This window comes from Onychomys torridus, chromosome 2 (genome assembly GCF_903995425.1).
Source record: "Onychomys torridus chromosome 2, mOncTor1.1, whole genome shotgun sequence".
Lineage (NCBI taxonomy): Eukaryota > Metazoa > Chordata > Mammalia > Rodentia > Cricetidae > Onychomys > Onychomys torridus.
Window position 1 is genome coordinate 51063887 of NC_050444.1, and position 72089 is coordinate 51135975.

A 72089-nucleotide genomic window follows, 5' to 3' on the forward strand; every position below is an offset into this window, starting at 1 on the left:
GTTATGATATGGGAGATTTGTTTAGTGAGGGTTCAAACATAATTCCTCATTTCAAATGTGAATTAGTAGATGAATTCATCATAATTTAAAAGATTCCGGAGTCATAGTGTACAGATTAGTCTAAACTTAGGTATTACATGTTTGGTTCACTTCTTTTGCATTCTGTCATAAGATTCTCTGTCATTTTTATTTATACTTTATTTAATTTTTGTCACTGGTTTTAAACAGGTAAAATAACATTTTTTATTGCTAGGGCTACATTAATGAAGTGCCATAAACTCAAAAACTTACAAATAGAAACTGATATTTTCACACTTCTGGAGATGAGAAATACAAATTCAATGCCTCAGCTAGCTGTCATTCTTCTGAGACTTTGAATTGTCTCTTCCTGACTTCTCTTGTCTGTGCTGTCTACATCCTGTTATTCTACCTTTCAGTAAGAACAGTCCCATTAGGTTTTTGTGATGGCTATTTTCGGTTGTAAATTTGATGCTATATGGAATGTACTACAATCCAGAAATGGAGGGCATTTGTGTGATCTGGATGTTGAGGCTGGAAGACATAGACTTTAGATCTGGATCTTGCAGCAGGAAGACACACCTTTAATGTGGGCCACACCTTCTGCTAGAAGCATCTATGAGGACAATGTAAGAAAGGAGGATTTGTTCTTCTCCTGCTTGCTGTCACCTTGTTGGCACATCCATTCCTTCACTGTCATTGAAGCTTACTTCAGGATTCCCACATTTACAGAAGACCAGGTGGGACTCCCAGTCTTGTGGGACTGAGCAGCTACTATATCCTTGGACTTCCTATCCACAGCTAGCCATTGTGAGAGATTCATTTTATAAGTTCTGAGAGTCTAGAGAACCCTGACTAACACAGTTTAGCTCATTCACATGAACTTCTTTTATTTCACCCCTTTAAAAAGCTGTATCTTCAAAATATAATCACATTCGAAGGTATTGGAAGTCAGGACTTAACCATTTGGATTTGGGACACAATTCAGCTCATACATTGGCATTTACCCAAACTGAGAACTTCAAGTCACTGTATAAATCTCCAATTACTCCATAAACTTATAGACCCTCTGGAAGAAACCCAGGAGAATCAAACAACCCCTTTGAATATTTAGGGATATTTAAGGTTGAGTTTGGAAATCTGTTTATGTATCTGTTTAACAGTGATATTGAGAGGTCACTCAAAGTAGGCTCATCTCCTTGCTTCCCCTATATTTATTTATTCAGTAAGTACCCTTCTTTCTCTATTCAGGTATCACTGAAGTACTTTCATTGGTACTGTCCTCTTGGGTGAGTAGGCAGAACTTAAAAAATATAAATCACTGAATTCCTTAATGGATTTTTCTAAAATGTTTTGCTAAGTATAGCACAGGCACATAAAAGGGTTTTCCTCCCAATGTATGACAAAATCATAGAGCCAACAGGAATATTTTTGCTCATGCTTTTTCTAACAATCAGGTTGCTAAAGTAAAGGTTTGTTTTCCTTTCTTGCTTGTTTTTTTCTCTAAAGCTTGGGTATAGTATATAAAACTTTAGATTGTGGAAGACTGAGATTATGATGCTTAAACCACAAACCATACAACAGTGAAAATATATATGTAATGGTGATAGTTATCAAGCATTGGGATAATGAGACATGGCATAGAGAGCATGAACCCTGGTAGTTGCCTGGGGAAGATTATCTGCACTGCCCCTCCCTTAGAGTTGGGGTTCCATTGATGATCACTGAAGTTTCCTATAAACTCCAGGGAACCATGGCTAGCTACACATTATGGTGACTGAGTTACAGAGAAAGATAACCTGAAAGAAGAGTTCTGTGGGATGTTCTGTATGTCAAATGTGTTGCTCTGATTGGGTAAAATAAAGTGCTGATTGGCCACTAGCCAGGCAGGAAGGATAGGGTAGGTGGGACAAGGAGGAGGAGAATTATGGGAAGTAGAAGGCTGGGGGAAAGACTACCAGCCACCATGATAAGAAAGAGATAAGGTAATGGTAAACTAGGAGCCACGTGGCAAAATATAGATTAATAGAAATGGGCTAAATATAAGAGTAAGAGCTAGACAATGGTAGGCCTGAGCTAATGGCCAAGCCGTTTAAATAATATGAATGTCTGTGTGTTTATTTTATAAGTGGGTTGTTGGACTAACATGGCTTGGTGGCACTTGGAGAGAAGGTCTCCAACTACAAATGGCTCCCAACATGTTGTCAAGATTTCCCACATAAAGCCTGAAAAAAAAAAAAAAAAGATTCTAAAACGTAGCTAAAAACAGCTTCGTATTTGTCTCTCTCAAGTTAGTGGCAGCCTGCTGGTTTGAGCTACTATGGCGGGTTCCTGGCGTGTACGTCTGACCTGCAGTGTGGCGGGAATGAGGAGTCTACAAGCGGCACTTTACTCTACTGCATGGTAGATTTAGCCTTTGCTAGTTAAAAAAAAAAAAAGTTTTTGGGCTATGCACTGCTTTGATAGAACTACTTCTGATAGTTGATGGTACTTATGCCTCCAGACCCAGAGCTGGCGGTAAATTGTACCACTGCCATGTTGGGAAGCTGAGGTGGGTGGAGCCAGCAGCCACAGAGGCATTTCAATCTTACAAAGATGGATATTACAGAGAATCTGGTTTGTGCTGTCTTTGGGATTTTTAACTACAGAAAAAGATTTGATCATAAAAGCTGTTGAGTTAAAAAAATATGTAAATTTTAAAGGTAACTTGACTTCAAAATTTGGATATAAGGATATGTTGCTTTGGAAAAGAGTCTCTGCTTTTATTTCCACAGAAAGCCAGAGGCTATATGGATTTGTTCCAGATTAAGATACATCAGGGTTAATCAGCCAAGACCACATGAAAGGTCTCTAATGACACCATGGCCCAGATGATCCAACATCCAAAATGGTTTCAAGGCAACTGGCTCAGAGGTTCACCCTAATGGACTACTCCATAATCCTAAAATTTTCTTTGTGTCCCTATAAGATGCAGCACCCCCTTCCAGCAGGGAGTAGTAAGAGAAACTATGCCCAATTTCCCAAAATTATCAAGCTGGCTTTGGAGATGGAATTGGCTCACTCCTCTAAACCCAGACATATTGATGAAAGAAAAGGTTAAGAGATTTTTATGTCCCAAATCAGAAGAGCTCTCTGGTGTGGGGCAGAAAAAAACAAACAAACAAAAAACCAAACAAACAGTATTTGTATTTAAAAGAGGTTGGTTATAAATGCAAACTCTTTCTAAAGAACAAAAGGGGATATGATATAGATATAATAGGAAGAAAGGGCAGATTAAGGAACTTACTTCTAAAGAGCAACAACTTGTTTAAAATGTTTTACATTGGTATAGATTTTAGTCTATTGATACAAACTTAAAGTTAATTTTATTATACTGTGTATATATTTCTACTCCTGTGTAAAGTATTTTGTTTGTATAGCTCATTTAAAATTGTAATGGATAATTAAAAATAGATTAATAATCATCTATGATAATCATACTCATAGCCATGTTAGTTAAGTCTTCTAGGTATACATAGAGATATTTCAAATAGATAGGTAATCTTCAAATACTTCAAAGACCTTCAGAATATGGCATTTAAAATATTTTTAAAATTTAGAATTTCTGGACAGTGAGACATGTCTGCTCCTGGCAACACTGATTTACTTCAGGGAGGAGGATGGGCATTGAAGACACTTCATATCTTATCTTCACCTTAGCAAAAATAGCCATTTGGGGAAGAAACTGTTATTGCCTGGACTGCTTGATCAACTGGACATGCAGGACCCATAGAAAGGTGACCACTAAACTTTGCTTGACAAAATGGTCCTTCAGGTTCCTGCTTTGCAGAGGAAACTGCCAGACATTCTACAGGACACTGAGAGAAGTGACCAAGAGACTCTAGCCCTGTGGGCTGAAGACAAATGCCCCAACTTTACTAAGGAACATTAGGTGACTGTCCAGGCTGCCAGCTGTCTCTGTCTACCCTACAAGACTCCTGAAAGTTGCTTGCATCCTTCTCCTGGTTCTCAGGTAATATTATATCCTTCTGAGGTCTTTGATGTGGTTGAAGACTAGATAGTTATAATTCCCTCAGTTATGATTAAAGATAAGTTAGATATAGAACTTTAGACTCACAAATATAAGATAGATAGGATATCTTCCTTAATATTGTAACTGTAATTCTTGCTTGATAATTATTTTGTTATCTGAAATTTTACTATATAAAAGTTAAAACCTTGCTTTTTGAAAAAAAGAAAAGGAGAAGTGCTGTGGGATGTTCTGTATGTCAAATGTGTTGTTCTGATTGGTTAAAATAAAGTGCTGATTGTCCAGTAGCAAGGCAGGAAGGATAGGGTAGGCGGGACAAGGAGGAGGAGAATTACAGGAAGTAGAATGCTAGGGGAGAGACTGCCAGCTGCTGCCATGATAAGAAATAGGTAAAGTAATGGTAAACCATGAGCCACGTGGCAAAATATAGATTAATAGAAATGGGCTAAATATAAGAGTAAGAGCTATACAACGTTAGGCCTGAGCTAATGGCCAAGCAGTTTAAATAATATGAATGTCTGTGTGTTTATTTTACAAGTGGGTTGTTGGACTAACAGGGCTTGGTGGGGCTAGAGAGAAGCTCTCCAGCTACAGAAGTGTCTCAGAAAATAGACAGTGGAACAACAGCAGAGAGTCCTCAAGAAGGCTGTGTGAAAGATGTTGTGGTGTGCTGGACCAGTTCATTCTTCAATAAAGGCTGTGACAGGGACACAAGTGACTCCCCAAAGGCAGCAGGCCTTTTGCTTATTGACACTTGTTTCTCTGGCCTATGAGACATTCATAAAGATTGCAGTTTCTTGCAGGAATAGTGAATATTTGAGCTTTTAACCACACTCCTGCTGTTCACCTTAACCAAATAAGGATCAGTAAGTCCATTATTGTATAATGATGGCCTTACTATAAATGTATCTATTGTGATTAGAAAGTTCAATCACAAAGTCAGTGTGCTCGTCTCACTGAACACTCAGTCACAGGCCATCGTTTTGCCATTGTTATTTGGTTTTTGTTTGTGTGTTTATTTTTTGTTGTCTGTAGCTCTGACTGTTTTGGGACTCTCTGGGTAGGACTGGCTGATGGGGAATTCACAGAGAACTGCCTGCCTCTGCCTCTTAAGTGCTAGGATTAAATGTGTCCTTAACCAGACCATTTTAAGTTGTATTTAGCTTCAGTGGTGGTTGGTTGTCGCTTTAACTGCTAATGTACATGGGCCCAAGACAGACTGGAGCAGAATAAAATAAAAAATAAGTCTTTATGATAAATAATTTGAGCATTGTTCAGAGTCTGTATTACTAAACATATACAATAATCTTACTTTCAGATCACTTTTAAAAATTTTATAATTAACATTTTTCCTGACTATTGATGATTATTAACCGGAGGAAGTGGCCATATGAAATGATGGTTATTTTATTTGTAAATTTTTTATGTATACTTAAATGGGCTACTTATTTTGGATGGTTTCCTGAGTGTGTATCTGTATGTAACTTTATGTGGATGTGAAAGGTCAACTGTCAACTTTAGGTGATGTTCTTCAGGAGTCAGACTTTTTTTTTTTTTCATGCAAAACACACAGGGGTTTATTGATAATAAGCAAGACCAAGCTTGGTCAATGTCAAACACTCCTGACACAGCGGGTAGAGCCGTACAGCTCTGAGCTCTCAGGGTGAATGGTTTTTAATGGGAAAAAACAGCAAGCAGGGTGGTACAAGCCTCTGCATCACATGATTTGTTACTTCCTACTGTACAGAAAAGATGATGTGGAAGGACCAAGCAGATGCCATAACAACCCGCTCAGTCTTCTCTCAGAGATCAAGCCTCAATTTCAGTGTCCTGAGACTTGAGCAAGCAGTTTCTGGGAGGGCCGTGAACAACAGACTTTTTTTCTTTTTAGATAAGGTCTCTCACTAGCCTGGGACTTGCCTATTAGACTAGGCTCATGGCACATGAGCTTGCCTATTTCTGCTTAACCAACACTGGAATTTTAAGTGCTTACCAAGATGCCTGTAATTTTCACATGGATTCTGGGGATCAAACTCAGGTCATAATTCTTGTATCTCAGATACTTCATCAACTGATTCATCTCCCCAGCCCTATAAATAATCAATGGTTATCAATGTAATAGATATAATTAACACTGATATATCACTTACCAGTGCCAGGCTCAATACTTCAAAAGCCCATGCTATTTAATCTTCACAAAATCTGTAGACTGGAAGTACTACGTCATTCCCCACATCAGACCGGAACTGCATCAGACTGGAAGTGGAAGGAGAGCAGTAAGGGCAACACCCAAGTGGAGTGTAACTGGTGGCAACGCAAGGGTTCGAATTGCACCAGGTATTACACAATGCTGAACATGCTATCTATCGTGGTTCTCTAATGTTAGCATGCTTGGATACTGTACACAGAACTGGATACCAGGGCTTCTAATCCAATACTTCTGGGATTGGCTCAAGAATTTACATGTTCACCAGTTTTGCAAAATGGACTTAAGGTGGTGGATTCCATCATTTAGTAGAATTCCATTACAGGATCTGTAGTGGGAAGGTACTGAGCAGAATGGTGCATTTCTAGTTTTTCCAAGATGCTATCTAGAGGAAATGCATGCTTGGACCACCAAGCAACACCTGAAATAAAAGCATGAAGCTTAACTCATTGTGAGATAGGGTGCCAAATCCCGGATGAAGAATGAACAGATTTCATATGGGACTTGGAGGAAGCATGGAGTTCTAGGGTTGGTAAATACTCTGAAGTACAAGCCACTGATCTGATTTGAAGAACAGTAATGTCTAGCTGCTAGTATGGCTAGAGAAAATAGTCTGGCTTATCCTGAGTTTATAAAATGTAAAAATTCTCTTCTCCAAACATGACATATATTTGTACTCCTACCCAATTCAACCATGCTCTTTATGTCATTGCTCCAGTGGTCTGCCAGTTACTTGAAATCTGACACTAGGAGAATTCTTAACAAACTAGGGTTATCTATTTTAAGTCTTTTTGTTGTTGTTGTTGTGTGTTCCTATAGCTTATAGACATTTAATACATCCTTGTTCAATTAAAAAGTTGGAAGCTTCTGAAACAAAGTACAATTCCCTGAGGATCCAAAGTTCTAGACTATCCCAGCAGATCTGAGGAAATAAAAGGCTAAATTAGAAAGTATTCAAAATGTGTAGATCAGTGGTTCATAATTAATGGACAGCTAATTCTTCCCTAGACAACTATTAAAATAGTCACCAGTATACTTAATGTCAAGCATTTTGTGTTTTTATGTGTGTGCAGAAATGACTTCTTTTTATTTTCTAATGGGTGTATAACTTCAGAAGTCAGGCACTGAGACTTAATAATGAATAAGCCTGTTACTTAATACTTATACAATAATTGAAATCATAATATCATTTACATTCTGTGTACAGGTATCCAACATCATGTTCTTTTCTTCTAGTTCATCTTATAGTTTGCACATAAACCTCCTACCTCATATATATAATTTTATAGATGCAAGGCCAATATAAAGTGATGAGTTAGTTCTCAAATTATACAAGTACATGTTTTTGGCCTACAGCTAATAATGCTTACCAGAAGGTGTAATTTTTCAATTAATTTCTTATTTTCTATGTTGCTAATTAAATGTCTTAATGCTTCTTCCCCAGGGATTGATCTGGAAACGGATATGCAGAGAAAATGATGACTATACAGTCCTTATAGATTCACACTATATATGAACAGCAGCATCTACCCATGTGAGCAGGTGAAGAGCTCAGGCAGATTGTGATGTGCCAAACATCTATAAGTAATCATGGGGATCCAGGCTCCCGAAGTGTTTAAATTGTACAGAGCAACCAAAGATTTAACGAGACTAAGACATTGACAATTTCTGTAGAAAGCATGCATATCATTTGCTTAAGGCTATCAGGATTTAAATGCTGTGGGTCTCTTAAAGCAAAAATTGTGCATGTTCCGAGCAGTCTGGCAGAGTATCCAGCATATGGGAACTGCTCATGTTTTGATTGTATTAATTAATGCACTTAGGAGCCGTCTTCTCTAAGAATCTGAGTCATTGATCCAATGAACACACAAGCCCGTCAGCTGTGGAGGAGTCAGCATGAAGTTGTTTAGTCTAGTGCTTCTCAAATTTTAATGTGATTTACAAATCACTTGATTTTGTTACATCGCAGATTCTGATTGAGTAAGCGTGTGATGAAGGCCTGAGATTCTGCATTCCTAAGCAGCTCTCAGGTGACCCAATGTTGCTGAGTCTGAGCCGTAACTTGAATAGTAATGACTGAAGGACTTCTGAGTGAAACCGACCCACACTTCTTCCTTACGGTGACATGTAAATTGCCTGAAGTATGTTAAAAATGACAGTTTCTATTTGGGGGGTATTACAGGAAGCAACATTCAGCGCAATGTGATGGTTCATAGCTTTCTTTGTAAACCCGACTGGATAGAACTTTTACTGTTGCAGTGTTTGCAGAGGGATGAGAGGAAAGCTGTTTTGCTCCTAACAAAGAGGCCTTAGTCTTGATTAGGAAGCAAACTGAAATGCTGCAGGTCCTCTCCATTGACATTGCTGCTGGAACGGATGCATTTCCTCAGGTGAGCTCTTTAGAGGATCACTGTTTTGAATAAACACTTCAGGTCTGTCCTGGCTTCCTTCCCACAGACGGAAAGTGTTGTTTTTGAGTGTCCTTTCTTCTTTATGGCATTGAATAAGACTTTTCTATTCAGGAACTTTTCAGGGAACAGAATGTTGGCAAATCTGGCCATAATTTCTTTTGTGTGAGTATAGAGAAAGTAAAATGTTTCGTGTTGGCAGAATCGTAGCACGTTCCAAACTTACTGAACAGACAAGTTATAAAATACACTTGTCTAAATAAACAGTCATTTTGGGGATATAATACAGCCAAGAAAGGGACACCTCTGAAATGGCACTGAGAAATGTTTGATCATCCTGAAAACAGGATGTGAAAACAGTATGATGACAACCTGCTTCTTTTGCTGTCTGGGTGGTTGATGATACAGTACTGAACAACACACAAGGTAATCCTCAAGGGCTTTGCTTCTCAAGGTCAAGTTCATACTGGCAATTACAATGATGTTTGTTGAAGTCACTTGAATGGCAGTATAAATGCTGCCATTTAACCAAACTGGTTGATCGGGTGACTTTATGAATTGTGTTCCTTACTTTTCTTTGAAAGAATCACTTGTGTGGAAAGACAAAGGAGTTATTGGCCTAGACCAATTAGCCGTAAAGCTAACAGTCACTGGGAGATGAACCTGAAAGCATTCCCACAGAGCTGAGTGAAGTCCATTCACACTCAGTTGAACAGTCTTCAGCTTCTTGCAGCCCAGCTTTAGGAACACACGTTGCCAAGGGTATTTTTCCTGTGCTCATATCATCCAAAGGACCAGCCAGTGAGAATGCAATCTTGACAATCACTAGGCTTTTAAACATTTTATTTTACTTCATTCTATCTTACTTTATGGAATGAGTTCTTATTATACAGCACAAATCAGCTGTCAACTCATGATCCCACTGCCTTACCCTAATGTAGGAAGGGATGGCTGGTATGGGCTGGGCCTCTGTACTTAACTTGACTTTTAAATGGTAGATCTTTGTGGATAACTCTCTGTTGCTTAGTGAATTCTCACTTTACCTCTGCTGCTTTTGGATACCTATAAAAATGACACAGCCTGGGAACAGGTCTCTCTGTAGCACTTGGAATGAACAGAAAAAAAATGTAAACTTCCATTTTTCTGTATAAACCACATGTGCTAAGAAGAATGGCATTTTAACCCTAACTTAAAGGAAGAAAACACATCTAAAAGCCATACAGGACTTATAATATACCTTACAATGATTTTTTTCTTTTTGTTTTTTTCTTGATCTCAAAACTATCAAACAGGTCTTGATCACCAATATTACCACAGGTCACAGGTCAATATAAGATTTAGTGAATTGTGTAGGGTAGTTTCAAACACATCTGCCTTTAAATATTTGGCCTGGTGTCAGCTGCTCAGTATGGCTTTGTAAAGACTGAAGTTAGTGAATTCTCTTTGAGAAAGTAGAAGATTCTGTTAGTTGAGAAAGCAGGCTGTTAATTAGTGTTTGTAACAACAATTTACTTTTGAAGAAATCAAAAGGAAGATATTTTTATTTTCCCTTGTTTTTCTACTCTCATATGAGTGTGTTCTGTCTTGGCAGATTAGAGACCTAATTGGAAAGGCTACTTATACTCTAGATATCTCTGTTACTCAAAGCTGTGACACCCAATTCTTTTGAGGTTTTCTTTTTTCTTTTTTTTTTCAGGTATGGAGGATACCAGTGGGTTCTTCTCCTTTGGGGGTTAAGGCCTCAAAGGTTCAGCTTTGTGTTGCTATGCTCTGCTACCTGAAGAAAAGTTCAACAGACAGAAGAGCCAATCAATAAGTATACTGAGGCCTGAGCATGGTGGCACGTGCCTTTACTCACAGTACTCCAGACGCAGAGGCAGGTAGATTTCTGTTAGTTCAGGGCTAGCCAGGGCTCTGTAGAGACCCTGTCTCATTAAATAAACAAATAAGCAAGCAAGCAAACAAATGAGTGAATAAATAGAGGTAGATAGCTTAAAAATAAAAATAATAAGTACAGATAAGCAGAGCTTTGTAATGTCATTGACAGCAGGGGACATGTACTGCTTCTCCTTTGATTTTATACATAGAACTAGTTAAATGTACTTGTTTAAAAGACCAATAAATAAAGATAGACACATGAGATATTTGGTAATTCTGTACTTCTACAACAACAAATCTTGAGGGAACCCTGCCTTATTTATTGTTAAGAGGAGGCATTTTGGATGTGTGGAAGATTGTGATTATGGATGGACATTACTTTTTTCCTTGCTCACATCTAAGTGATTTAATTTTTTTTTCACCAGTAGGTTTTTGCTCATGACTGACATATTTTAACCCCTGCATGTCCTTGTCCTGACTTCTGAGTGAGCAGTGGAATTGTTGCCTCTGTTCTTTCAGAAATACATTGAGGTTAGCATCCTGTGTGTCATTTATTCTTCTCCACTCAGATTTGCCCCATTACTTTTCATTCCTACTTAATGGTTTCAGAATATAGCCACTTCTCTTTTATAATTAAAAAGCTCAGACTCTATGTGGCCAAGTATTTTCAATATCTTATGCTTATAAATACTGGCTGAATACTCCAAAGGTAGGTTTGTCTCGGAAGGCCTCCACAAATACCAGCTGAGTGCCTTCAGACAAAGATGAACTGGTGCCTCTCAGCAGAGTTTCCAGTACCGTAGTCATCCCGGGCTCTTTCCTAGCATCATTCATGAATGACATGAAGCTGAGGTAACTGGAGGAGAAATGTAGAATGTGTTCAAAAGCAAGTTCAGTCTGAAATTGCACACAATGTGCGGGCTGAAGGACACATGTAACTTTAAGTCTGACTGTTTCCATGAGCACAAAATAGTATTGTTAGAGACATGTTTCTGTGCAAGAACTATAGTAGGTAAAGAAAACAGACTCCATTGTCATTGACATAAGAAAATATGGGGTTCTATTAAGAGATCCTAGGCAGCTTGTAGGGTCTTTAGAAGAGTCAAAGAGTAAGGTACAGAAAGTGCAGGTCCATACAAAGGAAGTGTGAGACCTCTTCAGCATTTCTAGAAGGAAACAGTTTAGAAGGCTTTGGAAATCAATGTTTCCCTAACCTACCCATCGCAGAGTTTATTTGAAAACAAAGGAAGAGCTGTCATTCAATGGAAAGTGTTACTGGTGACTTCTCAGAACTAAAGAAGGGAAAAGATATGTAAAGGACATTTCAAGGGCAGATCAAGGTTAAATAATGTAAAGTTGCCTTATTTTATTGAACCAACTGAACATGGCAATCTCTAAGACTCTCGGAAGAGTACATTTTCTCCCATCCAAGTACTAACCACGCCTGACCAGGGAACCAATGGCTGATATTTAAAATTAAATTAAATTATAAAATAAAATAAAAAATAATATAACAGAGATATATAGTCTAAAACTAATAAAATCCTAAAAAGGGAGTAAAGTAATATTTAAAAAAGCCACATAAAGTTGGAAAATACATAAAGTCTGAATACTGTTATTGTGTTGTCTTTGAATTGTTTGACAGCTGAGGAAGGAACAACAGCTGCCGAGAGACATTTGATTATAAAAGCAGCTGGATTAAACCAACCTATATATTTTTTAAAATATCTTGACTTAAAATTTTAAGATAAGAGATACATTGATTTGGGAAAGAGGTTCTGTTTTTTCCCTCATAGGAAATGGGAGGCTCTAGATTCATTATGGGTTAATAAAAATCAGTTTTGATCAAGGAAGACCTCCTGAAATTATAACTACAGACATGGAAAAATAAACCTAAAGCAACTACATGATATGTAGTGTGTATTTTATCTGCTCAGACATAAAACAAAAAAAAAAATCTTTGACTATCTTACATATAATGTACAGGTTATACTTGTATTAATAGAGATATATGATACCTTTAAAAGTTCATATATTTTCAGAGCAAGGGTAGCAGATACCAATAAAAACAATGGTCCAGATGATCCAACATCCAAAACATTTTCAAGGCTGCTGACTAAGATGATCCAGTCTCACAAAATTCTACAGTCAAGACTTAACAATTATCCTAAATTTTCTCAGGGTCCTAAAAATATTACCATCACCCCCAATCAAGAAGAAGTAGTGTAGAGAACTATGCCTACATTCTCAAAAAGTAATTATGGATATTTGCCATTGCTTAGGGGGTTGGTTACAAGTTATTTTGGATAATGGTCAAGAAAAAAGCTGAAAAAAGGAGATTTGATTCAAAGATCTTGTTCTTAAAAGAAAAGGGGGATATAGAAATGATAAGATAAAAGGTAGATTATTGAATTTACTTGAATCCAAAATAACAATTTTTAATCTTACGTATTTTACATTGGTATGTATTTTGGTTTATTGATACAAATTTAAAGTTAATTTTGTTATACTGTATATATATTTATACTCTTGTTTATGGTATTATGTTTATGTAGCTCATTTAAAAATGTAATATAGTTAAGAAATATAGATTAGTAGTCATCTATAATAGCAAACTTATAATCATGTTAGATATGTTTTCAAGGTCATACAGAGATATATTTCAGATAGAAAGGCAATATTCAAACACCTTGAAGACATACAGAATATAGCATTTAAAATGTATTATTTATTTATTTATTTATTTATTTATTTATTTATTTATTTATTAGTTTTTGGAGACAGGGTTTCTCTGTGTAGCTTTGCACCTTTCCTGGAACTCACTTAGTAGGGTTTCTCTGTGTAGCTTTGCACCTTTCCTGGAACTCACTTAGTAGCCCAGGCTGGCCTCAAACTCACAGAGATCCACCTGACTCTGCCTCCTGAGTGCTGGGATTAAAGGCGTGCGCCACCACCACCGCCGCCGCCGCCGCCGCCGCCGCCGCCGCCGCCGCCGCCTGGCTGCATTTAAAATGTTTTAAGAACTTAGACTTTTCTCAACAGTGAGACAAGTCTATTCCTGGCAGCATCAATTACTTCAAAGAGGATGATGGGCATCAAAGAAACCTCATATGGAGTTAGTTTTCTTTATGGAAAAAGCTAGCCATGTGGGCAAAGAAACTGCCCTTGCCTCAGTTGCTGATAGTTACTGTCCATATTGGACCAGCAGGATACAAGAAAGGGGACTGCCAAACTTTGCCAAGACATGCTAAGATGGACCTTCAGAACTCTGCTTCAAAGGGAAGTCTTTCAGACATTCAAGACTTGTAGGCCAGACAAACATTGCAGAGGAACTTTGGCTCACTGTCCAGGCAGTTTGAGGTCCCTGTCATTAGGTAACATTTCACCATTCTGGGGCCTTTGATGGAGTTGAAGAATAAATAATTATAATTATAGTTTCCCTTAATTATAATAAAAAGTAAATTAGGTATGAAACTTTAGATTCACCAAAATAATATAGATAATTAAGTATTTTCTCTAATTTTGCCAAATGCTAATGGATTAGATAGTGTTGCTGTAATTCTTACTCAATAACTGTTTTCATTTTATGTAATATTACGTTAAAGTTTAAAACCTTCCTTGTTAACTAGACAAAAAAAAAGGAAGTGCTGTGGAATAGTCCTTTTGTACACTGTAAAGATTTGTCACTCAAATTGGTTTAATAAAATGCTGATTGGGCAGCAGGCAGGCAGGAAATATAGGTAGGGATACCAAACTAAGAATGCTGGGAATAAAAAGGGCAGAGTCAGGAGTCACCAGCCAGATACAGAGGAAGCAAGATGAGAATGCCATACTGTAGAAAAGCTCCCAAGCCACATGGCTAAACATATATAAGAATTATGGGTTAATTTAAGTGTAAGAGCTAGTTAGTAATAAACCTGAGGTAGTAGCCAAGCATTTATAATAAAAAAAAGAGTACATTTTCTATTTAGTTTACTAAAGTTTTTTTTTTTTTTTTGCTTTTAATTATAAATTATCCACAGGAATTAAAATATAGAATTTTCAAACTTGAAATGGTTTTTGAGGCTTGCTAGTACAACCACGTCCATAACAATATTTTTTTATAAAATCCTTGAGGCCTCAACCCTGCACAAGAACTATAGCCAACTGAGGAATGCTGGACAAAGCAATTTGTTGTCCAGAACTAAACTTTCAGCTCTGAGTAAACAGGCAGCCAAGTAACATCTGTATTCAAGATATATATATATATATATATATATATATATATATATATATACATACATACATACATATACATATATGCATGCAATAACAATTGATGAAAAGAGGCCATGAATTTTAAGGAGAATGGAGGAGTATATGGAAGGACTTACAGAGAAGAGCAAGAAGGGAAGTATGTTGTATTTATATTATAATCTCAAAGATAAAATTTTAAAAATTAAATAATTTTTTTCTGTCAGTTGACTAACATTAATCATTAAATAAACTTATCAAACATATTTCTGGGAATATGTCTTAATAGTAGAATATATAATTAACATACCTCATTTGTGTGAATAAATGCTTCTTAAAAGTCAAGTCTTCGTGTGGGGTGGTAGTGGAGCATGCCTTTAATCCCAGCACTTTGGAGGCAGAGCCAGGCGGATCTCTGTGAGTTCGAGGCCAGCCTGGGCTACCAAGTGAGCTCCAGGAAAAGGCACAAAGCTACACAGAGAAACCCAGTCTCAAAAAACAAAAAACAAAACAACAACAACAAAAAAACAAAAACAAAAAAGACAAGTCTTCTCTTTCACTGGATAGCCATTTATAAATTGCTTAATCAGGTATTAATTACCCAGCCAAGTAGCATTTATAGAAGCATTTTACTTGGAAAACTGGCATGAAGTTAATTAGTTGTATTGTATTTGTAAAATACATTTTAACTTGTGTTACTCATATATTCTTAGCTTGAGCATTCATTTTTTAAACAGCCTGATGCTGAGTGAATAATAAAAAGCAGGAAGTACAATTTAACAAAATATCTTGAGTAGTGAGAAAATCACCATCTAAATAGTGCATCTCAGTCTTTCCTCATTTATGAATATTTTTGTGGTTCTTATAAAATCTAAAGATACAAGTTCAGGGATTGCATAAGAACATAATTGGACATGGGTTCCTAAGACATATAGCCATTTGGAAGGCTACTTTCAGAATTTGGCTTAAATTTGTGAGCAGTCATAGAGAGGAACTGACAATTTTCTAAAAACTTGACTTTAACACATAACTCAGTTTTGTTTCTGTGAGTTTTGCAGACAAGGTTTCACTCTGTAGCACAGAGTGGCCTTGAATTTGTGATACTCTTGCTTAAGCACATTCTAAGCTCTGGGATATAGTCATTTGCCACCACCCCTGACACCACCCCTATCTTTCAATATTTTTCATAATATGAGATTTCAGTTTGATGTTGAGAACTGGAGTTTGATTTGTCAACTATTATTTCAGAGGAAAAGCTTTTTTACTCTCAGGAATCTCATCTGTAAATTGCAGATGACGATCATCACCTCACAAAATCACCATGAGTGTCTTCTTTGGCATGCCTCTAGCACAGTACCTGTCACAAACATTTTTAAAAAATGTTCGCTGACTCATATATTTATTCATTTTTCATCTTTTGGTATATTAATCAGATGTCTAAAACCTCTTGATCAACTTTGTAGATGCGCAATTGTGTTGAACAAATATTTTCTGGGTGCTCACTTTGTACCAGGAGTCATGTTAAATTCATAAATACATGCATTAATATTCCATGGAAATTTATAATATAGTGTTATGTAAAAAGGCATAAGTGCAATGCATTGTAAGTGATGAGACTGAAGTCAAGACTGGGAGGATCCCCAGGAGCAGTGTAACTGATGCTGTGGCTCATAGAAAGATCTATGTTGGAATTGACACTCATGTAAGAGCTAGTAACATGGCTATTAATAAACATTAAGATTGCTTATTGCATTTTTGATTTTGTTACATGTAATACTTTACTTGTTCCTTAATCTACTTAATATAAATCAGCAGATGTTGTCACTGAGCTAAAACAGGATGAACAGAATTTCAAATGATACACAGAAAATCAGAAACAGAATTTGAATGTGCTTATGTTTCATATGCTTTATTAATCAATTGAAAAAAGTTGAGAATATCATTTTTGGAAAAGTTAAGTAGCTATGACATGTGTAAGAATATGTAGAATATTGTACAAGGGAACTGAAGGGGAAAATTTACAATGACAATGATTATTATAAGTGTATATACTAAATTTCAAACACACGCAATGGACTTCCAAGCACAACAGGATTGATCGGAGGTAGGAAAAGAGAAGAACAACCATAATTAAACACAAGTTTATGATATGTGGATTTGCAATCTAGTGGGCACAGAAAGTGCATGGGTGGAAAGTTTGGGTAAGCAGTGTCAAGTAAGCTGGGGTACTGAGGAAGCCAGTGTATGTACAGGAGTCTACACACATGACCAGAAGTATGGACAGATGTTTTTAATGTTATTTTAAATACAGCATTCAGAAAATGTTAGCTTATCGTTTTTACAGAAAATAGAATTGAACTGTAATCCTTTTGACCAAAATTTGTTCATCTTCCAAAATATACACCTGTGGTTTTTTATTAAATAAATTAATTACTTTATATTTCTTGCTTTGAGGAACATGTATAAATCGGCTCCATGACAAAGTTAAAATTATCTAGAGTCAAAAGTTGGGTAAATTAATTATACTTATTGAGTCAATCAAACTCAATGATAGGACATTCATAAATGAATTTAATGAAGTTTATATTAGATAAAAATCAATTAGAATACACAAAACAAAGAGAAAATTACACAAAAGCCTTTTTCACTTTTGTTGTTATTAAAATAGAACTATGATGGGATGGTTAATTGCTTTTATTTATTTATTGTTTTGTGATTAGTTACAAGAAATTTCACTAGGTGACCATACCAATTCTTTCTTATAAATCTATTGTTTCGTGTTATAATTTTCAGCTGACTCCTGTGAGTATACAAAGAAAACAGATGGAGATGGAAGGACATATGGTCTCTTTCATAAAATAATTCATTTTATAACATGCTCTGGAAAGATCTCCCATCTCACTAAGTTAATGGTGATTGGAGATGATAGAATAACCAGAGTTTTGTTATTCTCATTATCTTCATCTTAAAAACAACCTGAATGTTATGGGTGATTAGCATCATTGACACATATGTAACTTGCAAAAAAAGATGTTTTCTATGATAACATGGTTCATAAAGACATACTGGTAATTTTAAATACACGTGCATCTTTTTTAATTAGCAAATGTTTCACTGTTAGTAGAATAGACTTTTGGCTATGAATCCTTGTTTGAGTCCATATGAAAATTAACACATGTCATATAAGGCAACAAAGATAAAGCATGCATCCTGTGTTCCAAGACTTCAGAAAGTTTGGAGCAAGAAAAATGTGTGCCCTAATGTATCCAGAAGGAAAAATTTATGCCATTAATTTTCTCTTTCCCTTTTCCATTAATTTATAAATTATAAAGAAAAGCTCTATCTGTCTCTCTCTCTCTCTCTCTTTCTCTCTCTCTCTCTCTCTCTCTCTCTCTCTCTATATATATATATATATATATATAAATAACCTGCATATTTTCCAAAGCATAATTTGCATATTTGGAAGTGTATTATGTCACACAGTCCACTCAACAATTTGTCTTCTTACTCTAAATTTGTCCTCTGGTTTTCATCATTTATACACATAGATAAGAAAAAAAGAATGATCATTTCATTAGTGTATGTGAGCAGCAAAGCAAATCCAGGTTAGAGAGATTTTTGAACAGGGTCATCTCTCTTATGAGAGACTAAGGTTTCCAATAGGAAGGAGATTGTTTGCTGAGGTGTTGTATTCAGTGAAATGCTATGGACCCAGAAGTGACTATCTGCTACTTTACTGAAAAAATGCTGACTATGGATTCATAACAGAAATAAAATCAGCAGTGTGGTTACAGGCAATATGAAATATTCTACCATAGCAAACATTTTAACAGTGGCATCATTTATAATCTTAGATCTTAAGAATCTGAAAGATGATTGCAGTTTTAATTGTAAGCAAACAATTTATAGGTTATAACTTATCTGCTGCTATGACATTTGACTTTCAGCAAGCTGACCACATGGGAGTCAGTAGTTGTGGATCAAATGGATGGCAAGAATTAGAGCATATTTGACTTTTGAAAAAAAAATAATACTGAGGCTCAAAGTTATTTCTTCTTTAAATCTTTTAGTAATAAAAAAAATCTTTCTGTTAACGAAGTTTTCATTGAGGTTGCTGATTATTGGAATACAATTCTAGCAGAAGATGTCAGGAAGATTAATTTGTGTGGGAATCCTGTGGCTGGTATCTCAATGCCAGAAATTCCAAGTTGAGGGGTGAACTCTCTATTTCCAAGGTAAGGAATTTCTGTCCCCATTGTTTGACCACTTAGAGTAAAAGAGGTCTATACAAAAATAAGAAATCAGAATACGAGAGAGTGTGCATGGGAAGGTGTAATTTAATGTGAATTAATGAGGTTTTGTTATATGATGAGAAAGCTAATCATTCAACAGCTATGATTATCTGTCATTGACTCTGAAAGCCTTGACTATCTGCTAGGAGAAGAAGATGAGAAAATCTTTAGTATCTCTTAATTTTAGAGAACTAGCCACACACATAAGCAAGCTTTGCATAACCTTTGTTTCCATTTAGTATAAGCCACAGAATATGAGAATAACAAATAATTCAGTTTATATTAATAACAACTTCTTTTTTGCTTGTGTTGTTTATTACCATTTAGAATTAGCTCACTTGATGAGAACAAAACCAGAACATACTTAATCTCCTCTCTCATTATTCCCCTGGAAGAAGACATAACTAAGGTCTACCCAATGCAAACTCAGACTTTCCTACTTAGAAATGGAGAGACAGATTCATTGTGGAAGATTTAGGGAGCAGGTGAACATCACACTTGTATATACCAGATGTTATCCTTTCCTTGATTAATTAAAGACTTTGTTTCTTTCATGTTGTTGTGCATCACTGTGATGCCTTTTCCAGTGAAGGCTTTGTTCTTGAAATTGCATACAAAACTCACATGAGAATTCACTGATACATGGAGTAAGACAGAATTCTTTGGGACTTTAACTTCAGTGACATCTGTGTGTGTGTGTTTGTGTGTATGTATGTGTGTGTGTGTGTGTGTGTGTGTGTGTGTGTGTGCGTGTATGTATGTGTAAGACATACATAATGTGTATGTATAATATATATCAATAAATATATGATAATCTATGTGACATATAACTTACTAAATATGCACAGAACATTTTTAAAGCATGTGCGACAGCATGCAGAATACATACATAAATTTTGATGCTCCTTATTTTCTATAAATAATGTGAACTCAGGTTGAATTTAATTACAATGTTATCATCCAATTATTTTACAAATAAATATTGTGTAGAATTTTCACCAGTATTCTTTCATACCACCTTACTGACTTAATTTTAAAATATTCAAGATAATGTTTTCCTACATATTATACTCTAAATTTGCCCATTCAAAAATAGTAAAGTGTCATCACAATGGCAATTAACTTTCTATATCTTTCTTTTCAAATATATTTAATCAGGAATGAACAGAAAAGTCACCAAATGAAGCATCTCTGTTAATCCAATGTTTTGGGTCAAACTATAGCTAAAAGGGGGATAAGGTCATCTGCAATGATTAAATGTCTTAAAGTCTAACTTAGCAATTGATTTCCTTTTTTTTTTTTTTTTTTGGTTTTTTTTTTTTTTTTGAGACAGGGTTTCTCTGTATAGCTTTGCGCCTTTCCTGAAACTCACTTGGTAGCCCAGGCTTGCCTCGAACTCACAGAGATCCACCTGGCTCTTATCAACTATTCCTGTGCCTGCTTCTTAGAATTATAGATGACATACTTTTATATAAAAACCCTAAAAAATATTACCAACATCAATAGAAAAATGAAGACTCTGAATGGCTTCAAATCTTACAGACGAGTTCAAAGAATTAAATTTCATATTCTCAGCTAAAACCTTTGATCACAAATCTCTGCTAATACAATATCGTGATTGAAATCCTTACATTTTATATGCAAATACAGAATGCTATTATCAACTAACCAAAGTTAGAATACTTTAAATCCATTCATATGCTCCTTGGTTTCTTTGTTCTTTTTTTATGGAATTTTGTTTTCCTATTCTTAAAACATATGATAATTGTAAGATGAAAGAGCTATATTTCAGTTCAAAAGGAGTTGCCAATTACCTACTACTTATTGAATGGCAGTCATTCTGTGTTCTCCCACTAGGAACAAGAAAGGATGATAGGATGCAGACAATCTATAGAAGAAATAATGAGAAACATAAGTCTCAAATAAAAGAAACACCCAACCCCTGATGCTAACTTTAAAAAACAGAATTATAATTTCCCTGAGCAAGGATCTGAAACAGTGAAGGTGGTACCCTGACAAACTACTTGGGACGTCATGGTAAAGCACTCGCTCTAAAGCACAATCTGTGATGTACAAGGCATTGCTACTTAAAGAGAAAGATGCAAGCCAGTCAGAGACTGTGTAGTCCACACTCAGCTGTTGCATAAGTAATGCTGCACTGATAAAATAGGTGGATGATGAAATGATACTTTGTGGGAGCCCAGATCTGAGCTTGCTTTACCCAGCAGGACTGCATAAGAGGATGATTGGACCACAGGCCTGGGTACCAGGTGTTTGGAAGGGTCTGCACTTGGCTGTATCTAGCAGGGGGAGGTCTTTTGCCTCGCCCCTTGGCATTGTTATAAAAAGCCCTTTTGAATAAATTTCTGGGCTGGTGGATATTGGTTCGCGTCCTCCCGAAGTTACCCTGTGTTTCTGTCTTTCTTCTTCTCAGCTAGGCCGATCATTCTACATAATATTCCTTATTCCTCTCTCCTCCTCATAGGAACCCAGAAAAAAAAGTGGGGGCTGCTCCCCCACAATACTTCCTTCATGTGCTTATATACAGAGTACATAAGGATGCAGAAATTATGTTTTGAGAAAAATACCTCTCCCGACTAAACTTTGTTATAAACAACTTTTATCAATTTTCTTACACTGTCAGTTTTTAGCGGGGAGGGGAGGGTGTGAGGATATTTAATTTTTTAATACTTTTTACTGATTCTCCTGGAATTTCACATCATGCACCCAATTCCCACTCATCTTACCCCTCTATATCTGCCGTGTGCCTTTGCAATGCCCCCCCCCAAGGAAAAAAAAGTATCATCCTTGGAAGCTGCAGTGTGCCGCAGTGTGTCACAGTGTGTCATACACCACACTCTTTTTGTCTGAGCAGCTTTACTGTTTGGGTAATATTAATTCCAATGACTCACTGGACTGATTTGAGGCCTCTGGCTTCTGCTACACTATCAGTACTGGATCCTCACTGGAACTCTTAGAGATCCTGTTGTTGCCCTGTGCCATGGAGAACCTACAACTTTGTTGGGCAGAACCGGCCCTTTCACATACCCCAGCCACTCACAGATGGTGTAGATGTTGGGGTGGGCCAACTCAAAGCCCTGGATCTGATCTAGTGTGATAATTGAGTTGGTCAGTTCGCCCATTCTCCTGCAACCATATCCCCCAGGGCCAGTTCTCTTGCTTTGCCCAAGCAGGGGTGGGGTCAGCTCTCCCACACCCATGCCACTAGAGTCAGTTCTCCCATGCTGCTCAGGTGGGGTTGGGACCAGCTCAGTGAATCCTTCGGACATCAACAGGGCACTAGGTGGGGTAGACATGACCCTCATAGGCAGCATGGGCCAGAGCATCATCATGGCCTTAGGTAGCAGCACAGGCTACTCACATCAGGCTGGTCCTCATCACCCTTATGCCTCTAGTTTCACCTCTCTTTATAGTGCACAAACTATTCTGCCTCTCTTTTGTAGCTGGAGTTATCTTCAGTCCTGTCCGGGCCGGCAGTTGCTCAGAACCAAATAAACACAGAGACGCTTGTACTATTTAAACCATTTGCCCTAATAGTTCAGGCTTCTTGCTATCTAGTTCTTACATCTTAAATTTAACCAATTTCTATTAATCTATAAGTTGCATGTTGCTTGTGGCTTACCGGTACTTTACATCTTACTTCTCATGGCGGTGGCTTCTCCTGACTCAGCCTTCCTGTTCCCAGAATTCTCCTCTCTCTTTGTTCTGCCTATCCTATACTTCCTGTCTGGCTACTAGCCAATCAGCATTTTATTTGTCAATCAATCAGAGCAACACATCCACAGCATAGAGAACATCCCACAGCACTCTGTCTCTCCCATCTCTCTACAACATACTTGCTCATCATAGGGTCACCTGCCCTGCTTATGTTGAGTGGTGGATGATGAGGGTCTGGAATATTTAAAATGCAGAAATATGTAAAACTTTAAACAGAAGCATTTTATAGGTCTATTACGACCTCCCAAACTCTATTATTGATTTAAAATGTATACCTTCTTTCATATGTGGGTCGTATTCAATGAATGACAAAAAGGCTATACTTCAGATAAAATGCTAAACTGTTTCACATGAAAACCCCTTCTCCATTCCATGGGGACTATGCCACATGGCAGGAGAAAGACTCACATTCTCTAGTACACCTTATGTAGCTTCTGATAACTGAACTAATGCAAAGGTGCCAAGGGAACAAACAACTGTTGGATGCTTAGAGAGTGTGCCACTTGACCTGGCCATCACATGAAGCCTTAGACTGGCAGCTGAGTTCAGTAGCTTCATCTTCCTTCAGGGAAGACATCCCCATCAATACATACACAGTCATTGTGATTGTTCTGTGAAATGTAGTCTATGATGCCAACCAAGAAAGGAGACACAAAGGAGAGAGGGAGTAACTGCGGTTATTCCTCCTCCATGATCACCACTGAGTTCATGTTATTTGGTTGATTTACTGGTAGGCTACTGTTTACCACTCTAGTTGGCAGTGTGAACTTGGGAGAGTGTGGCATAAAAATGAGGGAGACTAAAGTTTCATGCAACAGCCAACTATATTCAGAGCATCAGACAATTTATACTCTTAGGGTTAGGAAGAATCATGAAAGTAAGGTGTTCAATCACAAGGACAAGACACACATGGCAAAAAGCACATTTTTTCCATAGAGGAATATGAATAACAACAGCTGAAGTTAACCCACTCCTATCCACTACACCTGGGAAGAGCACAAATGCATTCCAAGAACAATTTTGTGTTTTGAAGAAACTGAATCCACAAGACTTTTGTTTTATTTCACTTGGAGCTTTCTCACAAGCGCGCCGAATTCTCACATGACTCTATTCTTGGATTGTGTATTTTTGGTCTCAGAATATTGTTTAGTACTGCATGAAACATGGGAAACGGTGTGAAGAAATTGTCACAAATAATTTTTCAACAATAAAATAAAATAAATTTATTCTTAAATAAACTATTCTAACTAAATAAATTTCTCTTCATTAAGGAAATTTAATTATTGGTGGGGGTCCATATTTGTATAAAGAGACTAGTCTATTAGGCTCTAGCTTTTTGTGGTAGACATCAATATAGCTACTTATTCTAGCCCAGCTATATTTAGACCCTTTTCCAAAGTACCAAATATTATTTATTAGGGCAGAGTAATATGTATGTGAAGACACTAGTTGACTTATGTTTTCAAAAGCTCCTTTCCAGTCTGTCTGCTTTCCTACAGCTGATGATTTATACTTTCATTATCCGATTAGTGTTGACTGTCTGTTGGAAAAACTGAAGGTAAATGGCATTTTCTCTCCATCCTTATTATATCCTCTCTTATCAGCTTTCATCTATTGAGAGACAGCATTGACTTTTTGCTAACAAGATGTTAAATGTAGAATTGTTGGTACTTTGTGTATAGCACATAGTGCCTTGGGGAAATAAGAAACCTCACAGAATAAATAATAGCAATTTTGAAAGCCCATGGAAAAGAGTAATTCAAAATGAGGGAACATATCTATAGGAAGAAGACATTGCAAGTTGTGCTGATTTACAAGATGTGGAAGAACAGACTGAGAACTGCAGTGCTGATAAAGAAGTCATCCTCCCTCAAACTGTGTGTAGAGTATTACTTTTAGAAGCTGATGGGACAAATGCATTGCATCCCAGCTAATGAGAAGAGTACCTGGGTAGGGAAGACCACGTGTTGACATCTTACTACGTGGCCGTCAGGAGCATAGGTTGCATCCCACAGACTTTTGGAATTCCCTCTGGTGTTTTCCATCTGTCTAAACTTACACCATCATCCATTTAAATAGAAGACCATTCAAAGCTCTACTCTCTTCCATTCAATTTATTTGTCTATAAAATGAATATGAATAAATAAGTATGAATTTGGAGAAGGTATTAGGAGTGTCTTAGACAAGAACCAGCACTCATATTTTATAGATATGACAGAAGACAGGGGTTTAGGGCAGATTCTCCTAGGCCCACCTAGCTGCAGTAAGAAAAGGAACACTTCATGAAGTTTCATGACGCAGCCCTCAATTACAAACACATTTGTATATAAAACACAGGTTTACTCACATGAAATACCAACATTCCTGTAGTAGCAAATGTGTTTTGAATGTCAGTCAATGGGCTACAATCCTTTGCTAGGTCATAGCAGAACATATAGAAAAAAACAAAACAAAACAAAACAAAACAAAATAGAATTTTCATTGCATTGTTTTAAAAAGAACCAGTGAGAAAATGTTAGGATAATCAGATTTCCTGTCCTTTATGTTGAGAAAGCCACTGTTAAATATTACCACACATGATGTTGAATAAAAATATGAAAGATTAAACATACTCACCAGAAGTATTTTCAACAGAAGTGTGAAGAAAAGAACATAATGTAAATGATGTAGCTCCATCTCTGTGTGTTCCTTTCTTCCCAACTACTGGAAGAAATCACTAGAGAGAAAACAGGATGAAGAATATGTTTGATTGCTTTTGAGAAATAGGAAAGGAAACATACTTCAGGAAAATGGAGATTGAGAGGAGCTTGACATGGGAAGGTAAGCTGGGGCAGGAGGAGCCTGAGGGTGTCTCACCTACACTTCCTTGCAGAGCTTGATCCACTAGCAAAAGGCCCAGAATACTTCCAATTTCATCTACAAGTAAGAGCATGCTCTCCTCATCTCTTTCCCCTTAGAACCCTTTCATGTTTGAATGACATAAAAATACTGGAATCCTTTGAATATTTCTTCAAAAAAAGTTTCACTTTATGTTTCAATGGCAAGTTATAATTGTATGTATTTATGGGACACAAAGTAATGTTTTGATACATGTATACATTGTGACATTCAATGTGACATCCGGCTTGACCTCAGTCTGGTTCTAAGGATTAACTGTGAGTACTATGGAGATTTTATGAACAAGAGAACACTATTTTTCTCTCTTCTCCTGTGTTCTTTGTTACAGCTCTTTTAAATAAGTCACACCCAGTTGAATCTTTTTAGTCCTGTTATTATAGATATGAATCATATCTTTAAAATCCTTGGAGTTTTGAAACAACAACAAAGAGAATCACAAAATCATTTTCAGTCTACTTAGTTTTAGTCACGGAGTTTTGTCTGCAAACCAGTTTATACCCTTGGATGAGCGCATCAGGAAGCACTGATAAAAAGGCCACATCTATCCTGTCAGAGCGAAGCGTGGGGGTGATATGTCATCATAATAACGTGCCGAGTCCTGCCTTGAGGACGTGACTGTATTTCTGGCTGTTCATTTGTTCCTTTAGTAAGAGGATTCAGGAGAAGGAGGCTGGGAAATAAAGAGAGAAAGAAAGAAAGAGGCAGAAAAGGGAAGGGGAAGGGAGCAAAGGGATGATAAAGGGAGGAGAGTGAGAGCATCTGAATCAGCCTTAGATCTCAATGAAACTGCAATACCCCTTTAGCAGGTTGATGATTGCACAGGATCTGAGACCATGCATGGCATCTTACACAGCTCTAACATATTGTCAAGAAACAAATGCTCTACCCCATATCTACACCTGTCTTGCATGCTTGTTCAATATTTTGAAGAAGCAGATTATTTACTCTAATGCTTTAAGACCTCTTTTTCTTTTCTCCAAGTCTTTGACAATAGACAGATCCACATAATTGTAGCTAGTTGTTCTGAGTACATCTTAATGCAGATATTTAAAGTCTAAAAAAAGTATTTCAATTGCTGTATTAAAAAAGCAAGGAGCATTTATTTAACAGGGAACAATGACTGAATATATTTCTCATCACAGTGAAGGATTAATAGCAGTGAGTAAATGTCATTGGCTCACTCATGAAATGAGCATTCAGTTTCTTTTCCTTTTTGCTGACTGAAACTTCTACTCACTGCATGCAAAAAACTGATAGAAAACATCATAAGAAGTAGTTGTTTCTAACTACAACAAATTTTGCCTCTATGCATTTAAAATCTGACTACATTATCTAAAGCATTATACATGAAATTCTTATACAACTCTCTCTCTCTCTCTCTCTCTCTCTCTCTCTCTCTCTCTCTCTCACACTCACACACACACACACACACACACACACACACACACACACCCCAAAACAGAACAAAACAAAATAGAACCAATTCATCCTCCTTAATGTGTAATTAAAAGCTTTGAGCTTTCAGAAAAAAAAATTGTTTCTGGTTAAAACCTGTACAAAAGAGACGGTCTTTTAAAATGCTCCTTTGGTGTCTCCAAAGATTCTATTGTTCAATCTGTCTGCCAAAAATTCTATTCCTCCATAAGTAGAAATGTTAAAACTCCAACAGGACCATAGTATTTCTTTAATAATAGCAAGGGAATTAATTTTAATGCACTAAAATTCACAATAAATTCCAGCGATAAAAAGATGCCTCTCAGTCTTATTATTTAATTGATCTTTTTGGAACAGTTCATTTGTACTCCAGAAAAATAAGAAAGTAAGCTATTAAGTTCTTTCAAATGTATGAAAACAACAGTGACTAATACTCAGAAATCTCCTTATGAAAGGCTTTTGTGTTTGAACCCTCTAAATTCTAATCTCTAGTAGGTGGTTCTGGGCTTACTATTATTATTATTTTAAGCGTAAAACTTCCGTGGTAGAATTGAAGTAAGTTTGATTTAAATTCCTTTTATTCATTTAAGATTGCCTGAAATGAATTTTACTTGCACAATGTAAAATATGTTTCATTTCAAAGCATTGTGCTTTACCCGTCACTTCCTGTCTATTCATTTAAAGAAAAATACACTGTCCATGTCAGAAACATCTGCATGCAAGCATTCACACACACACACACACACACACACACACACACACACACACACACACACACACACACAGAGAGAGAGAGAGAGAGAGAGAGAGAGAGAGAGAGAGAGAGAGAGAGAAGCTGAGCAGTCAGGTCTGGATTCTATCTATTGGACCTTGAATTGAACTTCAATTGCATTATTTGTGCCTCAGGGTCAATGTCTGTTATAAGAAACTGTTGTCAGGTATTGCAAATTGGCAACCAGTTACATTCAGCGAGAAGATGTGTTTCACTTGACCTGTGCCAACAATTTTGGAAAAAAAGAAAAAGGAGGAATGGAAATGCCTATATTAGCACTAACATGGGAGTATTGGTGTCATTCTCCTGTATTGTCTCCAATACATGATATTGGCAATCTTACTCATTGAGCCTATCTTGATGTGCTTATGGCCACATTTCAGAACAAATTTGATTTTGGTTGATTAAATATCTTTTTGTGTGCTTTTCTATCACACAAATAACCTATTGTATGAGACAGCAGTTGGATTTCCAGACAAGGGGGCTATTTTTAATATATTTGAGCACTGATCTGCTTTTTTCTTTCAAGCTGATCTGCACATCTGTACTTTAGATTCTCATGTATAGTTTTGTGTTGGATAAATGAGTTCAAGGAATACTATAGCACTGTGTTCTGACTTCTCACTATGATGATTTAATAAATTTAGAATTCTGAATTTAGTGAAAGTTCAATATACAAATTTCCTTCTGTCAGTTAATGTTTAAAATTATTTTTTGTTTAAGAGGTATCTACTTCAAATGATATAATGTGTTTCCTTTGCTACATTCTTAAAGTTTTATCTTTGAACCTTCTAGATTAATACATTATATATCTCTGGGCATATAAGCGCTATGGCTCAGTAGTTGTATTTCAAGGTGTATGTGCATGTACAGTAGATATGCACACATCTGTGGATTAAATGATGTATTTCTAGGAAAGGAAACATTAGGACCATGTTATGAAAGTGTAAATTAATATAACTACTGCAGAAAGTAGGGAAGAGATTCTTCATTGTAAAAGAGTATAATACAATCCTAGCAGTGGATATATATTAACAAGAGATGAGAAAGTATGTTGAAAAGATAGTTGTGTTTCTGTGCCTATTGCAGCACTATTCATAAGAGTTACACAGGCAAATGTTCACTTGAAGAGCAAATAAACAGTATATGTGTACAATGGAATAGTACTGAGCCATAGAAAAGTGAAATGTCTGCAAAAACATCAAAGGAACTGAAGATTATGTTCAGTGAAATAAGCCATAACATAGAAAAACAAGTACTGTCTATGTAGAATCCTTAAAAAACTGATCTCACCAAAGTTGAGAATGCAATTATGGTTATTCAATTATGGGGAGGCAAGGATGAGGAGAAGCTTATCAACAAGGTACTTAGTTTCATTCATTCATTCATTCATTCATTCATTCATTCATTTGTTTGTTTTGAGACACAGTATAACTGTGTAGCTTTGGCTGGCCTGAAACTTGCTATGTAGACCAGGCTGACCTCAGAAACACAGGGATCTGACTGCCTTGACCTCCCAAGTGCTGGGATTTAAGACATGTGGCACCATACACAGCTTTAATTATACTTAGATAAGAATAAGAAAGATTCTGGCACACACCATAATAATCATAATATGCTATCTACTGGAAAGATTTTGAATATTTTCACTTAAGTAAAGAGAAAAGAAAATTATCTGTTAAACAGTATGTACATATTTAACCTGGATATATTTGACATACATGTGTGTGGGAAACATTATATTTTCTTTGTGGTTATATATTGTGTACCCTAAGAAAGCTTGTCTGATGATAAAAGAACAAGACAAGCCACTCGATTAAACATAGAGACCAAGAAGTGGTGGCATACACCTTTAATCCTAGTACTCAGGAGACAGAGATTGTCTGGATCTTTGTGAGTTCAAAGACACCCTGGATTACACAAGATTGACTCAGTCTAGGAGAGAAATAAAGCCAGACAGTGATGACACACACCTTTAATCTCATCGCTTGAGATCTCATGCATTTGCTTGGGAAACATACATGACTTTAATCCCAGAAAGCGATATCACTGGGCAGAGAAAAGTATATAAGGCATGAGGAGACAGGATTAATGCTTTTAGGCTGAGGATTCAGAGACACTTGGTCGGAGGATTCATGGAGTTGGCAAGGTGAGATGTGGCAGTGGCTTGCTCCTTTGTCTCTCTTCTCTTCAGGCAAATTTTATTAGGGTACACAATTGTAGCTGGAGTTCTCTCTGGTCCTGCCTGGGCCACAGCCGCTCAGACCTGAGTAAATATACAGAGGCTTATAATAATTAAAACTCCTTAGCTATTACCTCAGGCTCACTACTGACTAACTCTTACACTTAAACCCATCCCATTTCTGTTAATCTATATGTCGCCTTGTTTTCCACAGCTTAACCTGTGAGTCATTACACGCTGTTCCCTAGACGGTGGGCTGGCATCTTCTGAGTCAGCCTTCCACTTCCCAGAATTCTCCTTATCTGCTTATCCCACTTATAATTCCTGCCTGGCTACTGGCCAATCAGCATTTTATTAAACAAGTGTAAAATAAGTGTTCTCCCACAGCACACAAAATATCACCACAGCTCTTTCATAAATATACATACTTTTTCTGCTTTTATGTATCAGATAAAATAAATTTAATTCCCCACAAAAGAAAGTCTATAGAAGAGTTTCTTTTTTTCCCCTTTTTATTTATCATATTTGTGTTTTAATTTTAAACATCAGCCATGGGTTCCCCTGTCCTCCCAACTCCTGACCCCCTTCCTTCCCCCCATCCCCTCCCCTCCATTCCCATCTCCTCCAGGGCCAAGACTCCCCTGGGGATTCAATTCAACCTGGTGAATTCAATACAGGCAGCTCCAGTGCCCTCCTCCCAGGCTGAGCAAAGTGTCCCTGTGTAAGCCCAAGGTTCCAAACAGCCAGCTCATGCACTATGGACAGGTCCTGGTCCCACTGCCTGGGTGCCTCCCAAATAGTTCAAGCTATTCAATTGTCTCACTTATCCAGAGGCCCTGATCCAGTTGGGGGCTCCACAGCTTTTGGTTCATAATTCATGTGTTTCCATTAGTTTGGCTATTTGTCCCTGTGCTTTTCCAATCTTGGTCTCAACAATTCACACTCTTACAGTCCCTCCTCTTTCTCGACAATTGGACTTGTGGAGCTCCACCTGGGGCCTGGCTTAGGATCTCTGCATCCACTTCCATCAGTTATTGGATGAGAGTTCCAGCACGACAGTTAGGGTGTTTGGCCATCTGATCACCAGAGTAGGTCAGTTCAGGCTTTCTCTTGACCATTGCCAGTAGTCTACAGAGGATATATCATTGTGGATTTCTGGGGACCTCTCTAGCACTTTGCTTCTTCCTGTTCTCATGTGGTCTTCATTTATCATGGTCTGTTATTCCTTGTTCTCCCTTTCTGTTCTTGATCCAGCTGGGATCTCCTGATCCCCTAATCTCTCTTTGCCTCAAACCTTGCCCTTCATTACATGTGGCAAGGGCCGTCCTGTAATACACAGCTGTGTGGTGAATTCTCATAGATGTGATATAAGGTGAACAAAGCAAAGTACACAAGAATGTGATTTTACTTGAAGAATTCTGATTAATGATTACTGAGATCCTCTTTGGAGAATAGAGGATTAGGGCTCGAAGGAGGCATCAGAAAGTTGCCTGGGTGGCTGGTAATGTTCTTTATCTCCAAGAAGTATGTACACAGGTCTTCATGCTTGGTAAAAAAATATATATATACCAAGTTGTACATGCAAAAATATGTCTTCTTTTTTATATTATGATTAATATTCTAAATATTATTTGTCATTTGTATTATCAATACAATAATAGATAATAGCACTTTATCTGTGAATGGCATATATGTATGCATGTTTGTGTGTGTGCATTTATGTATAGGCCACAAGTTGACATCAGGTATCTTCCTCAGTTACTTTCCATTTTATTTTTTAAAATAAGGTTGCTTGCTAAATCTATTTAACTAGGCTATCTAGGCAATGAGCTCAATGGATATGCTCATCTTTGTTCCCACCTCTAGTACTGGGGTTGTATATGGGTATGATCACACCCAGCTTGTACATGGATGCTGTGGATCAGAACTACACTCTTCACAATTGTGCAGAAGCCACTTGACTGATAGTCATTTCCCAAGCCACAGACAAATCCTTTCTGAAGCTAATATTTTAATCTCATGTAAAGTCTTTGGCATATGGACCCAAGCTTACACAATAATTCAGAACAGTCTCTGTTTCCAGGTTTATTCCATAAGGTCCCTAACCAGTTTTCATTATAATTTCCCTACACTATAAAAACAGAGTAATTTCATCAAAATGCTTCACATTTGATTATATCATATACCAACTTAGAAATCACTAATATATCCCCTTATGTTGTTTATAAATTGGAAATCTTAAAATACTTGTGTATCTATATTATGATGCTGGATATGTTATGTATGGCCAGTGTTGATAGAAATGAGATATATTACATCACATTGATTACTATAGTAGATTTAGCTCTCTTATGGTATCTGTTGGTTAAATAGAATTACACCACATTGTATATTGCAAACTGTGAATTTAAGTCGGTGCAAATGTCCTCAGTTAAAAGGAGTAGCAACAGGATAAAAACATAGGTGATACAAAAGCAAATACTAATTTTACCATAGTTTACTTTTATGTTCACATATAAATTCTCAATCTACCTCTCCTCAGTTTCTCAAAATTAAGCTTTTCCTTCCTAGAACAATCTCCTCCTTCATATCCTTTAAGTTTTCCTCAGATGGGTTTTCCCAAAGTCTGGGGTATCTTTTCATTTTCTGTGTGTGTGTTCACTAGTCACTCTCTCAGAAAACTTGTAAGTGTGAAACAGAGAAGAGAGGGCAATGGGATGACTAGGGTCAGGATTCTTCACATACATGTATGAAAAAGCATTGGAATTCATACTTTTGAATCTTGAAGCTACATTTATTAAAATAAAAATTCTATTTTTGGTTGAAAATTTTACTTCTCCATGAGAATCAAGATAATATTTTTTTCCTCTAAAATCTTAACTGTGATTATTGTTGGTCACATATCTAATACTGAAATATTTTTTCAGTCTTGACTTGTAGTATCCAATCAGTTATTTTCAACTTAATACTTGTCATATTTTCATAATTACAATGAAAGCTCAGAATATACAGTAAATATTTATTCTACATCCTCTCTCTGGAAAATGTTGAAAAAACAAAGGAAAATGAAGTATGGTCTAGAGAAGAGTACTGTATCTGTTGTTTTACACATTTAAGGTAAAATTGCATTTATGAGATTGTTTTGAATGCATACAAATTTGCTCCTTAATAGATGCATGAGCATAGCAGATAAGCAGGATGATAATGTAGAACTGTCTATTTTGAAAAAAATGTTCATATCTCTTATTTCCCCTTAGTCTTTATCTATTCTACTTTGACTGCTCTGTGTGTGTGTTAAATTTTTTTCATTGTCATTATCGCATACCACACCATACTGGCTACCCTCTTACTTGGTACCTAGGAACTATCCCTCACATTGAAGTCTTGATTCTGCCATTGTAAAATGAATGCTTTTTAGTTTTCTTCCACCTCCATGCCATCTGTGATAGCTCTTCCATCTCTAGCTTAAATTCTGATGACAGAGCTCTTAAATAAATTACTGAATAGTTATTCATTCCTTATTTTATTCAGAGTACTTTCATGTCCTGGTAGTTTCTATGACATAGGTGTTTCAAACAGCTATGAACATTTCCAGGACCATATCCTCATTATATGATTATTCCTTTTTATGAAGGAGAAGTTACAGGTTTTCAGCAAAATAAACAGAAAGGCAGATAAGAGTTTCCATACATCATTCCTCCACCCACATATGTGCATGACCTTTCCCATTATTAATAACTCTCACTTTATAGAGGGATTCATTTGTTATAAGTGAAAAGCAAATATGCTTATGTGTTGACCAGTTACCACTCCAAGTCCTTCATTCACATTAAGGCTTATCATGGGTGAAACATTGATTTTAAGAAAATGGACAGGCATACAAGCACTATTATAGTATCCTGCATAGTATCTTCAGTGCCTGGAAATTCTGTTTCTGTCTAATCTTCCTCCCCTTCCTGAAAATCACTGATTTTTTAAAAAATGTCTTTATGGTTTCATCTTTTCAAGAATGTTGTGTGACTAGAATCAAACAGAATATGGCCTTCTTAGACAGGCTTCTTTCATTCAGCAATGTATTGTCCCACAGCCTGATAATTCATGAGACGTAATTTTTCAACTCCTTTGAATGTATACTGTTGTCTTAGTGAGCATTTTTATTGCTGTAAGAAAACACCATGACCAGAAGCAAATGGGGGAGGAAAGGGTTTATTTGGCTTACACCTCCATGTTGCTGTTTATCATCAAAAGCAGTTAGAGCAGGAACTCCAATGGGACAGGAACCTGGAAGCAGGAGCTGTTGCAGAGGCCATGGAGAAGTGCTGTCTATTGGCTTGCACTACATGACTTACTCATTTGTCTTTCTTATGGAACCCAGGACTACCAGCCCAGCGGTGGCCCCATCCACAATGGGCTGGGCCTTCCCACATCAATAACTAATTAAACATTCCCCAAGGCTTGCTAAAGACTGATTTTGTGGAGGCTTTTGCCCAGCGAGGTTTCCCCTCTCAGGTGATTCTCATTTGTGTCAAGTTGACAAACTGTGCTTTTTATTTTTGTCAGCTTGACACAAACTAGGGTCATCTGGTGGGAAGACAGAGCCTCAACTGATAAGACGTACAAACACATACCCCTCAAGTTGACCTGGAGGTAAGTCTGTAGGACATTTTGATTAATAGTTGGTGTGAGGAGATACAGCTCATGTGTGTGGTGCCAGTCAGGGCTGGTATCCCTGTGTTGTATAATAAAGCAGCATCAGTAAGCCCTTAAGAGCCAGCTTGTACGTAGCAGGCTTCCTATATGGTCTCTACTTCAGTTTCTGCCTCCAGCTTCCTGCTTGAGTTTCTGCCTTGGCTTCCTTTCATGATCAACTGTAATCTGTAAGATAAAATAAACACTTTTCTCCCCAAATGGCATTTGACAAGGTGTTTATCACAAAGATAAAAAAAAAAAAAAAAACTTAGATATAAACTCTTAAGGAATTTTGATGGAAAGATGCCATAATCACATAACAGAATGTTGTGGCTTAAGAATTGGTAGGCATTATACAGAAAAAAGAATTCAGTATAAAGAGGACTGAGAAGTCCGATGACTGCATAACTGTGTAATCAGGGTACCTTATTTGGATTTTTAAGCATTTGAAGACAATGGTGGCATAGCATTAAAGCAAGCATTGGTCCCTTTAAGCACTGATTCTACAGCCATACAGGCATTGAAACAGCAGTTGGATGTGTAAGAATTCCTGAAGTAGCATTTGAGCAGAGATCACACACCTCTTTAAAAAAAGAACATTCCAGAACAAAGCAGCATACCCTGAGACATAAGTGTATCTGGTGGTGCATTGCAGGTGACAGTGATGTGCAGAGTGGGGCTGTTTGTGTGAGAGCAGGCTGGATTTCATAGAAGCTGCAAGGACAAGTGCTGGGCACACTGATTTCAGTCCCATGGAGTCCTCTTGCTCCTACGGGAAAGAGTAAGTTGTAGGAGACAATGGTGATACTAGAGAGGAGATGGTGGTGACTGAGATAAAGGTAGTAGCAAAGTCAAGATGAAGGGAAGTAGCTAGAGGTGTTGAATATGTTAAGTTCTACTTAACATCATCAGTTTCATTTCTTATACTATTTCAAGAGCAATTATGTCCAATAAGCAACATTTTATTCCCCCTAAATTATCATTTGTCATTTCCTGTGGCATAAGCATTCCTCATCAAATTCCTCATCATCCTCAGAAACCGTGACTCTTGATTTTACCTGCTCCTACACATCCATTCAGTAAGCAACTCCTGTTACTTATGACCTCTTTTCAGCTTTGCTGCAATTTCTGTCACCCATGGCACAGCTTCTCCTGGAATAAGGTAACCTGGTAAGTGTCCTCCACTGTCCTCATGCTATATCTAGCTACTGGAATGTGCACTTTAAGTGCAAATAAGTTTAACTTGTTGTAGATAAAAACTTTCAGCAAATCCCTGTTATGCTTTGGGATCAAATTGTCTCCCTGGGAGCTGCATGATCTTGTCGAGTCCAGGCCCCGCTGGCTGTTCTATCCTGTTCCCTAGCATAGTAGATTGCTATTCAGTATACAAAACCCCACTCTGCCTGTCACTCCTACTTGCAACACACCACTGATATAAAATAATCTTAACTCTGTTGCAATAGTACTAGTTTATGCTAGAAAAAAAGCTGAGGGAAGACATTTTACGACTATTTCATTATACAGTTACTAATGTGAAATATTTAATATTAAGTAGCACATTGTAATGATATGACCAATATGCTGTGATTGAACAAATATATAAAAAAAAAGTGTTTTTTTTTTTATCATAATAGAAAAGGAGCAAAATGTAAGGCCAACAGTGTCTGCTGGCCTTTGTTTTTTCCCTTATATTTCTACTTCTAAGCTTTAAATAGCTCTTCCAGTGTCTATTGAAACGCTAACAAGTCAGAACCCACACTCAGAAGGATGCTTTACTGCTGCAGTGTGTAATGATGAGATTATACTTTTCCACATCTGAATGTAACACACTAGAGAAGAATTTTGATCCACTAGTATAAAGGATCTCATTACAAAAAAAAAAAAAAATGAATTGTGAACTCTACTCCTGGAAATAGCCTGTTCTTTTAGAAAGCATGCTGCACTTGCACTGAGAGGTATTCTTTGATCTTCAGTTAGTTCAAGTACTCTGCACTCATGTATGTTTAAAACAATGCATAGTGTTTGTTTTGTCATTACCAGTGATCCCACTTGGTTTCTTTGAACTGTTGGCAACATGCAATTCAACTTAAGTCTTTTCTAGACATCCCTTCCCTCTATTGGCTGATGAAATTTCCCTGCTATTAACACCTGAAAACACTATCTCCTTTCCCTTTCATGATGCAATTACCAGATATATTGTTAAGCTGCACCCAGGAAGTCAATTGAATATTTTAATCCAAGAAGAACATACTAATTTAAGTTAACTTCTGACCTTTCTTAAGAGGAAAGTTCAAAAAGACAATCTAGATGTTAATCTAAATCTCTGAGGTTTTTGAAAACGTAAAGCATTAGCAAATAGCTTCTGAATGTCATTGTTCATATGTCTATTTTATATTTGATTCGTATTAGAAACTTGTGACATAAATACATTGAAAATGAATTGTGTGAGGTTTTAAAACATCAGTGACAAGTTAGTAAATATGCATAATGGATAAATAAGTTTTCAGATCATTTTAAAACCAGTCTTGTTCATTAAAATGAAATTTTAATCAACTCAAAATTAAAATGTCATTTATTCCTAAGACTTTTCCAGCAATACATATTTGTGTAAACAGCTGGCAAATTTCAAGATATCACATCTGGTAGGTGTGGATGAAACTCATTAGATTAAGTCTTCTAAGCATGGATGTGTGCCAAAGCTTTGATATGATAAGCACTTATTCCTGATGGTGGCCATTTGTTCTTTGCCAGCTCATAAGTGCTTCCTTCTAGCCATGGATTGCATTTCCGCTGGCATGTGAATCACTGGCTACCACATCTCTGCATAATATAATCCCTGTGCAGAGTAATTCCTAACCAATCTAAAACAGTCAAGGGGAAGTCATAGTATGCTGACTGTCAAAAGAAGCTTCCACTCTAGGCAGAGAGTTCTAACAAAGGAAGTCTGTACATTTCTGAAGGGTCACTTGAACATTTGATTACAGACTAAAAGAGGCTTACTTTAAAGGACTGATATAGAGGAGACAGGAACCAGACCAGTTTAATACCAAAGAAAACTTTTGTTTCTTTTAGATATCCCACAATAGGCAACTAGAAATTTTCAGTTTTTCTTCAATGGGAAATGGAAGAAAAGGGCTATCAGGGAAGCTATGTATAGATGTGATGGGTGCTAGAAAGGAGGGTTGGTAACACATGGCTTGCTTTAAAGTGATCCTAAACAATGGTTACACAGTGATCCTAGTGGAGTTTTTATCTTTCTCAGTGTGTGTTTTTGAAAAGAACCCCTATGGCTGAAGGGACCAATGTTAATGGAATTCTCTATTTGCAAAAAAAAGTGTAATGAAATCTGTTGCAGGTGATAACAAAGAAATGGCTAATTGGTGAATCAAATACTTTTATCACTAATACAAAGATGGAATAATTAAACTTTGGAAAGCATATCATCAATGATTCAGCTGACCCATGGTTCACTATTCCCAATTGTACTTGGTAAGATATAATATAACATGTAGTATAATATCACAATAAAACATTATGTCTCCATTCTAGTGAAGATGTCATTTTTTGTCTTCCTTATATCATTCTTCCCACCTTAAAGATATAGTTTATCTTCTGTCTGGCATATTCACTGAAATAGAAAGCTTATTACAAAAGCTTCTATTATATCAAGCTACACACACATGTACTCTGTTTCTGATGCCTGTGTTTATTTTGAAGTTAGAGGATGAGGATACTCCAAGCCTGACACAGTGGTCAGTTTTGAGGAACTGAAGCAATCGTCTTGCTATTGTCAGTAGATAAGGAGTAGCTATCCCATTAAGATCTGTCTTCACACATGAAATGCAGCACTGTCATAATCACCTTGGACCTAATGGGAAGGCTGCTTAATAACCAGTCATGAAAGTAAAATGATGCCAATTTAGGGAAAATGTCAGGCAAATTTCACATTTGCTTTATATTATCTAGTTGATTAAATAAAAACACAATGAAATAGAATTCAGTTATACATCAATGATGTACAGATAAAAACTCTCACAAATTCATGCAATGACATAAATTTGTTAATGAAAATCAGAAAGATTGTAGAAATTTATATTTATAATCTAGTCTTTGAAATACAATTTGTCAAACTCATTCCCATAGCAGCTGGAACAACTCTGCACAGGGACAGATGCATCAAATACCCATTTCCCAAGGATCAAGGATCAAGAGTCACTCACAAGATTTTAAGAACCAAAAATGCTGTGGTTACTTCTTTTATCACACACATAGACAGACAGACAGGAAAGTCAGATTGTTTGATGAAAATTTCCTTATAATGTATCATAGATGGTGGTCATTTACTGCTAACTTTGAAGAATTTCAACAGTCTATCAGTTTCAACTGAATGTTATATTGGGCAATATGCCATACAGAAAACCTTAGTAACTTTTCTGAGGCCAGGAATTCTTGTACTAGATACTACAGCATCTAAAAATAAAAATAAAATTCTCAGGGAAATGTGATTCAGATGTAACCAAATGGGTTTTTCACTATTTAATGATGTACATTTTCCTTAAAGTTAGCAGGGATTCAAATGTGAACTTCTCCTTAAAAGACAGTATAACCCATCAAGCACATTTATATACAGTCTTTCAGTGCCCTATTTATTGACAAACAGTAGCTTTCAACGCTCTGCTAAAGGGTTCCAAGTTCATTGCATTTCAAACTGGAAAGTCATGTCAGGTGGTAAGGCTTTGAAATACCTCCAAGTTCAAAGGCCATCTAATTCAACTTTACCAGGAAAGTACACATTGCTAGTCTGGTCTTGCTACTGACCAAATAGTTTTGTAGTGGGGGCCTTAGCTTGTCTTGACTCTTTGGCTCCTAATGAATATATTTAACTTGCTGCATCCAGCAGGTACCTTTGCTTCTGATTCTTCCAAGAGAGTCACATGCATGCAGTTTGAGCAATAATAGTTCTTATGCTGGCATCTGTCAGTTATCTATTCCTTCTCTTCTCTGTTCCTATTCTCCCTTGTTGGGCTCATATGTGCAGTTGCATTGGAACTCAGTCTTCCAGCCATTACTTTCCATTTCATGACTCATCATTGTCTTTGCAGATTGCAGTCTCCCTCTCTCTTTCTCTTTCCACCCACTCTGCAGTTTCTATTCCTCCAATATCATAAACAATTTCAATTTTACCTTCACTCGAGATGGCATTAAACAATTAAGAACAAAGGTAATAACCACTGCAAAGTACAAACAAAATGAAGCACACAAAGAGAAACTCCTGCCCTTTACCTGGACCCTATTGTGACCTGTCAAGCACCTCCTCTCCACCTCTGCCTGTTACTTACTGTCATCAATTTTGAACTGATTTGGTCTTGTACCATTTTTACTTCACTAAGGCTAATTTGCTGGCTCTAATACAGAAAAATCTGTTTTCACATGTTTTTTTTTATGAATGCTCTCTAATAGTTATGTAATTTCCACTACTTCCTCCAAAATACACTAATCACTCCAAAAACCATTATTTGTAGAGTCACAGGTATGCAGTGAGTTGCACATGAATGCCTCCAACTGTGTTTACTAAGAATGTCACAAATTATGTATTTACAAAATTTAACTCATCATCATCTTGCATCAAAACTCCTTCAGTTCTTAATATTGGTCAACAGCTTTACTTTGTTTTGGTTTGTACCCATGTGCACCCTTCCTCATTCACAGGTGTTCTTCCTCAGGTATTGTTAGTCTTTGTTTTGAGAGCAGGTCTCTCATTGGGTTTAGCTAAACTTGCTGGCCTTGACCAAGCCTTGCCAATCTTACTGTCTCCACCTCTCCAATCCTGGCATTGAAAGAGTGTGGCTCTTTTTTTTTTTTCTTTGACTTGAGTTTTGGGGAGCAGACTTGGGTTCTCAGATTTCTACATTCTTGAGGAGCAAGGAATTTACTAATTGAACTATCAACACAAGCCAAACAGGCCAAAAACTGAGACTTAGACTAGATGATAGATTTTTCTCCTATTCTCTACATCTGCTTAGACCTCAGATCTTGAAAAAATGGCATTATACCATTTCCAAGGGGATATGTTTAACAGCAGTCCATTGAGCTGATGCCAAAGGTGCCTTTCCAGAAACATATTTTATTTCATTGTATGTGTATGGGTGTTTTTCTTCCATGTGTGTCAATGTACCATTTTCTTGTCTGGTGCCCATGGATGCCAGAAGAGAAATTGAATGTCATAGGACTGGAATTTGATGGTTGAACACTGCCATGTAGGTATTGAAAATTGAACTGTGATCCTCTGGAAGAGCAACACTGTTCAGTAACTCACCACTCTCATACACAGAATGCCATTTATTCTATGACTTTTACTCCTTGGTGTCTTCCTAGTATATTCTATCCTTAGAGTTCTTCTACCCAGTACACATCCATTAAAAACAAACAAACAAATAACAAACAAAAAAACCCTGAGTGAAACCAACTTTATTCCTGACATCAAAACCCGACAATATTACAAGGTACAATGGAAACGAATTCCTGACTGAAAACAACTGAATTTTAAACATTAATTTGAAACTTTAAAATTCTGGATTTTTCTCAAATTTCAGAATGTTGTTTTCATTTGTAAAGTAAGTATTTTAATAATTCTGCAATATAATCTCTTTTGGGAATAAATCAGATGTGTATAAAGCTCCTATGAGGGTATCTAGTGTCATTTAACAATTGCTAGTTATCTTGACTACAATTGAGGAAATTCAGGTCACTCTAGAAATGTCTTCAGAATGTATCAGGAAGGTTCAACTTAGCTCTTCATTCATAATCTCAGACATTTAGCTTAAAGTGGAATATTAATCACTTCAGTAATGGTTCAGGAATCAAGACTAACTACAAGTAAAATATATAATATACAGAAAATGGTGTATAAAATTGACTATATTATGAAACTCTATCTTTCAGGTGTAGTTTTATTTATGTCTTTCCACCATTATTACTAGCCTGAATTGGTATAAATTAGTTTAAGTCACTCAGAGTAAAATAATCTAGGAAGAAAATCTGGGATATTCTAAAAGCATAGGGACTGTTCAACTGCTGTTACTTCCTGTCTTCAGTACTTCTGTTTTTAATTTTAAGACAAAGAAATAGGGGTGAGCCACCATAGGCAATGTTAAAAAATGTTGGTGTAAAACAGAATTTTGCTGACTCAGTAAGAATTTATTTCTCTTTTGTGATCAGTTGAGTTAGTCAAGGGGTCTACTTATTTTCCTGACAGGACAAAGTCCTCACAAGATTCTGAAGAGTGAATTCGCCCGATTTTGGGGGGATAGAAATATCAAGGCCAATATGAAGAAGTTAGAATGAGTTGGAAAGAGCTTATGTCTGTGTTGCTCACCTCTTGTAACTAAGGCTTTCTGATTAACTTTGGAGTCATCTTCAAAGTTTTCCAACACTGCTCTTTACTGTTCACATTGCTCTGCTTTGTAGGACTTGGTATTTGAAGTATCTTAAAAATTCACTCTGATTATTCACACAATATAAATGAGTCTTTAAAATTGTAAATAATGAAAATTTTAAATAATAAAATGACATTAATTTCAACTTCCCAGTGTTACATTTTTAATGAAATTTATTTAGATTATGCTCCCGCCCCAATTCTTCCCATGTCTTCTCTACCTTCACACTCACAGGACTTTGTGTTCTTCTCTCCATCTTTCAACAAACAAATAATACCCAGAAACAAAAACAGAAACAATTATGAAAATAAAAAAAACACACACCAACAAAACCCAGAGTGAAATTTTAAACTCTTGCTTCTGCCCCATTCAAAGGCCTGTCCTAAAAGCAGGGAGGAAGGAATGGGGTTGAGAATGGTTTTCAGGCCTGTTCTGACTTAACTATAACCTGGACTGTCACTGATTGAAGTCCTGAGCTATAATGCAGTGTGCTCTCTCCCAGGTAAAAGGCAATGGTCCTTTCTTATTTATCCTCACAGGGAAATGCTTTTCTGAAGAAAAGTCATTTATAGGTGAGAACGTGAAATGGTATTACTTTAAAATTTCATTTATATCCTTACATATCATAAGTTCCTAATTGCTGAGATAGACTCAGGCCCACACATTAGAAACAGGCTGCTATGAGATGTACAATAGAGAAAAGTCCTACAGAGACAAGTTTAGCAGAATTTTTACTGGTTCAATTTCTGTTAGGCACCCTACTGGTGTAGATAAACCAACCACAGAATATAGGTCCTTAGGTTAATATAGCAACCTCAGCCATCAGAGGAAATCTTGTCATGTATACACCTTGTTAATCTCTGGGCAGCATTTTGAGTTTGAAAATAAAATGTAAAACTGAGGGAGGTCATATATATATATGACCTGAAAGTAGGGGGGAAAACTATTGGGAAACAGGGGTCCAGAAGGAATAGGAGTAGGATAAGAGATCAGTAGGATATGATCCAAGTTCATATGTGTGCATGGAAATTGCCAAAGAATAAATATTATTTTTAAAATTGCTTTTCATTTGATAGCATGGTTGATTTAAAAAAAATAGTGTTTGAAAAATCTGTCACTTAAGATCTAAATTGATTCTTTTGGAATACTTGTTTTATATTAATTAACTATTCATTAGAAAATTGAACTTAGTGAAATCATCTCAGAATTATGGTGTGTTGGAAGTTCTAGTGTTTTCTATTCTGGTATGCTTCTGATTATAATTACTGGGAACACGTGGAGACATTCTCTGTCTGAGAACTTGGAGTTGTTAACAATCTAGTGAAAGGGGAAATTTTAGTCCTGGTGTGCACCATCAATGTGTGTATGATGGGAAACTTCCTAAGAGAAATGCAGGATTTGCCCCACAGTGAGGGAAGAATATAACTATTGTTAAAGTGATGTGTTATGTAAGACAGGTTTTCCACTGGACTTATTGGAAACCTGGGATTGAAGAGTTTTTACACATTTACTTTTTATGACAAGAGGCATGGGTTATTCCCACTATGCATAAGGTAAATACCATAGAATTAATAGCTTATCTGGTGTTAGAATCTTTTATTCTTCTCCTATTAAAGAAATGGAAGAAGTGTTGCACATTATATAGTTTTAGTACAGAAAAAAACAGCTAAAGATTTGGCTGTCAGTGTCAGTAGTCTGAACAATCCCTCTCTAAAAAGAAGTTAGACGTCCAAGCCTATCCCTAGCCAAGACTCATGTGAAACAGTGGGAAGCGTCTAAGGATGGCTGTTTCTGCCATTGCAGAAGTGCAGGACATTATCTACTCCTCATCATGTGCTTTGTGAGAGCGCTAAGATTACAACCCACACGGTTTGTGGTGAAGCCCAGCCTCCTGGTATCCATGCCCATACATGTTTCCTCTGCTTCAGTCCAGCTTTGCCTTGGAACTTGGTTTAACTGACAAGATATGGAGGAACTGCCACTCCTGTTCCATCAGCTTTTACTCCAGTGCTGCTGGGGCCTGAGGCTCCTTGTAAGGACTTTTACCATACTCCAAAAATACCTCAATAGAGAGGCCCTGAGCTAAATTGGGAGAGAGAGAGATTGGCCCAGTCACCTAAGCATTGCAGGCAGATCTCCAAAAGACAGCACCAAATCTGAGGTCTGAATGCTGCCCATCATGTCGCACATGAAAGTCCCAAGGAAGAGCCTTGATGACCTCAGTGTGCTTCACCAACTGTGACATGTGACTATGTGTCAAGTTGTTGTTTTAAATCCTGGAATGTTAGATTTGCATCTCTTTGGCAGCCTATGACTGAAAAACAAAACAAAAACAAACAAAAAAAAACATAACAGAATTTCTAGAGTCAGAATAATGATATGCAGAGTGGGTATAATATTTATCTGTATATCCTATTTCTATGGAACTTTTCTGAGTGAGATTCGATGTAGTTTACTAAGATAGTGTATAAAGAATAGTGTATACATGTGTTTAGAAGTACAAAAGAAAATAAAAAGCTCAACCCTTACTTAAAACTATGTTTTTTCTTCCATTTAAATTTTTACCAGCTAAAACATGTGTTGTTATGATAATTAATGACTACTTCCCAATACAGACTCATTGAAAACAGCTGTTTTGATTGATGAGGTGATATTTGGCTTGCCCACATGTCTCCTCTTTGCTTTCCTTTACAGAGTCATTCACAACAACACACACACACACACACACACACACACACACACACACACACACTCACACACACACACTTAAAAGCACTGCCTCAGAGGATACAGAGAAATATTTACATTGGTAACCTGAGGTGAACTCATTTATATCCAAATTAAATGAGAAAGGTTACCAGAATTCCTCTCTTCCAGAAAGGAAACAGTATGTTAAAAGTCAGAGGCTGATGAAAAGAAAGCTCTAAATTTGCCTGGAGAAGAAACTTAAGCTGTGTTGAATTATTTAATTACGGGAAGATTTTTTTTGCAGCATACATCCTTTTGTAAGGATTGTGATTGAGTCATGTCTAACCTGACAATTAAACCTCTTTTGTTTTGAATAGAGCAAGTATGTAAGCAGTTTAAACCCGAATCTCTTCATGCATCTCACAAAACCTTAAAAGAGCAAGAGAAGAACAAACGGAACACAAAAATGCCTTTAGCACAATCAGAAGACAGGCAAGACCTTAAAAGGCTGAAATGTAAAGGAAAATGATTTTAAGCAAAGCTAAGGCTTGAGGTCCTGTGGTAAACCTTTGCAGTGAGCATATTTTCCGGGAAAGTGTGGAAGAGCTCAGTGGGAGGAAGAAGCGCCCCGGCCGAGTGATGGAAGAAGACATGCAATGGTATCTCTCAGAAAGTCGATTTCAGATGAGAAAATAACTGCAGCTACAGAGAAGGTTCCTGGCAAATCAGCTCCATCGGCATGGAGGGTTTTAGTGGTTGCTTGTGTCACAGTGATTTTTGTCTTGTCTTCCAGAATAAGAAATTGAGGATAAGCAGTCTAGAACCTTTATCAAGGGAAGAAAAATTTACTATCATTTTGAAAATACAGAAGTTGATTTGCACTGGATATCATGAAAATCTCTTCTCAAAGTTTATGTAAAAATTGAAGACTTTCAATTAAAGCAAAATAAACACCAACAATGTATTCGTGTTCTGTCACTGTAATGAAACACACAGGATAGTCAACTTACAGGAGGAACAATTGTCTAGGCCCATGGCTTCAGAGGTTTTAGGACATGTCATCTTCTTTGGTCTGTTGCCTTTTGGTGCTGAGGTGAAGCAATACACCCAACAGAATCAAAAGAAGGCACCTTGCCCCATTGCCCTGTCCAGCCACACCTCATTGCGGGTGTTACTGAGAAGCATAGCTTCAGTATGCATGGGCATTTGCCTAGAGCTTCACTTGGGAGGGTGAAGGGGAGAATCAATGCTGGGGATAGCTAGTCATGTCAGCTTCATCTTTGATCCTTAAATGGGACTGCTAGCTCAACAAACTCAAGTGAGCAAGCACATAAACCCAAAAGTCTTTCAGATTTCTGAAAGAGTTTCAGACTTGGAATAAGAAATAGTAGGGAAAGAATGAAGAAACTAAATAAACACTAAAGTTGCAAAACTCCGACAGCTCCCATAATTACTTGGTATAATGGCTTACAGAAATCTAAGCATCTTAGAATAACTCCTTTTAAGTACTTTTTTTCCTATTCCACTTTAATTAAGCTTAATACTAGCTCCCAATTCCAAAATGTTTACTCAACTTTGCAAGGGGGAAAAATGTAAGAACCCCCATCAGTTGAATCAGCTCCCTGAGACACATAGTTCACACTGAAATGCATTTTAATATGTATCAGGTTCATGATGTAAATTCAATTAGCTGTGGGTTAAAAAAAAAAAGAAATCACACAAATTATAACTGAGTAGACATTCCTGCAATGTATAGAGCCGATCTTTTGGTGGGGATGAATGGGAGGGCCGGTATATTATCTCTGCATGAATATAAATAAAACACTTTAATTAGGGATTACTTTGCACCTGCAAAAAAGCATGATGACAAAGCAGAGAGAAGGCTGCTGATTCATAGTGTTGGCCTTCTACTAGGGTAGGATCAGTAAGGATGCTTAGAACATCAGCTGGGTGCCAGTTACAATCTATGTATTCAACAGACGTTGAATTCTTCTCTTCTCACACAGCATACTCAACGCTCCTCAGCTTTGATAGAGTGAAAGGAACGATGCACACTTCTTTCTCAAGTGGAACTAATTTCTCACATTCAGACATAAAATTGAGTCATTTTATCCTCTCTCTAGAAGCAACTTTTCATGGTGTAATAGCTGGAATACAGGAGAGAAGGCAGAAGCTGGATTTCAGGTCATGGCTTGTTGCTCCTAAAAACACTAAAGAAGAAAAATGGAAGTTGTTGGCCAATATAAGTGAATGAACTTAGCAATTTTCCTCGCTTCAAGGAGATTAGGATCCACACAGACAGCTGGGTGGGATAGTATGCATTGCTCTCAGCAAGCAGAATCCATTCTTACCAGGTGAGAAAAGGAGGAAATGCAACCAGTGGTCCGTTGCCCATGAGAAGCAGTATGGTGAACATCTGCTCTGTCACCATGAGATTTCAACTTGCCCCTGCCTGGTGGACCTAGTTACCTTAGAGAACAGTGGTTCTCATCCCTGATAATGCCTTGACCCTTTAAGAGAATTAATTCCTAAAGGTTGGTGATCCCCAACCATAAAATTGTTTTCATTGCTACTTCATAACTATAATTTTGCTACTGTTATGAAATGTAAAGTAAATATCTGATATGCAGGATATCTGGTATGTGACCCCGTAAAAGGGTTGTTTGATGCCCAAAAGGTTCATGACTCCCAGGTTGGGAACCACTATTATAGGGCCAGTGTTTAAATCATGAGCCAGTGCAGAGGCTGGGCTGCTGGTAGGCAGGTTGTGGTGGTTGCCTAAGAGAAATCAGGTACTTATGCCTTGTCCTCAAGCAAACACAATTTTCCAATCTTAACATAAATTTAAATCAAAGCTAAATATACTACACTATTCCTAGTAACATATCATTTGTATCCAAACACAACCAATAGGAATATTATAACTTTTAATTATCCAATATTATATATGAGCCCAGAGTTTATTTTGTGGTAGATATAAAAAATTATAGAAAAAAATACACAGGGACACTTTGCTCAGTCTGGAAAGAGGGGACTGGATCTGCCTGTACTGAATCCATCAGGTTTAAATGAATCCCCAGGGGAGTCTTGACTCTGGAGGAGATGGGAATGGAGGGGAGGGGATGGGGAAAAGGTGGGGGCAGAGGTGTGAGGGGGGAGGACAGAAGAACCCATGGCTGATGTGTAAAATTAAAACACAAATATAATAACAAAAATAAAAAAATAAAAGTTAAAAAAAATGTCCCATGAGAAAAAAGCATTGCCTGTAAGTTTCTGATCTCCGTAGGAAATGGTCCCAGGGATGCCTTCCTAGACTGAAACTGCAATTAATGGGGACAAAAGGCTGTTTTATATTAGATGTTATCTCCTTAACCATACTACTGTGTTAAGTGACCTACAATAATCCAGAAACCCTTATTATTTAATCTTTTGAGAAATAGCAAAATATTTACAAAATGAGATTACAGTAAGAGCAATAGTAAATTAGTTTATATTTTTAATTAATGTAGGTACTAAATCAAAGAAGGTTTAAACATTCAAAAAGGATGTAAACTATTTCCCTGCCTTCCATCTACCAACAGCCCTGGAGAGAAAGCAAAATCATACACATTTTCAGCAACATTTTATGTACATTAAGCATCCACTACATAGACACAACATTGCTATATATAGATAGTAGCATGTTACATTCACCCACATGAACCACAGTAGTGTTATTATATAAGGCCTTGCTATTTTTTGTCATACAATAATCTATTGATATATTTTTATATTGTAAAGACCTTCCAAAATGTATTTCACCATTCCTCCATTGTTGGACACATACAATATCTTCTTAATCTTTTCATCTTCTTACCAATACTTCAAATAATTGTCTTCAAACAACATAACTTTACTAATGTGTAATGAATAATTTTAGCATAATTTTCTGAATAGAACATATTGGAATAGAAGCCTTAAAAAACATTTTTAATTGGCAAAGTAGCAGGTTTGCTTATGCTATTTCCATTGACACTTTTGGTTATTTCCTCCCCTCTGTCTAGTCTTTCATCTGTGTTCTTTGTCCTCATTTCTGCATATAGCCTTCTGTTCTATTAATTCCTTTTCCACTTTCATATCACATGTTCTGTTACTTCCCTTACCCACTTTCTAAAATGCTCCTTTTTGCCCTCTCCTGGGCCCCTTTCTATTCCATGGCTTCTATACATACTTACTCTTACATCAGCATATGAGTATAAACATTAAAAACTAGGATTTGCATATGATGGACAACACTGATATTTGTCTTTTTGAGTTGTGGTTACCTCACTTACTATAGTAATCTGCAGTTCCATACATTGTTCTGAAAAATGCTATAATTTATTTAATTTTTATAGGTCACTCATTTGTTGATGGACTTTTGATGGCTAATTTTGGTTTTCAATTTGACCCACTGAAGCAATGCATCCATCAGATTGGCCTATCGCTATATCTATGTGGCATTTTCTTGATTGTTGATCGACAAGGAGGAGCCTAGACCACTGTGGGCAGGGCCAATTCTGGCCAGATAGTTCCAGGCAGTATAAAAAAAGTAACTATGCATGAGCCTGGAAGCAAGTAGGGCAGATGTGTAAGCTGATATTCCATTCCCTTGAATTGCAGTCCTACTGAGTTCAGTTATTGACACTTTGTCCAGGACATCTGCTGGAACCAGTTTTATTCTGGGTTCCAGACAAATCATAGGAACTCTTTTCCTACAGTACTACCAACATAGTTTTCAACAAATATTTTTGGAAACCAGAGACTTAAAATGATAAATTTTTCAATATTTCCTATCCTGTATCTCAATAAAATCAAAATTGCATATGTTGATATACATTTTTTGTTACTTAAAATTCATTTTTGTATGAACTACTCACAGACTTTACTTTTTTTTTTCATTATTTTTGTTGTGTTCCCCTGTATGGAGAAATCTGGCTTTGTCTGTGATATGGTCCAAGTTCATAACTTTCTCATTTGTCTTTCACTTGGGCTTGGGTTAAACTTTTGGTGTAGCTATTCTTAACTTGCCTTTGCCTGTACTTTCAGGGTTTGTGCCATATTTAAAAAAGACTTCCTTTGGAGTATGAAGCTCTTTTGTTTTTAACTTTTTACTGTTGTTATCTCACCTATTTTATAGTTTTTATTCCTTTTGATCCAGTCACATTTATTTTGATATAGGGTGAGAATATGGATACATCTCTGCCTTTTTGACATCATTTACCAGTAACTTTAGCCATTGCCTTGCTCTGTTTACTACACATAGTCCCTGTCTGTAACTAACAGAGCTTCCATTTACTTCTTGATAATCTGACAGCAAGTAATATACTAGACAAAGAGTCCTGTTAAGATGCTGTGATGTAAGGGAGTTGAGAAGATGCTGGGATGGCTGGAAAAAAGAGAGCATCTTTGGCAAACAGCATTTGTTAAACTGGATGGCCGCATGTAGAAGAATCCAGAATAGATCCGTACTTAACACCCTGCTCTAAACTCAAGTCTATGTGAATCAAGGACTGCAACACAGATACGCTGAACCTGAAAGTGGAGAAAGTGGGGAATATCCTTGAACTCACTGACACGGCAAATGACTTTTTGCTCTTTTATTTATGTATTATATTGACTATTTTTTTCCTTTTACTGAAAACAAATTTTTTCTCACATAATATACCCTGATTATGGTTTACCCTCCCTTTACTCCTTCCAGTTCCTCCCTCCCTTACTTCCCATCTGGATCTACTCCCTTTCTGTCTCTCTTTAAAAAACAAACAGGCTTATAAAGGATAATAATACAATATAATGTAATATATAATACATATAATATTATGATAAAACAAAAACCAGCACATTGAAATTGAACATTAACAAAGAAACAGAAGGGAAAGAGCCCAAAAGAAGGCACAAGAAACAAACACACTCAGGAATCCAATAAAGCAATCTAAACTGGAAGTGATAATATAGATGCAAAGGACCCAGTGCAGACCTTTGCAGGCCCTGTGCATGCTGCCTCAGTCTCTGTGAGTGTGTATGCCCTTTGGCCACATTAGAAGGCCTTGTTTTCTTGGTGTCTTCCATTCCATCTAGCTTCTATACTCTTTCTGCCTCCTTTTCTTCAGGGTTTTATGAATGGAAGGATTGGATTGAGACATCCCATTTAGGGCTGTGTGTTCCAAGGTCTCTCATTTTCTTCATACTGTTTGGCTGTGAGTTGCTGTACTTTTTCCCATCTGCTGCAAGAGGAAGCTTCTCTGATGATGGCTGAAGGTACTGATCTATGAGAATAGCAGAATGTCAATGGTAATTTTATTGCTGCATTTTTGTTGATATTGTTTTTTTTTTTTTTTTTGAACAATAATATTTTGTTTTACCCTTGGTCCCTCGGCTACCTAATCTCAGGTCTTGGTCATCTAAGCAGTGCCAAGTATGGGTTCCAGCTTGTGGAGTGGTCCTTAAGTCAAATCAGATATTGATTGGTTATTCCCACAAGCCTTGTGTAGATGTAACCAACTTGTTAAATAAGAAACACAGAGCCAGTTGCAGAGTTAAAAGCCAAGAGGTCAGAGCAATAGCTGAGAGCCTTACCCTTCACTGCTTCTGCTGTCTTTCCTCTCCGCAAGAGACCTACTTCTGTGTGTTTTTTCTTTTTATAGACTTTCTGTTCTGCTTTCTCATTGGTTGTAAACCCAGCCACATGACCTCCTCGACACTGCCTGTCTGTACAGACCTCCAGGTCTTCTATGGTTGGTATTGAGATTAAAGGCGTGTGTCACCATGCTGTCTGTGTCCTTGAACACAGAGATTTAACAACATGGTTACATCTACAGCTTTGTGCCATCATTGCACTAACAGATTTTGCAGGCAGGGCACCATTGTCAGTTCAAAGTTTTATGGCTGGCTTGGTGTTTATGCTTCTCTTTTGGTAGCATGCAGAGTACCTTCCCTTACCAAAGATGCTAGAATGTATGGGTAAAGTCTTTGTGTAGCCACCAGTTAAACTTCTCCATCTCTAGTGAATTGCCTAAGTGTTGTCTTCAGCAATGAGGCTTTGCTGTCAGTTTGTGGAGAAGAATCTGTAGTTTTGGCAAAAGCCTGTGTTGTTTAGGGATTCTTATAGGAATCCTTTAGTCAATAATTGAATTAAATGTAACACAATAATCCTGAGACCAAAAGCTTCATTTGGTGAGATGGACAGTTGGGGCTCTTTCCACCCCATTATTTGGCAATTTCTGTTAGATTGCCTTTATACATGTATATATACTAGAAATTTTCATACTACCTGATAAATAGGTCCTTAATTTTAGCTCTCCTCCCCATATTTCCTCCTTTATTCCCCTATTACCTCCTTCTCCACATTTGACCCTCATGTCCAGCCCCTCCCTACATCCATTCATAACTATCTATTCTATTTCCCTTTCCTAATGAGATCTGACACCATTCCTACCATGCCTGCCCCAGTTCCTTACTCTATGACTAAGCTCTGTGGTTCTATAAAATGTAGCTTGGTTATCATTGAGTTAACAGCAAATATCCACATACAACTGAATATACATCATATGTATTTTCTGATTCTGGGACACCTTGTTTAGGATGATTTTTCTGCTTCTATCCATTTACCTGTGAATTTTATGATTTCATATTTTTAACTGTTGAGTTATATCCATTGTATAAATGTACCACATTTTCTTTATCCATTCTTCTGTTGAGGGAAATCTAGATTATTTCCCATTTCTGGATATTATGAATACAGCAGCAATGAACTTGTTCCAGCAAGTGTCTCTATGATAAGGTGATGCAATGTTTGGGTATATGACCATGAATGGTATAGCTGGATCTAGAAGTATGTCAATTCTCATCTTCCCAAGGAACCACCACAATGATTTTCATAGTGATTGTACAGTTTTTCACTCCCACCAAAAATATATAAATGTTCCCCTGCTCCACATCCTGACCAGTATGAGCTGTCATTTGTGTTATTGATCTTAGCCATTTTGAGAGGTGTAAAATGAAATATCAAAGTAGTTTTGATTTGCATTTCCCTGGTAGCTAAGGATTTCTGACATTTCTTTAAGTGTTTCTCAGCCATTTGAATTTTTTCTTTTCAATATTCTGTGTTAACATCTCTGCCTCATTTTTAAAATTATGTTATTCACTTTCTTGATATCTATTTTTTTAGTTCTTTATATATTTTGGATATTAGCTCTTTATCAACTGTGTAGTTGATAAAAATCTTTTCTCATTCTATAGTCTGCCACTTTGTCCAAATGGTGGTGTCCTTTACAGTACAGAAGCTCCTCACTTTCATAAAGTCTGATTTATTAATTATTGATTTAGTGTCTATGCTAATGGTGTTCTGTTCAGAAAGTCTCTTTGCCAGAGTCTGTGGGAGTATACAGCAGGTGACAACTAGTATCCAACAGGTCAACCTACCAGATGAATAACTCTCTGATGGGGAGCCCCACCTGGCAAGCTGTGGAGTCACTGTTTATAAATGACTACTTGTTTCTGTCTGTAATTTCTCTTATGTGCTACTACATCTCTTCCCTAAGAACTGCTATGTGTATTTTCTGCACTGCTTGTGTGTTTATTTCATGAAAATATTCCATCTTTGGGCACACATATAGCTGTGGATGGTCAGGAAGATGATTTCTGCTTAAGCTGTACAATTCTAATAATACCAGAATATTTTTCATAACTAACATAAGAAAATCACAGTATTCTCAGTCACAAAGACAGCTAATTTTAGACTTCAGAACGAATTCGAAACTGACTAGCTGCCCCTAGTCAAAGACAAATTCCCGGGTGTTTATTGCTGAATCAAGGTCAGACTTGAAGCAACTTTGGCAGACATACCTCCCCCTGCAGTAATTGACTTTCTGCACTTACCCCTACCACTCAAGTTTCAGCCAGCCAACTGATATTGTTATGTCCTGACTTTCAATGTCACTTTCTGTTTATGAAAGAGCTACTTGCACAGCCAAGCATTACTTGCTGGTCAGTGTGACCTCTCTAGCCTGAGAAAAACTGTGTGACTTATCATGTGTTATGAGAATAGGTTGAACCCTGAAAATGTAACATACAATTGTCCACAGTTTGGCTGTTGTAGGGAAAGTATGCTGAATGAGTAAGGGAGTGTGTGAGGAAAGAGGACGAGTAACTAGACAGAAGAGAGAGCAAGCAAAAGAGATTTTCCAAGAGGAATTTTTCAAGTTGAAGTGAAAGAGAAAGTTGCCATCAGAAAGTTCTGTTTCTTTATTTTCCGCTCAGATAGACAGAAAAAGTCTAGCCCTCATAGCATAGCATCTGTTTTTTGTTTTTTGTTTTGTTTGTTTGTTTGTTTTGTTTGTTTGTTTTGCATGCCCTGGTGATGCCTGGAGGCTGACCCTCCAGTTAACATACCTTTTCCTGTGCCAATGAATTCAAGACTACTCCTTCCTTTCTCTTCTATTTTTCGTTTTTCTCTTCTTAGTTCCTATGCTAAGAGTAAATGTCAATAAATTTGGTGGAAGATTAAGTATTTTAAATACAATTTTTTTTTTGTTTTCATAACATAAAGTTTATAAGCAGCAAAAGTTTCTCATCAAATACTTACTATACAGTCTACTTATGACAATGTTTAATCAAAGAAACAAAAATATAGTGGTATGAGAAACTAACCCTTTGTCACCTGCATGTGCAGAATAGTACTTCACAAATCTGGTATGAAGTCCAAGATTGTCTATTTTGCTTCATTTCTCAGATAATTCTGACAGGCTTTTCAGTTAGCAACATCTACATGGACTCTGCAATGGAAAGTTCACATGGAGCTGCATAGTGCTTTCTTAGTGCAGAATTGTACCTTGTGGCAAATGGCAAATCAGGATGCTGAACTCAGTTGAGTAATGCTGGTCTGTACTGATGTTTGAATGTATGTAGTTAACTCCTGTGTTTGTTACTTCCCTACAGACAACATTACAGTGCTGTACAGTCTGCACTGGCAAAGTTGGGAAATGTTTTTTTTTCTTCCTGCATGCTGTAGTTCAGAAACTATTTGGAGAGTGAAATATGGGACAAGTGAGGACTTCACAGAGATTCACATTTTGCTACATCATTAAGGATGGATTTTAAATATCACCTGACAGAGTTGACTTTAAAAAATAAACATGATGAACTCATAACAAATTCTAACCATATTTCCCAGTAGTGGGGATGTCATCACCTAGTATAGACACTTGATGTTGGTGTGTAAAGGTCTGACCAAACTCTTAGGACTTAACTGTAGATGAAGAATACCTCTGTGTCCTTCATGTGTACAGATAATTGCACAGTGAGGAGATCTGGCAATGAAGCTGCCATAAATAGTGGGCAAGAAGCATAGTAACAATGAGTAGTAGGACAGTTTCCCAGCAAGAAGCTCCAGTGAATGGTTATTTCAACTTATGGTTCACTAACTCCCTAAAATTAGCCACATTGCATCACTAGAGAAAACAGCTGTAAAACATTAAAAATTTTTCTTCTAAAAAGATTCAGAGTGGTCAACCATTCAGAAAATATGAAGGAACTAACTGTATTTGGTTATGTTTAGATGCCTCACTTAATCCCACATGTTCTATCTTGATTTGCACCGGCAGTTGCATCTCTGACATAATAGTCATTATGATTTCTGTTCCCTAAGACAGAAGTTACTGTCGATACTACAAGGAATAAGACAATTCTGTCATCTCTCACTCTTGTTTATCTTCTACTTTTACATATATTTTGATGCATTTTCAGTTTTATCAGCGTATAACAATTATTAAATAAAAACAATTTCTTGTAACTCCAGGATATTGATATAATGTTGATAACAAGGTTGATGTAAGCCATCCTTTGGATGATGTTTTTTGATAAGGCTAAAACAATAATCTGGAAAATAAATGCAGTGATTTCATTGTTGAATAGCTCCAAGACAGATGTTGATGTTGTTAGTAAGCACGGGAATAAGCTTAGACTTAATTGATTAATATATGAATTCATAAATATTTATTGGACATTGTAACTTTCATAGCACCAGGCTATCACCTTTTCTTGTTATCTGGTCAAAGATTGACACCAAGTCACTGGGGTCATTAGTAGTGGATTACCAGCCTCAGAATTCCTTTCCTTCTCACTGTTCCCCAACCCCAGCTCCATCATTTGTAGTTGTCTCATCAATAATCAACAAATATTTGATGATAGGAAATGTTTGAGAAAGGCTGAAGTGATTGAATTAAGTGTTCTGGTTTCTTTCATTGTTCTTGTTGAAAGTTCAAAGAAAATAAAAGAAGTTGGTATATAATTAAGTGCTAAATTCAGAAGGTGGCATGAAAGTTTATAAATGGGGTTGAACATCACACATTAAAAGCATTAGTGAAAATTTCAAAGAACCAAAGGAATTTGGGCAAGGATATGAAGATGGATAGGATTTTGAAAGGAAGGGAAGGATTGAAAGTGTATTTCAGATGGAGCCAACATCTACAATTAACAAGAGTTGAAAAAGAGTTCACATCTACCTAGGGAGCTAAGATAATGCTTGTGTGGAGAGGAGGCTTCTTGTGGTGGCACATGATTTCTTTAATATCGTGACGAATTAGGTGTTTTTTAGGGGCAATCATTGGGAGCAAGGCAGCGCATGAAATTTTCTGAGGTATATAAATCCTGATAAACATTTAAGAAACAATGAGGATTTTCAAGATAAAAGAACGGAATTCTCATGTTTAAAAATACTCAAAAATTAAAAAAATAAGTAATATTCTGGTAGATAAATGGTAGATTAAATAAGGAAAATTAGGTAGGGTTGGAAAGAAGAGTCTGCTTCCAATATATAGGATAGTAACATATTAAAAAGTCCATTAGCCTTCAAATGTATCTTCCTTTTGACTCCTGTGATTACATGAAAATTGTTAGATTTCCATCTTTGAAGACTTTATAGTCTTATATTCACTTTGTTTCCCAAAACATCTATCTGAAAGGCACTCATAGAAGAGGTTGGTGTTCCTCATGGTTCTGCCTTTGGATGGATTTGTGGTTGTGTTAAGCCACTGTGCTCAGTTTTCCTCCTCTTCGGTCAGTGCCTGGGTTTCCTTGATAACATGCTGCTGATAAAGGAAAACCCTTTAGGATCATGACTGTCTCTGCGATGGCAGTGCCATCTGCTGAGTTACTTCTCTAAACATGGATCTTCAAGTCTGTATTTGTAACACAATAGAGTGCGAAAGCTGGGACATGCAGTTCAGGCCTTTTCATCTCTAAAGCACGTTCAAATGTATGTGTGGGTGCTGTCAGAACTATACAATACATTTTATTCTGAATCCTTTCCCCCTGTGTTTATTCTTATAGTTAAACTGTTCTGTCTTCTCTCCTTTATACTAGTTGTTACCTGCTAACTAATCCTTGTTCGCTTATGTTATAATTTAGGAATTAGAGGAACAGAAGTCTTTTTCCTGGAACTATGTATGGAATGCGCCGAGAAAAGGGAAATATTCTAGTTGTGACAGACACTCTTGAGGGAAAGCAAAGAAGCTTCACATGGATAAAGATCAAATGCCTGGGGAAAAGGTAGTCCAAAAGCAGATGTGAAAGGCATTAGGAACACTAAGCACAATGTGAGATTTGATTGGCTAAGGTTGCAAAAATGGCTTGCTGACAATGCCCATGTACCTGCAGAAAGCAGTAAAGACCTGATTATTTTGACCAGAGGGAGGAGTTGTAGGAGTCCACAGGCCTTCACCTGGTCTTCAGCAGTCTCTTTGTTAAACTCAGCAAAGATTGCCTTAATATTCTGAAGATTGTAGAGTTATAGATTGCATGGGGGAAATTAGAACTTAGGTACAAGCATGGCATGACAAAATCAATGAGCAAACTGCCTTGATGGCTAAGACTTCACTTGATGGCTAAGAGTTCACACTCTTGTTAAAATATCATTACCACCTATGTTGAGACCGGATTCATGCAATCTACACTATTGTAAAACACTTCAAGGAATCAAACAGCTTCCTGAGACTCCTCTAATTATCCTTATCAGGTACAATGAAAGAAGCCAGTCTTTCTATAGGAAGTGAATGATGCCAGCAACAGGGAAGGCCAGATCAAGAGTCTCATTGGAAGGATGCAGTAAATTGCCTACTATTGTGGTTTTGTGATCTAGTCAATGAGTACATCTTGACAAATTCAATTAGAAAAATAAAATAAAAACACCCAGCAATGCAGTAGTACAGAGATTTTACAAACACTGTTGTCTCTATCAAGGGTGACATATTATGTGTGACATAGTCCAAGTGTTACGTACTAACTTAACAGAGACAAGGGCAAGGCATAGTTGAAGCCTGACCATTGTTTGCAGAAAATTTTAACCAAGGTTCAGTCAATATTGGGGACCCTTGTAGATATACACACTCCACATTGCATGGTGTTTAACCAGATAGCTGAAAGGTCTTTATAAGATAAATTGAACTCTACTAGATGCAATGTAATGTTAACTATTTTCCCTAAAGAGATGGTTATTTTTCTTCTTTGATATTGCTATTGACTGAAAAGTATTTTTTGGTATAGAAAGGAGTGAGAGTAAATTTGAAGATGGATGAGCTGTGGTTGTGATATTTTTAACTCCTAGTACGACAAAGCAAGATAAATTTATAGAACAGGAAAGGGCTCTCGTCTTATCAATAGAGAGAGGATGAGTTTTTACAATGGAGACTTGCAAGCAATGTATATCAGTTTATCACTTATGTAGTGGTCAAGTGTGAGTTTACATTGTAGTGAAAAATAACAAATATAATTAAACTGAGGCACATACCTTTTTAAATAGATACCAAATATGGAATTTTATACATATATACTTAATCTATTTAAACTCTAACACATTTTTGTCTTATATAATATTTAGGATATATATTGTTCTTGGATCATTGTTTTGTTATCTGTCTACCTGAAATTCAAATTTATCAAGGTGCTCTGTGGTTATTTTTCTGGTATCTCCAGTCCATGTTCCAATTATCAGTTTTCTAGGTTTAGAATAACTTTATTTATACATTGAAGGGAGATCAAGTTCATGGAAGGTGGGGCTCCCATTAGTAGTTCCTGCATGTTGATGTATTCAATTATTATGAATTTATTTATATAATATAATCATTTGCATTAGCAAATTAACAGTGACAAGAATTCCAGCACTTTCCATCAAGTATTTGATTTACGCCTGCAATTTGCCACACTATCCATGGTAACTATCCTGGCTCAAGTCATGTAATTTCTCACTTTGAGCTATTTTATGCTCTTTATATTTAGTGTATTTAAGTAGTTTTTCATCAAATGTTTACCAAGTCCCTCCTAAGTGCCTGGCAGCATTTCCTGCTGTGAAGTTCCAGTAAAAAAAATCAAAGAGGGCTTGATCACTCATGGAAAACTCTTTTCAAGTGAGTGTGAGGAGGAAGCAAATTGGTCAAATACATACTAAATCAAATGGATAAAAAAAGTACAGCAAAAACAGCAAGAATGTGCTATTGGGGTGTATGCATTTCAAATAGAACTGAGGCATTTTTTTAGTATGAAAAAAATTTAATTCATTTTACATAATAGTCAAAGACTCCTCTCTTCCCTCCTCCTGTTCCTCTAGCCACCCCCATTCAATCATCCCCCATTCCCTCCTACAAGAAGGTAGGGCTTCCCATGGGGTGGTACATTTAGTAGAGGAAGGTCCAAGCCCCTCTCCCTGCCTCAAGGCTGTGCAAGGTGTCCCATCATAGGTAGTGGGCTTCAGAAAGTCTGTTCATCCACCAGGGATGGATTGTGATCCTAGTACCAGGGGGCAGATTAAGCTACACAACTGTCTTGCTATGTAGAGGGCCTAGTCCAGCCTCATAGAGGCTCCACAGCTGTTGATCTAAATTTATGAGTTTCCACTAGTTTGGTTTGGTTGTCTCTGTAGCTTTCCCCATCATTATCTTGATGCTCTGAACAAAGGAATTTCTGAGGAGTGACTTCTTAGGTAGTTTTGCTATCACTGTGATAAAAAAAAAAAACATTACCAAGACCAAGTTGGGAAGGAAAGTGTTTATTTGGCTTACATTTTCTGACCACACTCCATCATTAATGGAAACCAAGGCAGCAACCTGGAGACAGGAACTGTAACAAAGGTCATAGAGTATTCTGCTTATTGGCTTATTCCTAGTGGCTTGCTCACCCTGATTTTTTATACATCCAAGGAACATCTGCCCAGGGATGGTATGGTGATATTGTGTTCCCTAAAATATTGTGCACCCTAATAAACTTATCTAGGGTCAGAGAACAGAACAGCCACTAGATACAGAGGCCAGAAAATTGTGGCACACACACTTTAAATCCCAACATTCTGAAGGCAGGGATCCATCCAGATTTCTGTGAGTTCAAAGCCACACTGGAAACAGCCAGGCAGGCATGGTGACATATGCCTTTAATCCCAGGAAGTGATGGCAGGAAGCAGAAAGGTATAAAAGGCATGAAAACCAGGAACTAGAGTCTATTAAGCTTTTAGGCTTTTTGAGCAGCAGTTCAGCTGAGATCTATTTGGATGAGGACTCAGAGGCTTCCAGTCTGAGGAAACAGGATCACCTGAAGAATTGGCGAGGTGAAGTGGCTGTGAATTGTTCTCTCTGATCTTTCAGCATTCACCACCCCCTCCCCAATATCAGACTCCAGGTTTGATTTTATTAATAAGACCTTTTAAGATTCATGCTACAGGGTGGGACTACCTACAGTGGGCTGCACTCTTCCATCTCAATCATTAGTCAAGAAAATGCTACACAGGCTTACCAGGACAATCTGATGGAGCCAGTTGAAGTTCCCTGTTTCCAGACACATCTTTGTTTGTGTGAGGTTGAAAATGCCAACTAGCACAACATTTGAACAAAGACCTGAATTCACTGAGAAATATAGACTTGTGATTTATTGAGAGAAAAATATTCTAGTTAAAGAAACTATATAAAAACCTAAATAAACACAGTTATTGCAAAATGGAGTTTGGAGTCCTGCAGAAGGCTGAAAAATGGGAAAGAGGATGAGTATATTTTAACCCATTGCTAGGAATTTGGGGTTTGAGTAAGGAAAACCACTAAGGGTTGAATTGAATTGTGATCCTATCTGCCCCCCATGATCCTACTTGTCTGGATCATTTTATATGGACCACTCCTGATGAAGTATGAGAAGACTTCAGCATTAATCCAGGTGGGGTACTGATAGCTGAACTAGGCAGTGGTGCTAATGGCATTGAGAAGATGTGTCTGAATACATTCTAAAGATACACCAACTTGTTGCCAGGAAGATTGGAAGTCAGAGACTGAGTAAAACAGGAATTACGGGTGATTTGGAGGGATTTTTTCTGGACTTGCAATGATAAGTGTCTGACTTACTAAAACAATTAAGATGGGGGAGAGTGGAGATTTTGAAGAGAATAATAGTTGGAGTACAGTTCATGATACATTAGTTTTTACATATCAGTTTTTCTCAAGTGAAAAGGTGGTCCCCGGCGAACAAAACAGAATTGAGCTCCAGGAGTTGCCAGAAACTGTCTATGGAGAAATGGTATTTTAAGCCTGTACTCTTAACTAGAATAAGGACATGGGGTGAGCAGACAGGACTATGGAATCAGTGAGGTCCTGTGGCCCTCTAATGTGAGAGCCTTGAGAGATGGAGAAGAGCCAGCAACACTGCTACAGAAAGAAACAAAATATTTCATTCTGAAAAGGCCCATCCTGAAAAAGTATGGAAACGTAACCCCAACACACCCATTACAGAGATTTCCAGACCGTAACACGAGATCTGTCAATCTGGGTATAGATACTGATGCTAGGGTTTGTACATTTTTATACCTTTTTTTTTGTACATTTTTCTTCCTTCTATTGATTGATTGATTTTTTTTCATACAATATAGTTTGATCATATTTCTCCTTTCAAACTCCGCCCAGATCCTCCTCACCACCCTACTCAGCCAAATTTATGTTCTTTCTCTGTCTCTCTTAAAAAAAAAAATTACAATAAAAACAAATAAACAAAAATCATGAAGACAGAAAAAATACCAAAATAAAAGAAAACAAAAAGCACACAGAAAACATGGAGTCCATTTATGGTGGTTAAACAGTCAGGCAGGTCCTGAAAAATATGCAGACTTTGAAGCATTAAGACCTAAATGGGATGTTTTCCTCAAACACTTCCCCTCAGGGCTCAGGGATCTATGTTAGAGAGGAGGGAGAAAGATTGTAAGAACCAGAGGAGGCAGAAGACTCCAAGAAGCAGAATCTTCCAGACACAAAAGGGCCGCTGCACACATGATCTCACAGAGACTGCGACAGTATGCCTAAGACCTGCACAAGTTCAAACTACTCAAAATCCTGGAACACATTGTCCCTCTTAAAGTCAGTTACAATTTGATTGGCATTGTAGCAGGATTGGGGGGGGGGCATGGATACTTTAAGAAGTAATGAAGTAATTAATTGGAGAGATTGTTCTTGGGGAACGAGGTCAGTTTTTGAGGCAGTGAGATTGGGTTGCTATGAAAGAGAGCTGCCTGCTTGTTTTGTCTCTTTTACATACACCTGCTCACTGCCTGTCTGTCACCTTCACATACACTGCTGCCAGGTAAGTCTGTCTACCACCTCAGTATTCAGCAAGAGGCCCTTGCTAGGCGCAACACCAAATCTCTGACTTCCAACTTCTGGCATGGTGAGTGGAACAAACTTTACTCCTTCATACATTCTGCTATTTCTTTGCAGTAGCAGGAAACAACAAGAAGTGTTGAGCAAAGCAGATTCTCAGTAATGCTCGGGCTGAAGTTTGCACAGGACAAAATGAGAGGAGATTTGAAGAGAAAAAGACTCAACAACTCCAGTGAGAAATTTTGTTGAAAAGAGAAAAGAACTGTTTCAGTAACTGGAGGAGAAAGTTGGTCAAGGGATTATGAATAAGTGAGAAGATTATTATTTTCCATGGAAATGATTTATAGCCCATTTTCTGTCCTCTGTTCACAATGCTGTGATCATGTCTTACTGAGGCTCATTAGTGCTGACACAGTGGTCACATGTCAAGACCACAAGAACAGTTTTGGCCGCGCAGCACCAATTTAGTCCATTATAGGAGTTTTCCTGTCCTTTTAGAACCAGCTAATTTATGTTAGAGTATTTTCCCTTTTAAGATTATTTCAAGTAAACATATTTTTAAATCAAAATAATTTTGGTTGAACTTGGCTAAAACTTTTCTAAGTCTTTCATTGGCATGATAGATTAAAATCTGTAAGCTCCAAGGTATCTCAACAAGATCTGGTGCTATTGTGGATTGTATCATTGGATTTGGGAATCATGGACATGTGCCTTTGCTGAATGCCTGTAGAATAACACCTCAGTTCTCACTGGCCCTGTTCCCTAGACCTGTGGTGGCAAGCCACTTCTGAGCAAAGAGCAAGAGCAACAACAGGCTAAATTTAGACGTGCCTCAATAGAGAGGGAGTTGGAATCAGGCCTAGCAGTGGTGGGATCCTGGCTGAGTGGGAACTCACCTCTGCCAAGCTTCGATTTCCCTCAGAACATTAGTAACTGAGCCAAGGACTGAACAGATGGAAAGTGGCCAGTGAAAGGATTCAAGAGGAAGACACTGAGGGAGATGCTTGGAGCAGGCCAAGAGATAAATGCTAGCAGGCCCTTACCGTCTTTAAGAACTAGTTGTGTGTTTTATCTAAACCTGGAATCCTTACGTGTGAAAACTTTCCCTTGAACTATGGCATGATTAGTTTGTCTTTTCTTTAGTGTGGGGAGGGGGCACCTGATTATCATCCTGGCACCTCCTTACCAAACAGAACTAGTTCCCTTGGCTGCAGGAAGTCTTCTGGGAGAAAAATGTGCTTGAGTGCCTTAGGGTATGTATGGCACCAGCAGAGGCCTCAACCATACCTGCAGTGTTTTAACACTAGTATGTATCTTATTTACTTTATCAAGCCTACATTTAAAATTAAAAAATTAAAAATAATTATGTTTTGGTGTGTGTGTGTGTGTGTGTGTGTGTGTGTGTGTGTGTGTCTGTGTGTGTGTCTGTGTGTGTGTGTTCTCACACAGTTTTTAAATAGAAAACATACTGGGTGGCTTAAGCCAACCCCATCCCTTGAGAACTGGCTTTATCAGTAAATTTTTCTTATCTAACTTTGGATACCAGACTGAACTAATAACCAGACTATACTTAATGCTCCCCAATTCTAAACAAACAAAATGGCTGTGCTTGTGTGTGGGTTTTATGGGGCTAAGTAGATGTCTGAAATAACTGACAAGACAAAGCACAGCCCTGGCAGATAACACGACTACAGCACACTGCTCACAGACCGCTTCTCTCACTCTGATCCGCCAGCAAGTTCGGGGAGTTAACAGTCAAAACCACCTCATGTATTTAAACTTTGTGCAGTGGGTCATATAAACATTCTCTGAGTTAAATAGTGTAATAGATCTAAAAATCTCTTACGCACTTTCTTTTCTCTCTCAGATTTATCATGCTGTGATATAAATACCCACAGTATTTTACAAGACAATGAACTTGGCTTTTTCTAAGGCCAGTAACTTTTGCTGATTAGTGGAAACCCAGAGAGCTGTAAAATAGTGGTTTGACACAATCTTGAAGCTTTGAGAAGTGCATCCCTGGAATATAGATCAAATTATAGTATGATCATATTTCTAAAACAAGAAAAAATGAATATACATAAATAGCCTTATAAATGGCAAACTATGCCAAAATCATGCATGCAAGGAAAGTGCTAATCTGCAACAGATAGCCATCCCTGAACACATACAAGATTCAGTTTTCGTCTGTTTATTTCTCTTTTCCTAGCCTTCTGGGAGATGGGCCAGTTGGATGGAAGTTGGAAATGAGGGCTTGAAAGTTTTAGTAATTTCTTCCTTCATGCCTTAATACAAAATGACACTGTTGGTCACATATCTATTTGTTGGGCTCTTGAAAATGTTAGTTGTAAGTCTCTGGAGAATATTATGGTTTCTGGGGAATATTCCTCTTCTTCTTCTTCCAGCATTTTCAATATAAAATGTGTAATGTCATCACAGCTTTGTTAGCTCTACCAGGACAAATACATCACATTTTCACAATAGAAATGTTGTCTTGTGCGTCATAAGAGAAGCGACATCGTTCACAATTTCACATCCCCACCCCTTGTGATTCCTCTTAAAGAAGAGGATTCCTGGAAGATGAAGACATCGGATGCTCTGCTGGGAACACATGGCATTCCTCTTTCCATTCCCTGAATGGCTTGAAAAGAAAGTCTCTACTCATTTTGGTTCAACAAAGCCTGAACAATGGGTGGTGTGTGCAAAGCCTCTTTCCCACTAGACCTGTGGTGTTAGCCTGTGAGCCTATTCACAGAAGATAATGCATGGCCTCCCGGCTTAGACCAGAGCACTCTCTATCTTAAGGCTCCTCTCATTTTCTTTCTGGCATTTTAATCCTTAGCATTACCCAAGAATTAAACTAAGAAGAAAATGTTGGTGTCTCCAAGCCACAGGAAGCTGCTCTTTAGCTCTGTGACTTATCTTCATTCCCAATCCCCGAGCGGCGCTGAGAGGCCGTCAACCTCCTCTTGAGTCCCGTTTTTTCTGTCAGCCACTATCTGAAAGGTTTTACTCTTAATTTATCCTCATATGGTAAAAGTTCCCTTTAAGAGAGAGGAAAGTTATTTTTTTTTAACTAAAAATAAAGTTTTTCTCAACAGAAAATGAAATGACATTCTAAAGAAATCTTTTATACTTTACTTAATTTTTTTTCCTAATGACTACTGGATTTACTGATAGAAATAAATGCAAAGCATTTGACAGCTTGGAAAGAACATGAAGTGAAAGTCACAGTGCTTGGGGTCAAAGCCTAAACTGTATTAGATACATAGAAGTTCCCACTATGTGCTCAGTGACTGAACTTAGAAGATAAGCAATCTACTGACTAACAGAAAACAATCCTTTCTGCTACACTGGACAACACTGTGACTGAGATTACAAATGCACACTTCAGAGATTTATTACTCATCTAACTTTAACTTTGCCTTTTTGGACTATGAATATAATAATAATGTCCTAATTGTTAAGGATGTTAAGGAATCTATGGGTTTGTGTGCTGGCTAGTTTTATGTCAACTTGACACAGCTGGAATTATCTTAGAGGAGGGAACCTCAATTAAGAGAAAAAAACCCTCCAGAAGATCAGGCTATATGTAGAAGAATCTATAGGGAATTTTCTTAATTAGTAACTGATGGGGGAGGGTCCATCCTATTGGGTGTGGTGCCATCCCTGGGCTAGAGGTCCTGAGTTCTATAAGAAAGCAAGCCATGGGGAGCAAGTCAGTAAACAGCACCCCTCTATGGCCTCATCAGCTCCTGCCTCCAGGTTCCTGCTCTGATTTGAATTTCTGTCCTGACTTCATTCTCTGATGAACAGTGATGTAGGAATGTAAGCCTAATAAATCCTTTGCTTCCCGAGTTGGGTTGATCCTGGTGTTTTATTGAAGCAATAGTAAACCCAAGAGAGATTGTAACTCTGTATTTTCTCCCTACAATTGCTTCCATTTTAGATTTGGTGTTTCTAACAGAGAGAGAACGGGACATGGAATTTGTTGACTATGAAAATACAGCCAATTCCTAAGGGGACTTTTATAAAAGTTAATCAGGCTAGAGAATGAAAGGAGATGCTTCATGGGTATATTGAGAATTTTCTCACAGTTTTCATTTTATCAATAATAGTTTGGTTTTCTTCTTACAAGGATGGCCACATTATCCCTGTTGTGTACCCCAGGCTGCACTGGATTGTTCAACCCTCCTCCCCTCTACCTCCAAATTGCTAGAATTACAGGTGACTACCACTGCTTCTGACCCATTAGCAAGATTTAATATAAAAATATGGACTGTTTTTATACTGTGTCTCATTAGTGTTTGCTCCCCAAAGAAATCCTGAAAAGAATGGCAAGAGAAATAAAATTAGCTTCATGTATCTTGGATGTTGCATGTGATGTCAGGACTTGTTTGTCGATTCTTCCTAGTGTTGCTTTTCTAAAGAGATTTATCTTGGTTACACATGAAAGAAGCTGCAATGAAAATAGTTTAGTTTTTCAAAATGGAACATATTGACTTTAGTGATCGCAAATTCCCAGGGTGAAGCTTGTAAGTGGGCTGCTAGAGACCATCTGTGGTTAACATCCAGAATCCAGCATCTCTCAGTAGAAGTCTGACATCCATTCTGAGATAATAAACCACCATCTTAACATCTTAGCTGCCTCAGGCCCCCATTCTTGCTTTCCCTCATTGTGGATCAAAAGCACACCTTTAGAATACACTCATAGAAACAGACCTGTTTTGCTGGATTCTTTAGTGACATGCCATGTAATTTAAAATAAAGTTTCTTTGGTATTCTAGCAAGATCCTTAGTGAATCTTCTTCCAGCCAGCCCTCCTCTTGTTTGCATCTCCTGTTATTTTCTATCAAATCCCTCTGCTCAGTTACATGGGCATCGTTGTTGACCTTACCAGCCATAATCCTGCCTCATCTCCCAATTCTCTTCCTTCCTTCACATCTATTCATACTTTACCTTAATATTCATTTTATTTCTTCTCTACACTAACTAAAACTGTAAGCCATTTATTTCTGACCCCCTTTCTGCTTAATTTCTCTACCCAATACTACTTACTTGTTTCCCCATCTCTTTAATTAAGACACTACATTAGAAACGGTGCCTACCACACAGTGGGTACTTAATATATAGCTTTAGAATGAATGACCAAAGGGGGATGTCAGAGAGTATTTAAATCCAAAGAGGTTAGCTAGTAGAACAGTGAATTCTCATGTGGTCCAGGATCCCATGGCATCAGGCTATGATGAAGTGATATGTTTACAGAGTATAATAATTGGTGTGCATATACTTCCTGCCATCGCTATTTCTTGGTGACACTTGGTAAAGGACATTTTTTTTTTTGCTTTCATTTTTGTTGTGTTGTTTACATTTATATACTGTCTGCAGTGAAAAGGTACTTTTTTCTCCTGTATTCCTGCTGGTGAAGTGGTGGGGGCTTGAAGAAAATAGGAAAATAGGGAGGAAGTCTGGTACAACATTTTTGACAGTGTCCAATGGATTTAGGGTTCGATATTCTTTGTAAGGCTGATCTACCTAGTCCCTTACCCTTAGGTAGACAGGAAATAAAGGTGTATTATTCTAATTGCTGTCCTGCTTCCCTCTGGCAACTCTCACAGGAATTTTCCAGCATTATCCGTTGGTAACATAAGCCAAAATTATGGGCAGTTTTAAAGATGACTAAATTGAATCCACAGTTGCTCTGTCTTTCTGGGTTCCCATTTATTATTGCTCTTTTCTTTTGGTAGTTATTGTCCTTATACTTAACTCAGTACACCCATGTAATGACTATAATTTGTTACAGCAATCACACTATCTCCCTCTGTGGATTAGTTTGTGGGTTGTAGGAAGTATGTTGATCTGTGGCAGCGTTTCCAAAAACAGGGAATTAAGAGATTTGCTGACCACTTTTGAAGACTAATTTCATCCAGACTCATAATTTGAAAAATTGTAGTATGTCTTCCTGAAGAAAGTGAATAATCTAATTATTTCTACCACTCATTCGAGAATCACCATGCTTCTAAGATTATCTGATCACCTTAGTTTTGTTTATTTTTTTATCTGTTTTTTGGCATTCACTAGTTTATGTTCCTCTTATTTATCCTAGACACATGTCTAGCGTATCTTGACTGTGACTTCTGGTATCTTTTATAGTTTGGGAAAATTATCTACCAGTATCTCTTCATAAATGATCACCCCTTGTTATCCATCTCCATGCTTCTAGGGCTCAAATGCTATTTCCTTTATTTAGATGAATTTTTGATTAGTGATTTGAGAATTCCATATCATGTATTTATATTATATTCTGCCCTTTCCCTCCTTGTAACTCTTCCTGCCTTCCCCTACCTCACCACCACCTCTCAACTTTATATCCTCCTTTTTCTTTTTAATAATTTCCAAAGTATAATTTGTGCTACCCATGTACATAGGGGTCTTGGGCCACCCCCTAGAGTATGGTTGACCTAAAGAAAACTGACTCTCCTTACCCCAAAGCTACCAACTGTCAACAACCCCTCAGTCAGGGATGGAGGCCTTATGGCATTCTTTCCCTCTTCATGGTAGACTGCTGACTGGCTTCATCTTGTATAGGTCTGATGTAGATAGCCACAGCTGATATAAAGTCAGGAATGCAGCAGTCCCGACATTTCCTGAAGGTACTGTTAAGCTTTGGTCTTCCCTGACATTGGGCTCTTAAATTTTTTCTACTGCATCTTTTGAAATGGCCCCTGAGCCTTGAGGGGGAGAATGAAAAGAGTGATATAGACTCCCCTTTGTAGCTGAGGCTTTCACTAACAATGATTTTCTATACTCTGACCAGCTGTGAGTTTCTATGTTGAGTACTATCCATCGCACAAAGGATGTTGTCTGATGAGATCTGAGAGCTGCACCAATCTATAAGCATAGATGTAGATTTAAAGGGCTATTTGGTCCAGGCACCCTCTGGACTACTGCCAGCAGACCAAGGTGGGGTCAACCTTGTGGATTCCTGAGAGCCTCCCCATCACCCTGCCTCTTCCTATTCCCATGATGTCCTCATCTATCATGGTATCTTCCTCCCTGCCCTCCCACTCTGTCCCTCCCTATTCCAGCTTGACCCTTCCATTTCCCTATGTTCTCATCCCCACTCCTCACCCTCTGCCACCTTTCTACCCAGTCCACTCATGTAGATCTCATCCAGTGGTATTTCTTAATTACACATTTTATTGAGACCCAAGTATCTTTAAAATCTTTTTTCTTTGCACATTTTCTACCATTTTTCTGTTTGTGAACTTTCAATGTCTTCCAAAGTCTCTCTCCCAATTCTTGAATATAAATATTTGATATGTATGATACTATTTTTTTCCAAAGAATTTCCTTTTCTTAAGCAGATGTGTGGGGATTCTAGTGGCATAACTCCACCACCAGCTGCTTCACTCCAGTAATCTTTACTCCTTCTGGGACCCCAAGGGTGCCTGGGAAGTTTGCTTACCTTCTTACCTTTTGCATTTGGACAGTTTATGATTTCAACTGACATCTCAACCAAAAAGCCACTAAGGTCAGGATCATTTCCTAGCCATGTTTTCTTCTCTGTGATCTTGAACTTCAAGGCACGGAGGTCTGGAAGACATATATTCCAGCTATTTCCTTTCCATGGCTACCAGTTACCAGAAACTAGGACAAGACACCTTTCCCTTTTCCAGGGCTCTGGGTTTTCTGACTCGTTATTTTCAACTCCTCCTTTACACTGGCTGTCCTATTGGATTTCTGTTTTAACAGGAATGGATTGGATGAGTAAGTTTTAATAGAATGTTGCTTTCTTTTTTTTTCACCTGGAGATGAGGACTGAACCCAGGGCCTTGTGCTTGCTAGGCAAGCACTCTACCACTGAGCTAAATCCCCAACTCCTAGAATGTTTATTTCTTATTTTCATTTTTTTGTAATAAATGCTGTTTTTCTAATTATGCTCAGAAAGAAGAGAATTTAATTACAATGAGAAATGGAAATCCGAGATTGGTTTAATGTCAAAAACTACCCTTTTTTTTGACCTGAAATGTTAGAGTCTAAAGCAGTATTATGCTCTTTAAAAATAAGCAGAACAACAAAACAAAACAAAACAAATACAAGCTATGTCTTAATGTTTTTGAGCAGTACCAATCCTACATTTTAAAAAATGTAAACAACAGCAGCCCCACCCAAAATCTAATTTTACTCATTTAAGTTCTTATCATTCAAGACATTTTGAATTCAAGATATTCTGAATGTGAAAAGTAATGCTATATTTTACATAATTTGTTCAAACTAAGCTTGTGGAATCTGCGTGGCGTTTGTACACAGCTACATCTCCAGTTTGGCTAGCTGTATGTCTCTGCCTTGTGAGCCATACTTGCTTCGATAGCGACTGCATCTGGACACTCAGATATTGACAGAAAAAATGGAATATACTTTATTAAAGCAGTAAAAAGAGTTCAATTATATTTGAAAGAGGCTTGTAAGCACTTGAGAATGATGTATTTGTGTTTTTCCCCCTATAGAGTTCTTTGAAAGAGAGAAGAGGGAGAGCTCCTAGAGAGCCTCTATTTATGTGGAATAAACTTTTTAAAAAAGTTTTACATAATGGATCATGAACAAAAGTCATACATGGTCACACATTTCAAAATTTTCAGGAAAGCATGTGATGCTTATTTTAAGGGTCTCATGTCCACTTTGTCTTCTTGCCAGTCTTTGAACAAGACATACAGTGAGCAATGATGGGTTTGTTGCTGTGGGTCTCTCTGTTCTGTGATAGGAGTACCTTTGCTGTTCTTACAGGGATGCTATTTCTGTGACAGATGGAAAAACCCTTAATTGCACAATTTAAAAAAAGAAGGAAAGAGCCAGGGAGAGGTGGTGCACGCTTTTAATCCCAGCTCTCTGGAGGCAGAGGAAGGCGGATCTCTGTGAGTTACAGGCAAGCCTGGTCTACATACAAAAGCAAGTTCAAGGACAGCTAGGGCTGTTACAAAGAGAAACACTGTGTGTCTTGAAAAACCAAATAAATAAATAAATAAATAAATAAATAAATAAATAAATAAATAAATAAAGATAAATAATTGGATAAAAAGAAGGAATGAAAGAAACACTTCACAGGCTAAATGACAGTGAGAAAGACAGCTAAGTTATACTGAGAGAAGCCACTTTGACTTAGATTCTAGAACAGCCCAAGGGTCCTTTTTCATCACAGCTATGGCTTATGACACAGGGTAATCGAGTATTAAAGCAAGAAGAGATGGAAGGTCTGAGTGAGAGTCAGCACAATGAACACAAATTTTCTAATCCTGCTTGATAATATTCATCAGGTACCTGCTATGCCTTGCATCTTGTTCTAAGACCTAAAGAGCACTAAATTGGATAGCCTCAAAACAGTTTGCAATACTGGCATGACAGTTGTTCTCAACTATGTTATCTACAAAGAAATGCAAATTCACAAAAGATAATTACTTAACACTGCATAGAAAATGAATTAAACAACTAAACTCCAAGGTGGATCCACTCCAATGTCTGAAATGTGAATGGATGCTTCCCACTGTCTCTTGGAT